Source organism: Lactuca sativa, chromosome 8, assembly GCF_002870075.4.
Source record: "Lactuca sativa cultivar Salinas chromosome 8, Lsat_Salinas_v11, whole genome shotgun sequence".
Lineage (NCBI taxonomy): Eukaryota > Viridiplantae > Streptophyta > Magnoliopsida > Asterales > Asteraceae > Lactuca > Lactuca sativa.
Window position 1 is genome coordinate 19431411 of NC_056630.2, and position 72089 is coordinate 19503499.

At 34.8% G+C, this 72089-nt stretch overlaps 1 protein-coding gene and 1 non-coding gene across 2 annotated transcripts; one reads left to right on the forward strand and one right to left on the reverse strand.

The window, feature by feature from the left end:
* Positions 1-27686: 27686 nt before the first annotated feature.
* Positions 27687-27758, reverse strand: TRNAP-AGG (transfer RNA proline (anticodon AGG)). The gene has a single exon. It is a non-coding gene; the product is annotated as a tRNA-Pro (tRNA).
* Positions 27759-47873: 20115 nt separating this feature from the next.
* LOC111919792 (CAAX prenyl protease 1 homolog) lies at positions 47874-49444 on the forward strand. The gene is made up of 8 exons (XM_023915382.2): positions 47874-47924; positions 48066-48213; positions 48289-48371; positions 48453-48548; positions 48638-48703; positions 48799-48897; positions 48982-49095; positions 49189-49444. Exons 1-8 carry the CDS (start codon positions 47874-47876, stop codon positions 49336-49338), a joined length of 807 nt encoding a protein of 268 aa, XP_023771150.1. The 3' UTR covers positions 49339-49444.
* Positions 49445-72089: the final 22645 nt, after the last annotated feature.

The window sequence follows — 72089 nt, forward strand, 5'->3', positions numbered from 1 at the left end:
ATACCACTTTATTTCGAGATTTTAGTAATTCGCAGTATTTTCAATTAGCATTAATATTTGAATTCCAAAATTTTTTTTATTTAAAATTTACTTCGATGCCATAATTTCATTTATCTTAATTGGTATGTAAAAAAAACCATACAAATTTGACCACGCTTCATGATTTATGATAAATTAAAGAAATAAAGTTGTTGTGGCATCAAATGAAACTTTCCAACTTAGGGGCTTTGATGGACAATTACAATAACAATTATACAGGCAAAGATTAATTACAAAATACCTACTTAAACTTTAATAAAATTAATGGTCTAGCTACAGATTATTAGTTTGGGTCATTTATGACCAATGTACTAAAATAAATGACAGTTGACACCAAAGTACATAGGAATGGAGACATGACATAAGAAAAGTAAATGAAACATATATGTCATTAAATGAGATAAGTTTTATTTATGACGTTAAATACAACTCAAGTTATTTGAATATATTATTACCAAATGGCTTATAAGTAAATTAGAGTAGTTGTTACAAAAAAATTGAATATATTTATTGTTGATTTTTTTTTGATCCAATCATCAATAAAAACAAAACCATGACATCTTAAACAAAATCGCAAACAATGTTTTAGTTCCTGGTATTTTTCTGAAGGTGGATGGGTGTATGTGTATAACAGAGTAAAACGAAAGTTTTATACTCACTTCGTTGACCGGTTCTCCAAACCGATCACCTCTTCAGCCACTCTCATGTAGTATATTGTTTGTCTGCCAAGCAATCTTTGGAAATAGAAGAAAGCGATGTTACACATGAAGAAATAATAAGAACTACATGGGATTGTAGGTCTCATAAAGCCCCGCATAAAAATAAGCTCGTTTTAGGATTCATAGGAAGTTTTGGTATCTATGGAGAAGATAATGTGGTTAAAGATAGGGGTGAGCAAAAACCAAACCGCAAACCAAAAAAACCGGAAAAAACCGCATAAATCGAAACCGAAATGAAAACCGATGGTGCGGTTTTTAGTTTTGCAAAAATCGAAAATACTTGGTGTGGTGCGGTTTTTAGTCTCGCAAAAACCGAAAAAAACCGAACCGTACCGCATATATATATATATATATAATGTTGATATTTGTAAAAATCAAGAACTTATGACAATTAAAATTTCTATAAATATAAATATCTATCTTATCTATCGGATAATGATTGTATATTTTTAAGCAGTCAGTGTTATTTAGTATTTAAAATAACAAATAATGTTTATGACATTTTTTAACATTTAAATATGAAGACTACTATTGATGATAGTATCATTTTTATGAATACGTTAATTGCAGTGGCGGAGCCAGGTTCAAAGTAAAGGGGTATCCTAAACCGGGTTCGATTTATGGGTTTTCCAAACTCGGTTTCGGGTTTAAACTCAAACTCATTCAAATTTTTCAAACTCGGTTTCGGGTTTAAACTCAAACTCATTCAAAAGTTTAACTTGTTGAAAGTTAAGAAGCTTGTGTTGCTTATATAACAGATGTGTATTAGTTATGTTTCATGTTATAACCGATGTGGGACAGTTTTAAAAATTTAAAAACAAGTTGAAAATTTGATAAACAAAGCCAAGATTCGAAATAAAGACCTCAAACTTAAAAATTCAACACTTTACCATTTGAACAACTCAATACTTGTGCTTAATTTTCACAACATCATAATATAATAGCTATAATCTGTATAAAGCTATATAAAAGGAGTTGCGCTTAATTTTCACAACATCATAATATAATAGGTATAATATGTATAAAGCTATATAAAAGGAGCTGCAAAAATAAATGTTTGCAAGAAGATTTGAACTTGCAACCTCTAGAAACATCTCTTAACACCTTAACCATCTGAACCAATTCCATCTTGTGTTATTATCTCGCTAAAAATATTAATATTATGCATATGTACACTACATAAAACGAAATTTTTCTAAATAAAGTATACTACCGAAATTTTTTTGAGGGGTATCCCGGGATACCCCGGGGTCTATTGTGGATCCGCCGGTGGATGATTGGTTATGTAATTTGATTTCAAACCACGAGGTGGTGGTATCGGTTCATCTCCAAAAAATGATCAACGCTCCTCATTTGAGTCAAAGTAACTCGCTGAGTTACTTGAGTTTTAGTAAAAAGACAAAATGAAAACTAACAAAAAACCGCAAAAACAACCGAACCGCATAAAAACCGAACAGTGCGGTTTCTATATTTCAAAAAACCGAAGTTATGGTTTTCGGTTCGGTTTTAACCAAAAACCGCACCGAACCATACCATGCTCACCCCTAATTAAAGGTTTAAAGCAATGTTGCAATGTTGGTATTTGTTATGTTTCCTAGGGGGTGCAGCCTCTCTTTTAGTGCCCTCATCCTAGGGTGTATGATGTTAAATTCGTGAAAAACTTTCGTCCTATTAATTTAATACGTTGACAATATAAATTTGTTGATAAAATTTTAGTTAATCGGTGGTTGAGCTATGTAGTTGATGGGTTGGTTCGTATGAAATAATTTACCTTTAGGGACATAATTTATATGACCTTATGATTATGAATGAGGTGTTCATGTGGTGGAAGTCCAATATTTTTTTCTTAACAAATATGACTAGTTTTACTCGTATCTATCTAAAAAATATTTCTTCTTTTAATTTGTTGTTTTAAACACATTGTAAACAATACCATTTATAAATATTGAACGAAACAAACAAAAAATATACAAATATAGCTACGTCGTTAGTTTGATATATATATATATATATATATATATATATATATATATATATATATATATATATATATATATATATATATATATATATATATATATATATATATATATATATATATATAGGGTTAGATTATTTTGTTTTCACTATCTATTGTGTGCATGTATGACTGATTCTGGACCAATCATTTTAGTTATTTTAAGAAAGTAATTAATGCATATTACATGTTGAAGATATAATAGGTATTAATTACATCTTCAGCATTTAATAAACAGTAATTAATTTCTTAAAATAACTAAAATGATTGGTCTAGAATCAATCATACAGACACACAATAGATAGTGAAAACATTTGAACCTAACTCTCTATATCTCTCTCTCTCTCTCTCTCTCTATATATATATATATATATATATATATATATATATATATATATATATATTCTAATAAAAGAATAAGTTTAATCTCCTATTGACAAGTGTCATATAATTAGAACTCCTCATTAATGTTATATATCACCAATTATGTTATTTGTTAACCTATTAATTATCCAATTTAAATTTCAAATTTTAAATTTCCACTATAATTACACTAATTAATAATTGATTATCCATTTTAAATTTTAAATTTTAAATTTTTCTCTCTAATTATATTAAATTCATAACATTAGATTGAAAAATAAAATAAAATTAATACAGATTATAAGGTGATATACCTTCAACTATTTATTTAAATCAACAATTATAATTTTATATAGCAAAAAAATATATATCTTAAGTAATAATTTATTTAAAATAATTGATTAATAATTTTAATTTTTTAATATGAAAATTTAATTAATTTTATAACCGTGTTTCTCACGGGTTATAAACTAGTATATATATATATATATATATATATATATATATATATATATATATATATATATATATATATATATATATATATATTCAGGTTCATTTGAGACCATGCTAATTTTGTGAGACCGTGAGACCAAATCTAAAAATAATTTTAAAATGCAAAATAAAAGGAAAAATTCAAAAATTCTTTTTTTAATTATTATTTTCAGAACGTTATTTACCTAAAAAAAAAAATATTAAAAAAAAAAAAAAATACCATTTTTTATAAAATACATTAAATATTCTAATAAAATATTACATTGTACATTTCTAATATGATTTTTAGAATGTTTAGAATATTCTACTAGATCTGTCAGATATGTAGAATATTCTAAATATTCTACTAAAATATGTAAAAAAATGTATTTATTTTGTATTTATTTCTTTGGTATTTTTTTATTTTTTATTTTTTGGAAAAAATATATTCCGAAAATAATATTGGACAAAAAAATTTTCAATTATTTTTGCATTTTAAAATATTTTTGTTTTATCTACTAAATGAGTGGCTAGGATTGCGTCTCACGGTCTAACAAAATTAGGCCGTCTCACATGAACCTAATCCTATATATATATATATATATATATATATATATATATATATATATATATATATATATATATGTGCATAATTAGTTAATTATTTAACATATATTCTTAGTTATTTTTGATTAATTATGAGAATAATGTGGACAAAAGGTACTTAAAATGTTGTGAATTGTGTTTTCAGTCCAAAAGATATGCTTGGAGGCAAAAAGGAGAAAAGGAAAGCAAGTGAAGATTAAAGAGTGAAAGAAGGAGTTCTACTCGGCGAGTAGATCGACCCTACTCGGCGAGTGCACGACGATATTCCAGAAGATAAATACGACTGCTAATTCAAGACGGATAAGTATGGACCTACTCGGCGAGTTGATTCTGCTACTCGCCGAGTACCCTCTGTTTTGGGATATCTATAAAAGACGAATCCTTATCCCATGGGAAGGCATTCCTGGCGATTTTTGAAGGATTAGCTGCGACTAAAAGGTTCAGAAGGCGCTAAGGAACCCTAAGCTTCAAGAGTTGGAAGAATTCAAGCAATTAGGTTAATTCTACCACTTAGACTTAGGAATTAAACATGTTTGCATTAATAAACTTTGTTTTTATGTTTGTTTCTACTGCAACTATGAGCTAAATTCGTTTTTGTTTCTGTTTGGGGAATACCAAAGAACTCCTATGGTTTAATTATTAATTTTTGCTTAATTGTCTATTGGTGATTTATTAAATTAAGTTTGTTAAAGAACCTTATGTATTAATCACTACTATTTTCTGTTAATTGGAAGGCAATTAGGTTGCATGAACATCACTTAATTGTTAACCTCATATGTCTATGTGAATGCTAAAACATATGCTTAGAAGTAATGATTATGAAACTAAGATTAATAAGAAAATAGGAAGATTAATGTGTGAGCTTGTTTGAGAAACCATCAACAAGAGGTTAATTGAATTAATAACTTAATTAACCATTACAAATCTTATTTAATCCAAATAATTAATCTAGGGAATTAATTAGTTTAAACACTTGATCAACGCTTAAATTAGTTAATTGTCTAAGGGTTATGAGTAATGAATATGAACCTAACTATTATAATTGGTAACCAATAGCAATTAATCCACCTTAACTTAAATAACCATAGGAGTGAATTAGTTGAACCTAAATAGAAACATCTTTATCAAATTTGGTGAATAGTTGTTGCTTTAGTTAATTAGTTAATTTAGTTTGTTTAAGTTTCTAGTCTTGCAAAACTAGAGAAAACCCCCTTTCTATTACTTGTTTTATTTAGATAATATTAGCATCTATTTTAATCTTTTACCGTTCCCTGTGTTCGATACCCTACTTACCTGAACTAAACTGCTAATCGATAGGTACACTGCCTTTCGTGTGTTTTTCTTTGTGTTTAAGTTAGTAGGATTAAAACTAGTTGGTTTTACACACATCAAGTTTTTGGCGCCGTTGCCGGGGAACGGTTCTAAATATTTAATTTTATTTGCTAATTGTTATTATTTTTTTTATTTGTTGATTAATTTTTTTTATTTAGTTTAATTTTTTGTTTTTATTTTTATTGTTATTTAGTATGTATTTTCCAAATCTCGATGCTTTTGATGCTTTTCTTGAGGAAGTAGTGCAGGAAATTGAGCAGGAAGATGAGGAATATGACTCGGATGAAGATTTGAAGAAATTTGATAGATGGTTAGATAACATCTTGTCTAACGATCAAGAACAATTTGAGTCACAAGAGCTAAAGTCACAAGATGAAGAATTTAATCCAGAAAGAGATTTGGAGGAGCTGGAAAGGTTGTTAGCAGAGAGGTCGGACGAAGAACAAGAACAAGCTGAATTGCAGGAACCAAGTTGTGGTTTGACCATTACCACGACGTGGCCCCCTGTTCTTCCGGTTTGTGTTTCGAAGCATGGGGTGACGACTCCAACTTTGGAGAATGTTCTGAAGCACGATCCATTTTTGATTAGTATCCAACCGGTTCCAACCCTTATCAAGATTCTTGGGTTATATGAATTGAAGCTCGTTTGGCCAATTTTTGAAGCAAATAGCCAAATTTTACAAATTGGTCCACCAAATAAGATATTCAATGCAACGGATGGATTGGCCTTGAGTTCATTGGAAGTTTATTAAGTTGAGAGTCCAGCTAAAGACTCGCACAAAAAGAAGCGCTTGCGGGAGGCAACCCGTCATTAGAGTTTTCTTTTCTTTTTCTTTCTAAACTTCTAGTTTATTAGGGTAATTTAGGAATTTAATTTTGATGTTTGTTTTCCTTTTTCTATTACTAGTGTGTTGTTTTGATCTTTTCAGTTTGAAGCTTAGGATTGCATGTGAGGGTCTAGAGTCAAGGCTGATGAAGCGAGAAATCGAGTCTAGGCGAGAGAGGAAACGAAGTTTTGAGTCAAGCTATGAGTCCAATTGATAGAAGGGTTATAGAGTTTACGGTTGTATATGTTGGATTAGTGTCTAAGTCCATAACTATTTTGGTATGTACTTGACCCGATGGTGCATGGTCCTTTTGGGTTGCCTTCACCAAAGCAACTTGATAGGATGAATTATGGAGAGAGAGGATTAATATGATTTATTAATATATTATGAGAATAATATATTAAAGGAGAAATCATATTGTTTAATTAATATTAGTCAATAATTAATAAGAATTAAGTTTATGGCTAAAAGACATTAATTAAACTTAAGGGACTGGAACTGTCAATTGTGTGATAGTTAAATATTGGGCTAATGGACTCCATATTAGAGCGGATGGATGGATTCTATGGGGAAACCCATTAGAAATCGTCCTAGGCCTCTAAGGAGGGAGTCCATGGGTTGCTTAGGGCTTAAGCATCCAAATTAGGGTTTCCTTGTTAGATAACCCTAATAGTCTCACTATTTAAAGGACCCTTGAGACTCAAAAACATGGTGAACTTGTTCCTTATGGTTTCCACACATTTTGGGCAGCCTCCCCTCTCCTTATTCTTCATCCTCTTGCTCTTGGTGTTTGTAATCCATTAGAGGAGTGACACTTGTGACTCTAAGCTTTCTAAAGTCATTACAAGGAGGATTTGAGATTGTTATTGCTACATAACAATCAAGGTAAGATCTAATACCCTTTCACATGTTAACATGATTTATTGTATGCTAGAATTAGGGTTTAAAGTCTTGGATGAATTGTATGTACAATAGACAAACCTAGATCCAAGCATTAGGGTTTACATGAGCACATAGGATGTTCTTATGGCCAAAACCCATCAGTGGTATCAGAGCCTTGATTGGTTTCTATTGTATTGATGCATATTTGATCGAAATCAGCACTGAAAATCGAATTTTTTTGCTTCTGAGTGTTTGACTCGCCGAGTCACTTGGTGAACTCGCCGAGTCAGCTGTACTCGACGAGTCCAGGTCCAGACTCGATGAGTCAAAGCGTCTGACAGCTCATATTCGTGATTTTTTTCCTGTTTTGGCTTTGGATAATTACCATAAACATGTTTTTGTTATAAAAATCCGAATTTTATCAATATTTGGTGATTATCCTTACCAAAATAGAAGAAAATTGTCAAAATTTAGATAATCTTTTGTTTTATTAGATAAAGTTTGATTATTTGTAATTTAGATATGAATTATCTTGTGAAAAAGTTTCATTTTTTCCTCTTAGGTTTAATAGTTTAAATTTGAACTCAAAAGTTTTGTTTTTGAAATTTAAATAGTTGAAACCCTAATATTTTTGAAATGTTTCAAAACTTGACCTCAAGTTTTTGGAATTTAAAAGTTGATTAAAAGTTTAATTTAGAAATGTTAAATTCTAAAACCCTAATATTGTTTTGAAAAGTTCAAATCACACCCTTATGGTTTTATTAATTAATTAAAGTGTATAATTAAAAGAGATTTAATAAATCCATAAAGTTTTGGTTTACAATTTAATTAAATTAAAAGTATAATTGTTAAATTTGACCACCTAATATTTTAAAATTGTAAAATGCACCCTATACTATATATAACATTAAAAGTCTAATATTATATATATGTATGAGTAAACAGTCAGTCTTACCGTTAGTAGGCCTCATTCACGAAGCTGGTCTATAAGGGGTGTTTAAGGAAATTGCCTATAAAATGGCGATTGAATGGGTATCCACTCTTACCCACCGCGCTCTTGACTAGTGGAGGGTCGTTAGCCAAACGGGTAGGATAGAACAGAAACCTTCCATTATAAGTATAATGAAGTACAAAAGTAACTAAATGTTTTTTTTTTACAAATTCCCAATCTTAGTTACTCTAGGCAAAAGTGAATTGATGCAATTCTATGAAATTACACTTTGTACCCTTGCGAAGACGTTAGTGGAGCGTGTGTGGTTAACCGGCACACTAAATGGGTCTAAGCAAAGGTAGCAAAGGGTGACTCAATGTTTGTCATAGTTCGGTGGAGCGTGTGTGGTTAACCAGCACATCGAATAGGTGACTGTAACATGTGGGGGCACCATGTAAGTTTGCATGGTTATTCACACCCTGTTTTGTGATCCTCGGCATCCCAGTCACAAATCGAGGGGCATATCGAGATTTAAACATGCCATTGAAAAGTTCAATGAATCTCAAAGGATCTAGGAGTTTTCAAAGCATTTAAAACTTAATTTGTTTTTCGTTTTTCATGGTGGAAAATTAGTGAATCGTCATTCACTTACCTTCAAATGTTCTTCAATTTGGGTTACGACATCCCTCTCCCAAGTTGTGGAATATTGTGTTGGGTCCTAGCCTTAGTATCTCATTTGGGTGATTTATTAAGGACTCAGTCAATCAACTAACTTGAATTTGTTTTCTCCCGTTTTGTTGATGTCAAAGTATGACAACTATGGTATTCCCAAATCCCGTGGAACAAGCTTTCCACATGAAGATGATATTCCACGATTCAATCGAGGAACAAGAAATCATGCTTCACTTCCTCCACCTCCTCCAATTATTCTCCCTAACCCACAAGTTCGAAGGCTTGAAAAGTTCAAGCTCACTCAAGCCCTTTTGGCAAGTAAACATGAAGAAGGAAAGTCGGTGTGTGCACACATCCTAGAGATGAAGTCACACATTGATAGGTTAAGAATGTTAGGATCTGTTGTCTGTGTGGAGCTGGCTGTTGACTGGGTTCTTCAGTCACTTCCTAACTCGTATAGTGAGTTCGTGAGAGAGTACTATATGATGAACCACGACGTGACCCTTATAGATCTCACCTACATGCTTATTGCTGCTGAATCAGCAATGATTTGGCGCACTGGAAAAGAAAAGTTGATTGGTGAATCTGCCTTCCAGACCTCTATGGATATAGGCAATGGCAACGAAAGACATGCCATGATTGAAGAGTTTGATCATAAGAGAGAGGCAAAGTCAGAAGTAGTTCCGTTTGTTGTTCCAAAAGATTCAATTTGTTTTTATTGCCAAGAGAAGGGGCATTGGAGACGAAGCTGCCCTATTTACCTAAGAGATCTAAGAGATGGGATAGTCAAAACGTATGGTTCTGCTTTAGGTAAAATCCATTAACTAACTCTTTTAAGTTCCTATTCTAGATTCTTAATACATGATGTGATAAGATTACATTTCGATGTCTTGTAGGATCGAAGAAAAGAGAGGAAACTTAAGGGAAGAAGTGAGCGGAATCTAATCATGAAGAAATGGATTTCGATCACATTACTTGAAGATTAGAATCTTGAGTTACTACTTAGAGTTAGAATAGATTGCTAAGAAATATGTATTAACATAGTTTTTCAATGAATTGCATTGTAAGGACAAATTTTTCCGCAATAAAATAAAATTTGATTTTGTTTATTTATTTATCCTTGCAATGGCGTGTATGAAAAATTGATTAACAATAATGGTTTTGATTCTTAATTATGTTATTTGTGGAAATGTCGAGAATTTACCAAATAGGGAGAGTTTCTCATCGCCCAAGTTTCAATTGGATAGAAACTTGGAATCATACAACGAGTATTGCATGATGAATGAGAAATTTCATATTTGGAAATTAGACTAATTCGTTGACAAAGTGTCAAGTGAAGGACTAGGAGATCGAGTACACAAAGTTATGTGTTGATCAAGTCCACCACAAAGGTAACAAAGTTATTCGTCATGATTTACTAAAAGTTTAGTAAATATGATTATACTTATAAGATTAAGTGTAATTCTGAATTGATTGAAAGAGTTTAAATCAATAGCAGAACGAATAAGAAGAATCAAGTAGGCAGAAAGATAAAAGTTTCTCTATTCTAAGAAGAAGGGAGAGTACCTTTTATTATGTTTTATGATAGGTCTTAATGATTAAGAACCATATCTCAATTGATCCTCTAAGTGAGTCTTAGTACAATTGTATGTCTGAGAAGAGGAATCAAGAATTGAATAAATGGTTAAATCAAGAAGTCAATCATACTTCGTTCCAAAACCAAGTCTTAAAGTTAAGATTGTGACAATGAGTGACAAGAAGGTTTATAACATCCATCAAATGTGGAATTTGAAAAAAGGTTTTCATATTCTTGTACATTTGAAATTGGAAAGTTGTGATGTCTTGGATAAGACAAAGACCAACTAGGACCAATTTTGTGAAGTTTTTTTTTGTCTAGATAAAAGCTACACTAACTCTTGAATATTTGTTTGTCAATAAATGTTATTGACAAAAGAATCTTATATGTCAAGGAGTCAGTGGGAGTCTTAATGGTCTTGAAAAGTTTCAAGAACTAATCAAGAATAAACCTTATCGATCATCACTAGCACACGACTTGAGGTTTATGACCTATCGTGTTGACACTATCTTGTTTATGTGCCGTTCCAATTGAGTTAATTATGCATATGAGTTCTCATTTGAACGCATAAAAGGCAAGAACTTTGATTAATGAAAAGTACATTGATAGGAAAGGGTGAGCTGCTTAACTACTTGGAAGACATGGTGGGCACTCATGTTGCCATAAGGCAAAAAATCAAGATTGAGAAGGTTCGGTCCATATGAGTTTGGATTTGTCGCAAGCATTGGTTTTGACAAATTCGCATGGATAGGAACACATACACCATTAAAATCTAAGTGTCATAAGATTCCCTCCTTCATGAAAATGACTGTGAGGAAATGCTTTCACTAAGAGAGATTTTAAGAAGATAGTGATTGTGAAAATTGCATTCTCAAATCCGATTATGGTTACGGTATCCCTTTCCATGATTTGAATTGTGAGATTTGGCAATTAGTCTTAATTGTTTAGACACACATATGAGCTATCTAAGGCAAAGGTGTATAAGCTTTGATAAAGGATTATCAAAGCATTAGGTATTAGAAACATGAACTAAAGAAATTCAATAGATATTGTTTTTTCTGGAAGTTAAGATGGTCTCTGAATACATGTCAAAGCTAGTGGGAGCATAAGTGTTATGCTTATATGATAATAATCATCATAGTGGGAGCGTAAATGTTGTGCTTGTATGATTATTATGGAAAGTATTGCAAGTTAGCAATATTAATTATAGAAAACAAGAGTTACACTTTGCAAAGTTGTAATGGTTGAATAGTTGTTTTGCTATAATTAAGGGAGAGAATATTATGCTTCATTTAAAATCTAAAGGCTTAGGTTGTGGAATGTTAATAAATTTAGTCAAGGATACATAGTGTGTTCTCAAAATTTCGATTATGATTATGGCATCCCTCTTCATAGTTCGAATTGTGAGAACGTGGCACATTAAATATTATGGCAGAAGATTGATAAAGTATCATATCTTTATGTAAGACATTGTGCATCGTGTCCTATACGCTTCGGGTAAAGGATCGATTGCAAATGCTACAATATTTGACCATTCTAAAATTTTCCAAATGTCTAGCGCATTTAGAGGGAAAAAGGACAAGAATCGGTTTTGACTAAGATAATTAAACAACTATCAAAGGACGATCCAAAGCTTGCTGAGGATTGGTCACTTGTGAGTAGTTGGAAGTATGATATTGGATGGACCATATCGACATTATTATGAATAGATAAGATTCTATTAAGGATAAGTTGTCATATGGCAAATATGGAAATGTTTCCATATTGGGAGTTGGATATTGAGAGTCCATGTCTAGATTAGAAAATTGTATGCAAAAGGATGTTCAAAGGAATGTACTTTGAGTGATAGACATCATGGAATTGTATTGTAACAATCTCAAGTAGAGGACTTTGTAATTTCATTGGCAATAGTCATTGTGACTTTTGTACTATGACATTACGAAATGATCATTGCATAAAATGTTAGAATCTAACATATTCTATAATTGGCAAGAATTTGATTTTCTTTCACTTGTGATAAGGATTGGGAGTTGTGAAATGAGTATGATTGGAAATGTGTTCATTTGAGTAAGGACCGTAGGTAAACATTGTGTGCATGCTGAGAGCATGGGACAAGTGTAGTAATAATTCAAGTAAGAAGTTGATTACCTGAAACAACAAATAATGAGTAATAAATATGGTGATTAAATAAAATGTTTTATTTATACCCAGAGTTTGGGGCCATATGTGATTAGTATTATTCTTGTGTTTCACTTTGCATGTTTTGACTTCCTGAATAATTTAATTGGTTCAGAACAATCAAATTATTCGAACGGGCCACAGTCGTTCGTATGTTGGAAGTAGGTACGAATGAAGACTGTCGTGAATTGGTGTGTGGATTGTCTAAAGTGTATTAGACATAAGCAAATGTTTGCTACAACGTTCATGAGTGCTTATGAATATGATTTGAGCATTGGATTAAACCCACGCTCACTTGGATCAGTTCATGGATTTTATCATGAGTGATTGGTGAGACGATAACATCTTATATTCTTGAAACCGAGATGTGTGAGTTGTATCTTGCGAATCGGTTGCACATTGATAATATGTAAACGCACCAGTAACTTGGTGTTATAAAACATATTGTTGTGTGTGATTTGGTAAGTTAGTGCAAGCGAGCATTGAGTCAAAGTTTATCTGTTCCTTTTATCCAAAGTAGGATAAAAGCGATATCGTTGGGCCCCTCGATGATTTAGTATTGGCACCTAAGCGCTTGGCCAAGCCGGGACTAATTTGATGAGATCAATTGTAGTCTGTTGTCAGTCGTCATAAATCGAAAGTCGGGAAATAGTATAGAGAGAGTGATTAAGTTCATGTCTCATATCTATACGATATATAGAGTGGAGGAATATATGATCCCTTATCTAAAGGACACGCGTATCTGATAAGATCAGAGTTGACAGCGGCTTTGGAAAGCTACGATTGCAGATCAGGATCTGAAGTCATACGCAAAATAGTTATTAGACTTATCCAAGTGGGAGACTGTTGGATTAGTGTCTAAGTCCATAACTATTTTGGTATGTACTTGACCCGATGGTGCATGATCCTTTTGGGTTGCCTTCACCAAAGCAACTTGATAGGATAAATTATGGAGAGAGAGGATTAATTATGATTTATTAATATATTATGAGAATAATATATTAAAGGAGAAATCATATTGTTTAATTAATATTAGTCAATAATTAATAAGAATTAAGTTTGTGGCTAAAAAACATTAATTAAACTTAAGGGACTGGAACTGTCAATTGTGTGATAGTTGAATATTGGGCTAATGGACTCCATATTAGAGGGGGTGGACGAATTCTATGGGGAAACCCATTAGAAATCGTCCTAGGCCTCTAAGGAGGGAGTCCATGGGTTGCTTAGGGCTTAAACATCCAAATTAGGGTTTCCTTGTTAGATAACCCTAATAGCCTCACTATTTAAAGGACCCTTGAGACTCAAAAACGTGGTGAACTTGTTCCTTAGGGTTTCCACATGTTTTGGGCAGCCTCCCCTCTCCTTATTCTTCATCCTCTTGCTCTTGGTGTTTGTAAGCGCTTAGAGGAGTGACACTTGTGACTCTAAGCTTTCTAAAGTCATTACAAGGAGGATTTGAGATTGTTATTGCTACATAACAATCAAGGTAAGATCTACAACCCTTTCACATGTTAATATGATTTATTGTATGCTAGAATTAGGGTTTAAAGTCTTGGATGAATTGCATGTACAATAGAGAAACCTAGATCCAAACATTAGGGTTTGCATGAGCACATAGGATGTTGTTATGGCCAAAACCCATCAGTAAACTCATTAGGGCCGTGAACTCCTCAAAAACTCCAAAGAAAGTGGTTTTCTTCATCCTAGGATAGAGCTAAGGTCCCTAAATCATTCCCTAGCCTTCAAACTTGCATTCACACATGAGTAGCCATTAGTTTACGGCCGTAAACTCCCTTGGGCCGTAAACCCATGGTAGTGAACTCATGTGAGTGCCTTTATACCTTCCTATGTTGAATCACATGTGATTCCAACACTTGGTGAAGGTGTTTCCTAGTCCCGGAAGGTGTTTCCTTTCATATAGTTGTTGTAAACACTATATTCATGTCAATATGTGTCCTTATATGTCATTTAGGACTTATTGTGTCTCGGGACTTCATTCGTGGAACTTCTCATCCGTACGCGCATACCCGTTTGAATCACCCATGTCAGGTGAGTTCATACCCCGTAATGAATCTTTTATCTATTTTAACTATTTTAGGGAGGGGGGGGAATACAAATTGAACACATATGATAATTGTGTAAATGTTGGTTATAAACATCTTTCAAAATGTTACTTATGTTATTTATAAGTTGTCAATACATTCAAAACTCTTTTAAAGGTTATGTTACTTTATAGTTATACCAAACTCCGTTTTTAAAGTATAAGCATAATTTAGTAAATAAATGAGTCTTTTCAGTGACAATACGGTTAGAACATTAGTAAACTATTATAGGAATAGTTTAGGAGAATGCTATTCATTACTTCTAGTACAATGAAGCACACAAAGAGTCAGTTCAGTTCACGAGTCTATACAAATACAATACACTTATGTGAATACTTTTACATAGATACGCTTACATGGAATACATTTACATAAATACAATATCAATACACGATAACAGAACATAACATAATAAGGTGCTATAGCATGGAACAACTTCAGGATCTAACTATACCAATGAATCAATTCTGCATTGTGATAGTTATATTGGGTATACATGATCATAGTAATGTGGATGTTCGCGGCTTGCACTCATGCAGGGGTCGCGTGTAGTTCCTAGAATCTCTTGACAAGGGAGCGTCTAGCATAGGATCTAGCCATCACATTATGCCTTAACCCTCAATTAAGGCACAATAGTACTAAAAGTAGTCACTTATTACAAATACTGTGCTTACACTGTCAATATGACAATTACAGAAGGATATAAAATTCCAGTTTGAATATTATTGATACCTTTACCATGTGTCATATTCACATAATCGATGAGGTGGGTTAGATTTAATTAATAATAGTCGTACAGTCGGGTCTTGGTAGAAGACTACTTTCAAAACAGTCAGGTCTTGGTAGAAGACTACTTTCAAAACAGCCGAGTCTTGGTAGAAGGCTACTTTTAAAAGATAGGATCTTAATGCTAATCTTATGATTCCTTAATGTATACACTATAGGATACATATATACTAATAGATTCCGACAGCTAATAGGATGTGTGCCTTCGCTTCATTTCCTGTTCTCGTTGGATTGTGGTCTTGCACCGATTTCCCCAATCTATTATCTACCCGAATCTATATATATTTATGCTTAGTATACATTAAGTCATCATAAGGTTATCAAGTATGGATCAGGTTATAGGACACAGAGTCGAAGCACAGTTTTTCTAGTACAAAACATACTTTTCAAAGTCAGTACTTTTGGTATACAAAACTAGCGATTTCCCAGATAAGGGCTTATTCCATTTTATTAAGCCAATACAGTTTTAGAGACTTTAGGTGAATTAACTCTATAACACCTTAGTTTATACATCATGTTTATATATAAAACTAATATCCAATAGATAGCTAAATGTGTGTTTTCCCCCGACGTCTTGTTCTCGTTGGATTATGGGCTTAGGGCAGATTCCCCCAATTAACTATCTACCTGATATCAGATTATATATAGCAGTATAAACAAAGCTATTATAAAAGTAATCACCGTAGTCATTATTTTACTATAAGAAATATAGGTTTTCTTAAAAGAACTCTCCATTTGATATAAAGGAACCATTACAAATAACTCCATGAGTAATAAGTGAATACGCCAAGGTTATATATGACAACGATCTAACAACCAATGGAATGTGTGCTATCCGCCTTACCTGCTGTTCCCCGTTGGGTTGTGAGTTTAGGGCATATGCGCACAATTGATTGTTTATTTACTCTAAGTATATATAACTTGTACCCACTTTGTACGCATAGAAAGGCTTGTAGTGCCATTTTACTTAACTTTCATTCAAGTAGGAAACATAGGATTTTCTAGAGGAACATGTGAACTTTTCAAAACAGAACTTACATCTTACATCACTTTTACATATACATTTGTAACCATATTTTACAGCGTACAATATTTTTACATATACATTTTCAACCACACTTTACAACTTACTCACATCACTAAAATCTTATGAACTCACCAGCTTAATTGCTGATCAACTCTTTCAAATAACTTGTATTCTCAGGAGACTATTAGACAGGTGCTCGTGCTGGGAATTTAGAAGATGGAGCATTACAGCTTCAAATCTTGTTTTGTTATTTTTTTATGAATTCTATGTTTTGTGAACACACACATTGTAAACACTTTCTTTCCTAATGAAATGGTTGTTCATTACTTGCTTACCATATACATATCTCGTGATACTTGACATGACGTCCTCCACCCCCGAACGTTTCCGCCGTTCCGGTTTTGGGGTGTGACAAAAGACATTCTAACAGAATGCATTTATATAACATAAATTCTGACATAATACATTACAGAATGCACTTAAATAACATTCTTTCGCGAATTCTTTTACGAATAATAGGCATCAAATCGATGAGCGTTACTAACCTCATTCTAAAAGAATATTGTGTTTTCTCATTCTGAAAGAATTTGCAGGTTTGAATACACCAAAATAACATAACTACACATATTAACTTCAATTCTAAAAGAATATTTCATTCTGAAAGAATTTGCTGGTTAGAATATTTCAATTCTAAAAGAAATCAATACAACCATGATCGCAAGCCCTTAAGCACTATCAATTGCACAGTCCATTTAATCTTGGATAAGTTTTTTTTTTCTCATTGACGAATAATAATAATAATAACAAGAAACGAAGTAGAAGATATCAATTTCTAATCATAAAAGAGGAACCATCAGGGATCAAAATAATCAAATAAGCACGACCTGTTATCCGTAAATATGATTCTTCTGATTTTGAGCTTGACATTACAATAAACAAACGTATAATATCTATATATGTAATTGAATTTGAGAAACCTCTGGCGAATAATGACCACAAAAAGGATTACATTGATTTCTTTGTTGTGACCTTAGATTTGGAAGAGCACTACACGCAGATATATAGACACTCTTTTAGACTGATAAAGAAGGATTTCAAAGAAAAAAAAATTACATGTTAGAGATACATTGACGAGATGCTAGTTTCAACGGAAAATCACATATTTAGGATTTGAATTTAAAGGCCATCGTCTTTAAATATTCTTGCAATTGCAGATTAGAACCGTAGAAAGAGGAATAAAACCCTAACACTGATTGCCACTATTCAAAAAAGTTCTCTAATGTAACAGACAAAATTGAACCATATAAAGTTGCTATGGAAACATAATAGGAATCAACATAGGCACATCACCAGAGTTAATTTTGAAAAGAACACAGAGAATCGATGACCAACCTTAATGGGCATCGCTGGAAGAGACTACGTAATCGGTTATAGTTATGGCTGTATATGAGATTTTGCATCATGTGAACATCAATTTTGAGAGATCGTTGCCGGTAACAACAAGAAAAGAAGGAGACACAGAACGAAAAAAGAAACATGCCAGAAACGAAAATGAGGGATACAGTTTGTGAATGGTCGATGGTTATAAAGAATAGATATTAGGTCAATATATATTTATTTTGTTTCCTTAATTGCAAGTGCAAAAACCAGAAATGTCCTTTTTATTTAATTAAATATTTAATTATTTGTTAATTTGTGATTGGTGTATTTAGGAACATAATAGTTGCTAGGAACATTTGAATCTCTCTCTCTCTCTCTCTCTCTCTCTCTCTCTCTATATATATATATATATATATATATATATATATATATATATATATATATATATATATATATATACACACATAATATGAAAAAAGTATAATATTATTGTTATAAAAGTAAGAAGAACATTGAAATTATTATGTATTCATTATAAGTTTTATAAACAAAATGTTGTTATATATTTAATAGAGTTAATAATTTACTAAAGAAATAAAAAATAATAAAAACTTAAATATAATTAAAAGATAAATAAAATTTGATATAATGAGAAAAATTCAATATACGAAAGCTATAATTAATTGACAACCAATATTTAAGTGGTTAATAAAAATATAAAAATTATTCTCTCCTATAATATTAAGGGATGATAAATGATAAATAAATAATAACATGATAAAATTATTAAATTGATATTTGCGAACAAAAAATATAGTTTTCTCGATAATTAATGGTTCCTTTGTTCTCCGTAACCATCAATTTCAAACAATCAAGGTAGGAAGTTGCACATGCTTTATGCCATCAACCCATGTTCTTTTCCTTCAAAAGGTTTTAATTATTCCAACTTTTTTTTAACGGCTGGACATTTATAAATACTAAAAAATCTAGTTGAGAGTTGGGACAATTATAGAACATAAAAATACAAATACAAAAATACAAAGGATAAAAGACATTGTAATTCAAAACAGCGCCAAAACACATGTTGTATAATATCAAACTAGATTATGAACCGCGTTAAATGCGGTAACGCATAAATAAAATATAGACAAAACTTCAAAAATGGTCCCTGTGGTTTCCGAAAATATCAAGTTTAGTCCCTAAGTTCAAAAAACCTCACGGATGGTCCCTATGGTTTCAAAACTTTTAACAAATGGTCTTTTTCGCTAACTCCGTTAGTTTTTTGTTGTTAAGTAAAGGGCAATTCCGTCATTTCACTATTACAGGGACCATTTATGAGTTTTTGTTATTTAAAAAAAACTAAAAAAATAATTATTTTAATATATAATGTTTCTCTCTCTCTCTCTCTCTCTCTCTCTCTCTCTCTCTCAAACGAAATTTTCATTTGTTATAACCTTCTCATCTGTTCACCGATTGACAAAGGTGATTGGAATCAAGACAAAGCATATACATCTCCATAGATTGTTCCAGTCGATTTTTTTGGGTTTGATTTAGGTTCGGGTTAAATCATCTCAATCTTCATAGATTTTTCTAGGTATTAAAGGCGACTGGAATCAATTATAGTTCATCAGATTTCAGTTTTATTACATCTTGAAGGTCATCAGACTTCATTCTTCCTGTTATTGCCATTAATTTGGAGATTTTTAGATATGTTTCTCGTTCAATTTGAGCAAAACGATTGACCACCATCCTGGAAAGACAATGCATTGGGCAGGAGGAGGAAACTCTGAAATCGATTCTTGTATAGAGACGATTGAGTCTTTAAATAACCCAAAGGAACTCCTAAAAAATTGATTAATGGTTGGCTTCTTCTTCTTCATCGCTTCTTGGAACATAAAGTAGCTTCGGTACTGACCTAAGAGAACCCATTTTTATATAGTATACTAGGGTTGTGCTCTAACAAATTACAATTCATCTATTTGTAGCTTGAAGATCTAGTCTCATTCAACCATTCTGATATTGATTTTGAAGTGAAATTAGGTGATAGAATTGGGCAGTTGATTATAGAGAAGATAATCACACTTGAAGTTGTTGAGATCGAAAATATTGGTTAAACTATAAGAGGTGCATGTGGAATTGGATCAACTGGGCGTTTGGTTTCTTATTTTTGACATTAATCATAGCCAACATCACTTTCTAGTTCTTCTTCCTTGGAAATCATACAAGTTTCATTTTGTGTTATCAGAAAGAACACTCCATGTTTCTGAAACAAGTTTAAAAGCTTCATCTGCTCCCATGGTTGTGTTCTTAACAGGTTGAAGAAGAACAACCATTTTCTTGTATTGTTTCTTGAGGGGTGATTTGTCTGAAGAAGGGTTTAATCCAAGAATTGAATTTAAGTCGATTTCACGTTTTTTTTTGTTTGACAGTTGCTGTATATATTTCATAACTTCCATCATTTGTGAAATTCCCTCGAGTTGTGGGCATATTGCTTGAGCTTTTACGACATAGTGTTCTGCACCAATGAAGTTTTATATTGTAAATAGCTTTTCTGTGTTCTCTTTTTCCATAAGAGCTTCTTCTATGTAAGATTACATATGAAAATGACGAAGTCTTTATGGTTGCTTACAAGAAATCTACATTTCGGAAATAACCTCCAGTTGTGGGCATATTGCTTGAGCTTCTTTTTTTCCCTGATAAGAGAGAGAGAGAGACGGTGACATCGCAGGTGGTGAGCTTTGGCCGTCGAGCTTTGGATTCCGATTAGGCATAATGAGACGAACACCACACCATAAACATCAGATTTGAAAATTTGGAGTTTGATGCTTGATAGAGAGGAAAAGAAAGGTCTAGCAGGGACTAGTAAATATGGAAGATCGAAACATGTTCAATTGAGAGAGAGAGAGAGAGAGAGAGAGAGAGAGAGGGTGGGGCCCTTTAATTAAATAATTATATTATTTTTTTTATTTTTTTTAAATAACAAAAACTCATAAGTGGTCCCTGTAATAGTGAAATGACGGGATTGCCCTTCACTTAACAGCAAAAAACTAACGGAGTTAGCGAAAAGGACCATTTGTTAAAAGTTTTGAAACCACAAGGACCATCTGCGAGGTTTTTTGAACTTAGGGACTAAACTTGATATTTTCGGAAACCACAGGGACCATTTTTGAAGTTTTGTCTAAAATATAAATGTATATAGATATTGCAGAATAATTATAAAATATCAGGGTTATTAGTATTATTGAAATGTGTAGAAAATACACTGAAATCAGTAAATATATATAGTCGTTGAATGACCTCTTTGTGAACAATTTTTTTTGTTTGATTATTTGAACGACCTTTCTCGTTAAAAAGTATCTTCAAACCTTTTTTACTTGTGACACGAAAAATAGTTACATATAGCTGACCATGCGCGAAAACAGGTCTACGCAAGTATAATCCAACATTTGATAATGTACTTTCAAAATACATTGTTATTTCATGGTTATATTGAAAAATATAATTATTTATTTCAAAATTAGAAACGTATTTATGTTTATTCGAAATGAACCACATAAACCCCCATAATATTAAATAAAAAGAAACTCTAACAAATAAGTATAAAAACAGTTATGTTTGCTCGATTTAGATTTTGCCTGTGACTCATTGAAAATGTCAAAAATACATAACTGACACACAAATTACTTATTATTATGAGACGAATTAAACAATAAACACATGATGATGTCGTTTTTTTATTAATTTTTATGATAATGATAAAATAATGGAAAAATGAATGCTTACTTCAAGACATTTGCAGATGTTTGTGTAAGGTCTATGATCTTAAATGCTGAGTATTCATATATTTTACATATAGTTATTAAATGGTTATCTAAAGATGAATTAAAATTTCATTTCTATTTCTTGCCGATTTAGAAGTATGTTTCGACCATTTTTGCATCAGATAAAAAACATATAGGTTTTGTTTAGTATTACTGCAATCCTACTTTCATATAAAATTAATTTTTTTGCAGCAGACCAAACTCAGTGTTTTTCAGCATTATTATCATCCTATATTATACATTTTGATGGTTTTGAAAAGTCCGCTTCAATTTCTCATTTCTTTTTAAAAGTTCATTGTTATTTCTTGTTGCTGTTAGAAATAAGTTTTAGACTATTTTTTTGTGTCAGACCAAATTCGAAGGTTATTTTTGTATTATTATCATTGTATATGTTCCATTTCATTTTTATTATTTGAATAAAGTTTTTGTAGTTCAAAACTCATACGAATATAAGAATACTGACTATATATTAACCGATTCTCTATAATGTATAATTAAAAATCAAGATAGTATAATCATAATTTATTGATGTTAGTTAAAATATAATTTATTTAGCGACGAGGTTAGTTTTTGGTTATTTATTTGGGAAGTATAATATGTATTCTGCATTACAAGTGCCTATCTTTCGAATTTTACATTTCTTACTTTAGAATTTTATTTTGGCTTGACATAGGCATGATCATCTCATATTTAATATTTTATTGTTCTTGCACCTTTACTACCTGTTGACTTGCATTCATTAAATCAAGATTTAACATTTTTAAAATATATATATACTTTTGAATTTTATTTTGGCTTGACATATGCATGATCATCTCATATTTAATACTTTATTGTTCTTGCACCTTTACTACCTGTTGACTTGCATTCATTAAATCAAGATTTAACATTATATATATATATATATATATATATATATATATATATATATATATATATATATATATATATATATATATATAGACAAGAAACTATTAAACTCAATGGATACGCTAAAAGAGATATGAGACTTGCCTTTTGTGAGATCAATAATACCAAATTGGACCATTTTCTACAAAAATAATATTAGAACCAAAGAGAACCTGATTGCCCAAATATCTAACATCATTATTTAAGTCATAACCTGTTATATGATGACAAAATTGAAAATTTCAGCCAAAACTCTGTTACATGCCATCAAAGTTGAAAAAAGATCCTTTGAAGTTAGATGAGGGTATTAATATAAAAAATCGTCTTTTACTTTTTGTTGGATGTATTTTTGAATGACAGGAACAATTATCAGTCCAAACATAATCTGTAAAGCCCATCATAGCCAAATCATAGATTGCTTAATCAACAAAAAAAATATTACAGTCGTAGATGGTAATCAAGTTAGAACATCTTTTTCTTAAAGACCAAGAAATGAACAATTTATTAGAGTCATATCACACTGATAAAAGTCATAACAAAGTGCAATAGATTGAATCTATAGTTTACAATAAATATAAAAAATAAAGCCCTATCAGAGATAGAAAAACTTGAGGACGAGACAAAAAAAACACGTAACACTACAAAGTTGCAAACATCAAAAACACACGATGCTAATAAATCTAGAAAAAAAAATAAAAGCAAAATTTATACCTGGTTGTAAGATTAGTGTAGAGAATTTGCGTTAGATTCTTTGTAACATTTTGTCAAACACCTAAGGTGCATGTTCTAATAACCCATCTTTTGAATGTAACATGACAAAAAAAATCCAATGTTATAGGAAAGTATAGGAAATGAACTAAACTAACATGTATTTAGATTATGCAAATTATTTTTAACAATCTTCCTTCAAAAATATATTTATTGTTGTTTCATACTTACATACAAAGATTAATAAAAAAAAAAATAATTGTAATTATGCAATTTGATTCTACCATATAAATACAACCACATAGAAAATTTAAGAATCATATAAAAACTTTGTCTATAATACCGTAAATCTGATATTCAAAGAAATAAGATCATTCCTAATTTAGATCCTAACTTCTTAGTCTGCTTTTGATATGGTTCATGTATTAATATATAGAGAAACCGATAGGCAAGGATGTTGATATTAAGTGTGGTATATTGTTGTTACCGATAAAAAAAAATAAGTTGTAGTTTACATTAGAAGTTCTTATTTCATGGTAAGTATGCTGTTATAATTTGTAAAAAAAATCACATAGCTATTTCAGTTTATAAAGGTTGTTGAGGATCGCGTCCAAGTTAATAGATTAAGCATTTAATTTGAAAAGTTGTACATTGTTGTTTTGTTTGACTTAATCTAGACTGAATGATGTAATATGTTAAACCAAAATAACCTTATGTAATGTTTTATGAGATTTCAAAAATAGAAACATAATTTTGTTAGTCATAAAAAACAATCTTTGAAAGGTTGTATTTACTGTACAGAAACATATACAAATTAGAATAGTTATAGTTTAACCATTTATGGATTAAATTGTTTATAAAATTCATCCCATTAATAGTGAATAAAAGATAAATTAAAAGACATTTACAACACGAAAAAATACAATTTGTTACTGTTAAAAATGGTATAACAATGTACTTTAAACATACATTCCTAAAAATAGTATAATATGAAGTTATTATATTTGACAATAAAGTCAGAAACAATAGCCAAGTTGAGATAATCAAACAAACATAAATAGTAGCAACAACCGATTTGATCAAATTTTAAATTAAATTACCAATTTACCCTTTTGATGAACATAGTCCATACTAAATTAATGATTTAGACTTCGGATAAAAAAAATGAAAGTATCATGCTAAAAGAATCATTTTAGTATACATGTCATCTCAATATCTATTGTTGAGATGCTTTTCCATCCCAATGCTTTTATAGTTTCTTAAGTCGAATTAACCTTTTGCCCTTACGTTTACTTACTTAAAGGTTTCATGCATTTAATTTGCTATCAAATTAAAATAAATCGCATAAATTTAGGAGTTTATTGATACCTTCAAAAGGTAAATTCGAATATTCCATCTTTATTCTATCACAAATAAATTTACCTTTCTGCTCATAAACCTTCAAATCATACTTAATATTTAAAAAAAATTCATCTAACAATATCAATAACCTTTAGTTATGATTTCAATTTAAAGTTAGAAATGTTGTGATTCAACCATCATATTAAGATATTAATTTACATTCAAACACTAAAAAATATATCTTTATTAATTAAACGAAAGAAGAAACTGACCTTCTAGTGCATAACAACGAAGGTTTGAAGTAGATAATGATGATGGAAGTTATAAACAATAAGAATGATGTTGTATGAGAAGATTTGAAGCAAAACAACGATTGAAAATAAGTGTGAGTCACAGATTCAAGGATGAATTGTATATGTATGTCATAATTTGAATCTGATTTTTGGTATTAATGGTTTTCCAATAAAAATGGATTTTATATTAATGGTTTACTAATATAAACAAATTTATATTAATGGTTGATATTTATTGCCTTAATTGAAATGATTTTTGTAATATGTTTTTAATGTTGACCATTTTAAAACCTTTATAACCGGAAATTCAAGATTTAAAATATGGGAAGCTTTTATTAGAATTAAATACATTCCATTTCAATAGATTTAAGTTAATTTTGTTTGACAATTAGAAATCTTTTATTGGAATTAAATACATTTTCATTTGGAGAAGATGATGTCATCAATTTGATCTAAGGGTGGAAAACATAGGATTGAAATACAATCAATGACCAAAATTGTTTTAATATATATTAAAGATAACAAAATTATTGATATGTTTATTTAATGGGTTTTTAAAAAAGAAAAAACTGAACATGTTTAAATTTTGAAGCCCAAAACTATAAATAAGGGAGTTAAATTATGAACAATATTAATTAGGGTAAATGATGGCATAGATCGTCAAAAGATGGAGATGCTTGCTTCAGTTTGTAGAGATTTGTGTGAAGCCAAAATAGAGGTGTGATAATTGGAGATGCAAGGAAGAGACAATACGCAAATTCTAAGAATACATGAGCAAAAATGAACCAACTTATGGTGCTACATTCTGTTATGAACACACAAAGCATCAATTGAAGCACAACCATTGGCATGAGGACGAAGAGAATTAAGGAAGTATGGTTTAAGAGAAAAAAATAGAAGAGAAATATGGGGCGACTATTCATGTTTTTGACAAGATTTATGGAGAAACCGATACCTAATATATAAATAGAATGATATGCTTCAATTGATAACATAATTGTTGATTTTAAAGATTCTATAATTAAATGTAATTGTGTGCTCGAAATGTGAAATATATTTTAGAAAGTATGATATATTCTATAATTAAATGTAATTGTGATTGAAATTTAGTTGTTAAATTTAAAGATTCTATAATTAAATGTTTGAATTCTATTTGAGGAAGATGACGTCACAAATTTGATCTAAGGGTGGAAATCATATGATTGAAATACAATCAAGGGTCATGATTGCTTCATTGGTGAATTAAGGGTTCTCTTTTAATAATATTTAGAGATGAATTAAAAGAAGTAAACTTGTAACCGATGAAAGGGATACCTAGGGGATCAACACAACAACAACCAACTTTAGATAACAACCTTTTTAAAATCTATCATCACAAAAATATGCATTGAATCAATATTAAGATTGTAACTATTTCTATACTATAATGCAATTATATTTTTGTTGTAAATCAACAAGAAGAGAGAGAAATAAAAGTGTTTATTAATTGAACTCTCAATTAATTAATCAAGACATATAGAGCTCTTGTACTTTTTTCTATTCTACTCTCCCCGTCTCAAAATTGTTGTCCACGTTTGACTTTTTAAGTCTCTTTTGTTTAAATTTGACCTGAAATAATTTACGTTTTGTTATATAATTTTTTATGTAAGATATATGAATAAATTGTTTTTTAAATGTATTTTCATTGTTATAAGTTTCATCAAAAATTATATAATACAAATAAAGTTATTTATGGTCAAAGTTAATGTGGAAAGACTTTAAAAGTCAAACGTGGACAATAATTATGGGACGGAGGGAGTATTATGTTTTGACTTATTCATAGATTCTTGCTCATGTGTTTATGTATTTGTTTGTTATTATTTGTTTATTTTTATGTCAATTTCTACACATTTAATTATCATCATACAATGAGTGAGATGCCAAACGGGCAACAAATTACGTCAACATCTTATCAAATCCAATACTAAGTATATCAGAGACTAAAGAAGAACTGAATCAAAGACATAATTCTAATTTCAAACAGTTTGAAAATGACCTAACTAGCCCTAATATGAAGCATATCACAAACCTAGTCATTTTGTAAAACCAACATAGATCGACCAAAACCATCATCATCTCAATCACCAAATCATTTCTTTGTATAATTTAAGTAACAAAATCAAAATATTTTAGTTTAAATGTAAAGTGAATCATTAAACCTACGAGAGATAAAGAGGTCCGGGACCTTGATGTCGGATCCATCTCAATTCTTGGATCTCCCTACCACTCGCAAATCACAATCTTAAATTAAGGTGGTTTTGTTTTATTGTGTCGTCCCATGTTTGAAGGCCCACTCCACTTATTATTGCTTCACCTTTACTACTCATAATGTCCCTCCCCTATTTATATAAATAGACATGTCAAAAGTATTCGATACAACGATGATTTATGTTTTAGACATGATGTTACGTTTTTAACCCATGATCTTATATCATTATGAAGAAAATAATATATAATGATGGGGTTTTATATTAAAAACATGCCAGTAATCAGCAACTTCGTTTCCAAAAAAAAATAAATAAATAAATAAAATAAAAATTTAACAATCGAAAATGGGTTGAAAACTCCTTAATTGTAACTTCAAGAATGTCGACAGGTATTTGTTGGCTCCCTATTGTTTGCAGAATTTACATTTTTCGATCACTAAGGAAAAATAAAATAAATGGGGCATTCCGAGAATTGAACTCGGGACCTCTCGCACCCTAAGCGAGAATCATACCACTAGACCAAATGCCCATGTTTGTTTAAAATGGTGTATAGATCTTTGTAATTTAACATATATCGTTACATTTTTAATAAATAATTAATATAGTATTTGGTTTGCAACAAAACTAACATACATATCCCAATAACTTCGTTTTTTATATATATCAAAGGTCAACATATTTTTTGTTTATGTTACCATGTACCAACTCGAAACATATCTAAAGCGAACGGTCAATTGTGTTTTTTTTGGCTTAACATAAAGAGTTTTATAAAATGCAAAGACATTACAATCAAAGTTGTATTTAATGTTTATTAAATATTAAGAAATTAAAATCAAATTACATCTAATGTCACGTTAATAAAGTGAAAGTTTAGTGGATATAAACAACTATTAAAACATTGTCTTTTAGTCGATTTACTTTTATGATTCTTTATTATTATTATTATTATTTTTTAAAAAAAAAGGGATAACTTGTAAAACAAAAGGCCAGAAGTGTGGACTGAATCTGGGAGCCCAATGACTTGATTTAAAATCACAAAGCATTAAAATGCAACAAAAAGTTCAATAGCTACAAAGGTGTATTGATTATACATAGATTCGATAGTCAAATCAGTGGGTCCAAATAAATCCGTAAATCCCAATTTTCGAGCAACTAAGTATTCTAAGACCAGACATAGTGTATGCGGGAGGGGAGGGCGGGGCGCCTCCCGTCACTGGAACACCATACCGCCGGTGAGGGAAGCCGGGTGCAAGAAATAAGTGGGGTGCCGTTGTCTCTCTTCCTCCTGTTGGTCCATCAATTTTATTATTATTATTTTTTTGGTGAAATAACCGTTAAACAACGGTAGAAAATGAAATATATATATATTTATTTTGTTGTTGTTTCAATAGCTACAAGCCTAATTTAAATATATTTTTTTACTCTTTACAACATCTATAAATATCTATACCCTTTAACTTTCAAACTCACACCTTCTTCTATCAATTTATCTATACTTTCTTCAAAAAAAAATGAATCCCGACAATGAAACCACAATCTACGATAGAAGGAAAAAAAAACCAATGTTTTGAGTTCAAGCACCCCTTCTCAAAACATTTTCGCTAACGATTCATCATAAGGAGTTTATCGTCCCCAACTCGATACTCTCATTCAATCTCCACTACAATTCCAATACCAAAATGTTAGCCAATTTTACCCGGCCCAAGTTCTGAATGTTACTCCTCAAATGTTCTTAAACCTTGTTGTTTTTCCCGATCAACATTCGTCAAATCAACCTCAAACTCAAATCCCACTCTTTCAATCTCAAACCCAAACCCAACCCCAAACCCAAACCCAAACCCAGCCCCAACCACAATACCAACTCATTGATGAGTTGGATGACTCGGATGAAGAGATTGTTCGGGAAACTCAACCAACACCACCCCCACAACGTCGCAAAGGAAACAACAAGCATGTGAGGGTGTCACACAATCGGGTAGTGTAACACCCAAAGCCAGGTATACCTTGTGAACCCTAATCTATTGAGCATTTGTCCATTTGGCCCTTTATTTGAGAAAAGGGTGGTAAATGGGTACGCGGGGTGTACTAGAGTGTACGCTCAGCGTACTCATGTGCATGCATTGGACGCGGAGGCCACCTAGTACGTTGGGCGTACCAGAGGGTACGGTAGGCGTATTAGGCCCATGATGAAAACCCTAATTTGGGGGCGTGACCCTATATAAAGGAAGTGATGGCCTCATTCCTGGCCACCATTCCCACACACCAAACCCTCCTAACCCTAAATCTTCGTTCTTGTAGCTTGTGTGTGCATTTGAGAGCTTGTGAGTATAATCTTGTTCTTGAGGTGAAGAAGAAGCTTTGGAGAAGAAGAGTGAGAGTCCAGGCTTGTGGATCCGAGCTTAGCTGTGTGGAAAGCTTCACTTAGAGGTATAAAGCTTCAAGCTTTCTCACTTTTTTGATTTGTGCATTTTTATGGGGTATTTTAGGGTTTTGTCCCAAAAGATGGAGACTTTATGAGATAATAAGCTCCAGAGACCTTGATCTGTCCCCTTTTAGTGTATTTTGTGGATTAGAGTCATAAAAATCCAATCTTGGATGTTAGGAGTAAGCCATGCATGAGATATGAGCTTCATGAGGAAATAGCATAGGTGTTTTGAGTGTTTGTGACCCAATCAACCATGCAAAGGCTTAAAGTCACTGACTTTATGGATTAAGAGACATTAGGGAGCCCATATCTGCAGGGCCGGTCCAGACGGTGGGCAACCCGGGCGACCGCCCAAGGCCCATGTCTTTAGGGGGCCCAAAATTTATGGGCTATATATATATATATATTACGTAAATGATTTTTAGGGCCTAAAGTTAGTTCAAACTCAAACTAGCTGAAAAGATAAACAATTTGGGTTGCTTGTTATTGCTAATTGAACACGTTTACAGTGAATAATAAATCATATTTTTTTAATCTTTATTATATTTGTCTTTAAGGGCCCCTTTTTTTCTTTTCGCCTCGGGCCCCGTATATGTTTGGATCGGCCCTGCATATATGTGATATTAGCCAATGTATTAACTGATTAAGACCAAAAACGTGAGGAGAGTGAAACTAGGACTTACATTGGGCGTAATCCCAGTACGCGCAGCGTAGGGGCCGAGCATCCCCGATGACTTGCATGGCAGCCGAGTACGCCCAACGTAGAGAGCTGGTACGTGCAGCGTACTCCCTGTCGTTGACTTTCGGTTGACTTTTAGGGTTTGGTCAATTTGTGGACTATAAGGCCATAGAGGGGTAAATGGTCTTTTTACCTTTTGTGAGTTTGTAGAAGGGTTAGTTTAGCTTCAGTGAGAGCTTTATTTATTGACGTTGAGTTAGGCGGAAGCTAGACCGGTGATTCGAGTTCGAGATTATCCGAGTTCTTACGAGGTGAGTCTTCTCACTATACTTACCTCGAGTGGTATCCTATGTGTGACCAGAGGGTGTTATATGCATATATTGTGTATTGATATATCATGCTAGTTGTCTTTGTGATTTATATGTTGTGTATTATATTGAGTTGTCGAGTGGATGGACCGGAGGGTCCAACTGAGTTGTGGGACCAGAGGGTCCCACTGAAACACATTGACCGGAGGGTCTTATCTAAGTATAGCCATATGAGGATAATGTGATATGTGTGGTATTTTGGGGAACTCACTAAGCTTTGTGCTTACCGTTTTATGTGTTATGTGTTTCAGGTACTTCTCAGGATCACGAGAAGGCGCCGGCTTGATTGTGCACACGTTCGAGATTTGGGTTATGTTTGAGAAGATCCTGGATTGTTATACATTTGGTTTTTGAGATATGTGTTGGATGATTTGATACTGTAACACTTTTGAAATGTTTGAATTGAGGAAAATGTGTTTTAAAATTGGAAAATTTTGGTTTGAAAATTTACGTTGTTACAAGTTGGTATCAAAGCCTTGGTTTGAGGGATTTAGATGCACCTTAGAGTATGTCTGGACTCATGAGGATTTGAGAAATTTTTTCAAAAGAAATAAATTTTCCTAAAAAGATAAAGAGTTTTAAGAGAAATCAAGATAGAGCAGTGTGTATAATTAGCCAGAGCCCGAACGGTGGTTTCCCAAAATACCCTTACTAGTGTGTTATGAGATAATTATGAAATGATAGTGATGCATGCTAGAGAATAAGCTAGGTATTTCATATCTTAGGGCTAGGGTTGCCTGATTTGTAATGCCTTAGCTTAGGAGTCGTTGTTACCTATATTATGCTTTGAGTATGTGCTAATGAGAGTAGTTGTAACGCCCGTGTTTCTAAGCTTGTCATTAAAAACAATGTAATAGTCTAGGTTAACCTTTGTAACCCATTTTGAAATAATATAAATGTATTATTTGAGTATTATGTGTTTTGTGCTAAATTGTGTGTCTTAATTGAATTAAGAATAAAAATAAGCGTCAAAATGAAATATTAGATAAAGCCGATATCTATGGATAATGTTGTGGTAATTGAGACGAGGTTTCCGAAAATATAAAGAATGCTGGAATCCGAGTTATAATGAAGAAGTTATGACCTGTCGAAGTTTCGCGACAAAACTGGTGTGACACAGCATGACGTAAATAGTGAATTTACGAAGGAGTGATATTTAGCCTTAGCGATCTAAACAAAAGTCGTAGAGTTCGTTAAACCGAGAGCGTGCATAAAAAGATCGTCCAAATCTGATTTCGTATGAGGAAGTTATGATTTTTCGAAGTTTTAGCTTAGCTGTAGACAGCCCAAAAGTTCGAATTAAGATTGAGCGAGTTTTAGCCAAAACAATCTAAACGAGAACTGAAGATCTCGTTGATAGTAGTGCTTTGGTGAAAAGACAGACGAAAACGGACGTCAGACGAAAAAGTTATGAATTTCTAACGAAGTTTTTCTGTCCCGGCCTAGTAAAAATAAATAATAAAAATAAAAGTCAAAATTAGCCGACGTAGTCTAAATGAAAGTTGTAGAGTATGGTCTGAACTACACGTGAATATAAAGAAGGTAAAAAACGGAGCTCGTATGCGAAAGTTACGCAATTTAGAAGTTTGACGAGTCAAATTACGCCGAGCGTAATTTGAGTACGCCCAGCGTACTCGGATGAGTGCAACTTGCCTGACCAATACTTGAGTGCCACCAAGTGACGCATGCAGTGACGTTTAGTATGCCTAGCGTAAGGCCTGGTACACCCAGCGTACTTAAGGTTACGCCCAGCGTAATCCCAGACCCAACAGCCTATAAATAGAAACCGAGATCAGCCATTTTCCTTGCTAATTTTCTTCCTTTCTCTCAAAGTTTTGCATCGTTTTGCGTGCCAATTATATCCCGAAGCCCCGGTATCATTCCCGAGTCCCGAAGCAAGTTTCGAAGTCCCAAAGATCTCGAGAAGTGAGATTCCCGAGCCGAAGCTCTGCCTGCGAGGAGCCTGATTTTTGTGAAGATCTTCCAGATCTACCGAAGAATACTACTTCTGCAAGTCGTAGTGCTGTCCGATCATCTTCTGATCAGGTGAGTGTGGAGTTACCTTCTTCTAACGCATAATTATGAAGTATTTTATACAAAATATGTGTTATGATTTATCTCATAGATATGATTTATCATCTAGATACGAAATATGTGTTATGTGTTATGATTTATCTCATAGATACGAAATACATATTTTGTTGTTATATGTGTGAAAGTATATTCACTTTCTTCTATCTCATAGATATGATTTATCATCTATGAAATATGTGTTATGTGTATGTGTCTCATCTGTTGTTTGGAATATGTATTGAATGAGAATGCTATACAGGTTTTAAACTATGTATAAAAATATATATTTTTATCCACTAATATGTTGGGTAGAACATGGGTAGATAGTTGATGTGTGATAAACGATGAGAGCCCTCGATGTTGTTGTTGTTGTTGATCTAGTTATTCAGCAGAGTATGGATAACGACCACAGACTCTTTCTAGATAGTCCTGTGGAACGCTAGCAGGCTCATAACCTGTAGGTGTTGTGAACGATGTGTTCATCGGTGTACTATATCCCCCACATGGTTGCCTTTAGGACACTTATTGTTGAGGAAGCCCCTCTGCCGTAATGTCCGTCTCGATGAAAATCCTAGATTAGGTCCCTTGAGATAGATGTTGTTTTAGGGACGTAAAGTGAAGATAACGGGAATGGGTAATCGGGTTATTGTTGGTTGGTAAAAATAAATATAATTATTTATTGCGGGTTGAAAACCCTATATGGTCACCAGGCTCCCAAGCCTAACCCACTCCGTTTATTTGTATTACAGGAAGTGACGCAAGGGCATAAGATGGATGAATCATCAAGTTGTTTTGTTTACAAGTTTGTATATGTATATATTTGTTGCATGACTTGTAATGTTATCGTTTATGCTTTATGGTCTGTATCGGAACATGACATCCCGATTTTTGATTATGAAATGAAATTATATTTCTTTATGAAATGTTTTGATAAAAATCTATTTTATCATGTTTTGTTTTGGGGAACAAATTCTGCAACTCTTTTAAATCAAAAGAATTTACTATGAAAATGTTTAAAAAGCATAAATGAAACCGGTATTTTCTAGCCGAGATTTTGGGGATGTTAAAGTTGGTGTCAGAGCATTAGTTTAAGCGAACTAGAATTTGTAGGATTTTAGACTTAAACTTAGAATGCTAAGTGAAGGTTGTTAGTTGTGTGTCTGTTATATTTCAGACACGAACACTAGTTTATTTTAGGAAATTTGCCTAAAATGTTTTTATGTGCTAAATGTTATATGTTGCCATATATGATATTATTTGTTCGGATCTATGGTCTGTTGCCGACCAGATCTGGAAACCTTATGTGTGTAGGATTCTAAGCGTATGTCTACGTTATTAGAACTAGCATGTAATCGTTTGGAGTAATAAGGATGAATTGAAATTATATCGTGAAAGAGGGTCTAGTTTCACCTTATTCGGTGTATAGATAAAAAATGGTGAGAACAAGAAGCGTAGCTGGAAACGTTGACCAAAACAGGAATCAACCGCCTGTAGTCGAGCAAGCACCTGTGATTGAACAAGTACTTGTCGTAGCAGCAACACCTGAGCTGATAACAATGGCTGGCGTACAAATGATGATTCAAACGATGTTGGATCGTCAGATGGAAGAAACAAGACGTCTGCTTAGGCATAATCGTGAAGAACCATCAATTCAAGTGGAAGAGCCCGAGGAGAATGAAGGGCAGTCTGAAGGAGGAAACTTTAGTGGGATCGTTGGTCAAGACGACCTACCGGTGGTTAGACACAACAACTAGTATGGAGGAAATGATGGGCGTGGGTGTAAGTACAAGGATTTCATGGCATCCAAACCACCATGTCTATCCAGAAGCCCGACGCCGGTGCAAGTTATGGACTGGATCTCCGAAATGGAGACAATGTTTGAAAGTTGCGAATGCAGCAACAGGCAGAAGACCGCTCTTGCGATCCCTCTGCTAAAATCTGGCGTGTTGAGTTGGTGGAAGTTGTTTGCCAACTCTATGCCAAGGGAGAAGCGAGCAAAATTATTGGGAAGACTTTGTGGAGCAACTGAAACTGCAATACTGCTCCGAGCAGGACCTTCTGGAAATCAATAATGAGTTTCAAAATTTGAACAAGGGGAAGTTGAGCGTTACTGAATACGCTGCTAGTTTCACAGAAAATATGAAGCTTATCCCATATTTAGTACCAACAAAACTCTCTAAGGTCAACAAGTTTGCCCTCGGATTACCAGCGGACTATGGTCCAATGGTTAAGCAAGCAACCACATTGAAAGCTGCCATCTGGGCTGCTATAAATATTGAGACCCAGATCAGGGAGAAAGGTCTGGAGAGGTCAGAGGTTGGTGAAAAGAGGAAAAGCGATGGACCCTCAGGGTCGAGCAAAAAGGGTAAATTCGCGAAGTCTAGTTCGAGAGGAGGTGGAGAAGGCGAAGTGAAATGGTGCGAAAAATGCAAGAAGAAGCATCATGGGAAGTGTGGCGGGGAAGCCACATGCTTCAAATGTGGAAAGCCAGGGCATTATGCCAACGAATGCACCCTCACCAAGAAAGTTTGCTATGGTTGCGGTGAGGAGGGGCACATATCGAGGGATTGTCTGAAAAAGAAGGAGGCAGCAAAACCAACATTCCGCCAAAGCCGAAGGCAAGAGCCTTCCAGATGACACTGGAAGTTGCTAAAGATGAAGCTGATGTCGCTTCAGGTACCTTTCTCGTAAACAAATTGCCTGCCCAAATTTTATTTGATTCTGGAGCCAACTATTCCTCTATTTCGCATGAATTTGGTAGAAAACTAGCTTTGCCTGTCGATTGACTAGATAATGCTTTATTAGTCGAAGTTGCTAGTGGCAAGTTTGTACCTGTTAGCTATCGTATGAAAAAAATCTTAATCGACTTGAATGGGAATAAGTTCCACGAGGAATTATTGCCTATAGAACTGAACGGTTTCGACATCGTTTTGGGAATGGATTGGCTTAGTGCCAATGACGCCGAAATATTGTGCAGAAAGAAGATAGTCAAAGTAAACCCGCCAGGGAAAGAGTCATTTATGGTGTATGGGGACAAATGCAGAGTAAGTTCTGGGATCATTTCTCTAATGAAAGCCAAAAAGTGTTTGGCCAAAGGATGTACATCATATTTGGAATTCGTGATCGATACTAAGAAGGAGAAAAAGGAGATGCGGAGCATTCCTGTCATATGTGATTATCCGGAAGTATTTCCCGAAGATCTTCCTGGATTACCGCATGATCGGCAAGTAGAATTACGTATCGACTTGTTGCCCGGAACGACGCCTATAGCAAAAGCACCTTATCGATTAGCACCGACAAAGATGAAGGAGCTGATGATGCAACTTCAAGAGTTATTGGACAAAGGTTTCATTAGACCTAGTTCATCGCCCTGGGGAGCTCCGGTGTTATTCGTGAAGAAGAAAGATGGAAGTATGAGAATGTGCATCGATTACAGAGAGCTGAACAAGGCAACAATAAAGAATAGATATTCGTTGCCGAGGATTGATGACCTGTTCGATCAACTACAAGGCTCAAGTTACTTTTCAAAGATCGACATGAGGTCAGGATATCATCAGCTAAAAGTAAGAGAGCAGGATATAGAGAAGACTGCATTCAGAACACGATATGGACACTACGAGTTTTTGGTTATGTCGTTTGGACTAACCAATGCTCCAGCAGCATTCATGGATTTAATGAACAGGGTTTGTAATCCGTTCCTTGATAAATCTGTGATAGTGTTCATAGATGACATTCTGATTTACTCGAAAAGCCAAAAGGAGATGACAGACACTTGTGAGAAGTGTTGGAAGTCTTGAAGAAGGAGAAGCTATATGCTAAGTTCTCCAAATGTGATTTTTGGATTTGAGAAGTCCAATTCTTGGGTCATGTGGTCAACCAAGAAGGTATAATGGTTGATCCAGCAAATATTGAAGCTGTAAGGAAGTGGGAACAACTAAAAAGTCCCACGGAGATCCGAAGCTTTTTGGGATTAGCCGGATATTACCGAAGGTTTATCCAAGGCTTTTCTTCGATCACTAGTCCATTAACTGCTTTGACCCACAAAGGAGCTACTTATGCTTGGAGTGATAAGCATAAAGAAGCATTCGAGAAGCTAAAGAAGAAGTTATGCGAGGCACCAATTTTATCTCTACCCGATGGAGTTGAAGACTTCGCTGTTTATAGCGATGCGTCTGGTGTTGGATTGGGTTGTGTTTTGACTCAAAGAGATAAGGTGATCGCATATGCGTCTCAACAGCTAAAAGAGCACGAGAAGAACTACCCCACTCATGATTTGGAGTTGGCAGCGGTAGTTTTCGCTCTGAAAATATGGAGGCATTACCTCTATGGCACGAAGTGCAAACTTTTCACTGATCATAAGAGTCTCCAATATCTCTTTAGTCAGAAGGAATTGAATATGAGGCAACGACGCTAGCTAGAGTTACTTAAGGACTACGACTATGAGATACTTTACCACCCCGGTAAAGCTAATGTTGTTGCTGATGCTCTCAGTCGGAAAGTCAATCTTGAAAGAAAAAGGCCAAGAGCGTTGAGAATAGAAGTTGTCTCGACAAATGTGGAGAGTATAAAGAAAGCTCAAGAGGAAGCTTCTGAAAAGAATGACCGGAAGGGGGAACGTTTGGGCAAAACATTGGTGTTCGGTACAAATGGTCATGGACTAAAGGTATTCCAAGACCGGTTTTGGGTACCTAAGTCAGGAGGAATAAGAGATCTTCTGATGGAAGAAGCTCACAAAACCATGTACTCCATTCATCCCGGTAGCACAAAGATGTATAGGGACCTGAAACCCTATTACTGGTGGCCGACAATGAAGCTCGACATTGCGAAGTATGTGGCGGAGTGTGTAACCTATGCGAGAGTCAAGGCACAACATCAGAAACCATACGGGAGTTTATAACCTTTGCCTGTGCCTATGGGCAATTGGGAGGACATCACGATGGATTTTGTCACTAAACTGCCCAGGACAAAGAATGGTCACGACATGATTTGGGTGGTCATTGATCGATTCACTAAGAGTGCGCATTTCATAGAAGCCAACGAGAAATGGTCTATGGAGAAGATTGCGAATTCTTACGTGAAGGAAATTATGAGGCTTCACGGTGTTCCGCTAACGATTATGTCGGATCGTGACAGCCGTTTCACCTCAAGATTTTGGAAAAGTCTACAAGAGGAAATGGGTACCAAGTTGTGTTTGAATACAGCTTACCATCCACAGACTGATGGTCAGAGCGAACGAACGATACAAACGGTTGAAGATATGCTAAGAGCATTAACCCTAAAATTCCAAGGTAACTGGGATGAACATTTACCTTTGGTAGAATTTTCCTACAATAATAGTTTCCACTCGAGAATTAATATTGCACCTTATCAAGCTTTATACGGACAGAAGTGTCGTACGCCGTCTTGTTGGCTTGAGGCTGGGGAAAGAAGTTTATGGGACCAGAGATAGTCCATCAAACTGCTGAAAAGTTGAAATTAATTAGGGAAAGAATGTTAGCCGCTCAGGATCGTCAAAAGAGCTATGCTGACAAAAAGCAAAGACCGATGACTTTTGGAGTTGGAGATTCGGTTTTGCTTAAAGTCTCGTCGTGGAAGGGACTTATAAGATTTGGTAAAAGGGGAGAATTAAGTCCAAGGTTTATTGGACCGTTTAAAGTTCTTCAGAGGATTGGGAACCAAGCTTACAAGCTCGAACTACCAGAAGAACTGAATGGGATTCATAACACATTTCACGTATGTTATTTGAGAAAGTTCACGGGAGAAGTTCCCGACATGATTCCACTTTCGGAGTTGAGAATCGATGACAACAAAAGGTTGATTGAAGAACCAGAGGCAATCGTTGACCGAAAGACTAAGAACTTGCGATGCAAGATGGCCGAGTCAGTACTTGTCCGATGGAAACACATGAATGGGCCAAATCTCACTTGGGAGACGGAGAGTGACATAATGAGTCGCTACCCGCATTTGTTTGTTGATGTGTGATTATGGGGACGAAAACATTCTAAGGTGGAGAGAATTGTAATGCCCGTGTTTATGGGCTTGTCATTAAAAGCAATGTAATAGTCTAGGTTAACCTTTGTAACCCATTTTGAAATAATATAAATGTATTATTTGAGTATTATGTGTTTTGTGCTAAATTGTGTGTCTTAATTGAATTAAGAATAAAAATAAGCGTCAAAATGAAATATTAGATAAAGCCAATATCTATGGATAATGTTCTAGTAATTGAGACGAGGTTTCCGAAAATATAAAGAATGTTGAAATCCGAGTTATAACGAAGAAGTTATGACCTGTCGAAGTTTCGCGAAAAAACTGGTGTGGCACAACATGACGTAAATAGTGAATTTACGAAGGAGTGATATTTAGCCTTAGCGATCTAAACGAAAGTCGTAGAGTTCGTTAAACCGAGAGGGTGCATAAAAAGATCGTCCAAAATCTGACTTCGTATGAGGAAGTTATGATTTTTCGAAGTTTTAGCTTAGCTGTAGACAGCCCAAAAGTTCGAATTGAGATTGAGCGAGTTTTAGCCGAAACAATCTAAACGAGAATCGAAGATCTCGTTGATAGTAGTGCTTTGGTGAAAAGACAGACAAAAACGGACGTCAGACGAAAAAGTTATGAATTTCTAACGAAGTTTTTCTGTCCCGGCCTACTAAAAATAAATAATAAAAATTAAATTCAAAATTAGCCGACAGAGTCTAAATGAAAGTTGTAGAGTATGGTCTGAACTACGCGTGGATATAAAGAAGGTAAAAAACGGAGCTCGTATGCGAAAGTTACGCAATTTAGAAGTTTGACGAGTCAAATTACGCCGAGCGTAATTTGAGTACACCCACCGTACTCGGATGAGTGCAACTTGCCTAACCAATACTCGAGTGCCACCAAGTGACGCATGCAGTGACGTTTAGTACGCCTAACGTAAGGTCTGGTGCGCCCAGCGTAATCCCAGACCCAACAACCTATAAATAGAAACCGAGATCAGCCATTTTCCTTGCTAATTTTCTTCCTTTCTCTCTAAGTTTTGCATTGTTTTGCGTGCCAATTATATCCCAAAGCCCCCGCATCATTCCCGAGTCCTGAAGCAAGTTTCGAAGTCCCGAAGATCTTGAGAAGTGAGCTTCCTGAGCCGAAGCTCTGCCCGCGAGGAGCCTGATTTTTGTGAAGATCTTCCAGATCTACCGAAGAATACTACATCTACAAGTCGTAGTACTGTCCGATCATCTTCTGATCAGGTGAGTGTGTAGTTACCTTCTTCTAACGCATAATTATGAAGTATTTTATACGAAATATGTGTTATGTGTATATTTTGTTGTTATATGTATGAAAGTATATTCACTTTCTTCTATCTCATAGATATGATTTATCATCTATGAAATACGTGTTATGTGTATGTGTCTCATCTGTTGTTTGGAATATGTATTGAATGAGAATGCTATACAGGTTTTAAACTATGTATAAAAATATATATTTTTATCTACTAATATGTTGGGTAGAACATGGGTAGATAGTTGATGTGTGATAAACAGATGAGAGGCCTCGATGTTGTTGTTGTTGATCTAGTTATTCAGCAGAGTATGGATAACGACCACAGACTCTTTGTAGATAGTCATGTGGAACGCTAGCAGGCTCATAACCTATAGGTGTTGTGAACGATGTGTTCATCGGTGTACTCTATCGCCCACATGGTTGCCTTTATGACACTTATTGTTGAGGAAGCCCCTCTGCCGTAATGTCCGTCCCAATGAAAATCTTAGATTAGGTCCCTTGAGATAGATGTTGTTTTAGGGACGTAAAGTGAGGATAACGGGAATAGGTAATCGGGTTATTGTTGGTTGGTAAAAATAAATATAATTATTTATTGCGGGTTGAAAACCCTATATGCTCACCAGGCTCCCAAGCCTAACCCACTCAGTTTATTTGTATTACAGGAAGTGGCGCAACGACATAAGATGGATGAATCATCAAGTTGTTTTGTTTACAAGTTTGTATATGTATATATTTGTTGAATGACTTGTAATGTTATCGTTTATGCTTTATGGTCTGTATCGAAACATGACATCCCGATTTTTGATTATGAAATGAAATTATATTTCTTTATGAAATGTTTTGATAAAAATCTATTTTATCATGTTTTGTTTTTGGGAACAAATTCCACAACTCTTTTAAATCAAAAGAATTTACAATGAAAATGTTTAAAAAACATAAATGAAACCGGTATTTTCTGGCCGAGATTTTGGGGATGTAACAGTAGTGAGCAGGAGCACTTACGGAGAGAATTCTGAGATGACTGTAGTCTGTTATTGAGAGAGATAGAGTACTTGGGAATTAGATTCCTAGGATGAGGAGTTGGGTGACTACAGGTCGGGTGTGGAAGGTAGTATTGGGCCCGTACTACTGAAAACACCAGATCTGTATGCAACCCAAGTAAGAATCCTTGGGAAGCTAAGGAACAAGTAGGGATGGGTGATCAAGTGTGAGTATGCTCAAGCGAGTCTCTGATGATTTTGTGTTGTGTTTCAGAGGCATCATGGTGGGTACACGCCACAACCCCGGAGGCAATGGGACTAGTGATGATGAGATTTAGAGGATGATTCATGAGGAGGTGGCAGCAACCATCTGAGCAGAGATTCCCGGGATGTTTGGGTCTATCAATACCACCCTAATTGAGACATTTGATGAGCGATACGTTGTTGTCGCTGAGGCTGCTGGTGCTTGCACCACCATTAGGCCACAGGGAGGTGACTTGTTGTTGTTCTGGGAGTTCAGCAACACGAAGCCACCAGAGTTTGATGGGACACAGGATCTGATTGTCGCGGTGAGATGGATCTCTGATATTGAGGGGGTGTTTTTACACATTTTCATGCCCAGATCACTTAAGAGTTCGGTTTGCACTGAACCGGCTTCGCCTGGGGGTGAAGGACTGGTGGAAGTTTGTGGCCGCCGGTTTCACCCCTATAGATCATGTTGCAGTGACATGGGAGAGGTTTTTTCAGATGTTCCGAGACGAGTATGTTCCCTCGGTGGAGAGAGAGTGGTTGGCACAGGAGTTTCTGTCTCTCAAGTAGAGGACAAAGTCGGTTACTGAGATTTCGAGGATGTTTCACGAGAGGGCGATGTTCTGCCCTGAGCACGTGTCCACTGAGCAAGCACGTGTGAGTCGATTTCTGAGCATACTGAGGAGGGATTTACGGGAGTTCGTGGAGAACTCGTCGTACCGGACATTGGCCAAGCTTCAGGCCAATGCCAGGAGGAGAGATTAAACTTGAGCTACAGGCCAGGGAGGAGGAGGAGTCCCGGGGTAGGGACCGGAGACCAGTACAGTCGCAGTTGGCGACGAAGCGGGCTAAGCCCGCTGATACCAGAGCTGGGGGTCAGAAGGGCCGCACTTGTGGCAAGTGCGGTAAGAGCCATGAGGGTTCATGTCGATCGAGGATTTACTACAAATGTGGTAAAGAGGGGCACATGGCGAATGATTTCCCCAAGGGGTTCTCAGTTTGCTTCCATTACAACCAGACCGGCCACCGGAAGGCCGAGTGCCCTCAGCTCGTGTAGGGGTCAGCACAAGGATCTTCATCTTCTTCTTTGCGTGCTACTGAAAGTCGGCCAGTGAAGGCCGAGACACCGAAGGTTCGTGGGAGAGCCTTTTAGCTGACATCGGAGGAGGTCCGCACAACACCTGACGTTGTGGCTGATATGTATTCTTGTTGTTACTATTTTGAAATATTTTGTGCTTATATAGTGTTGTGTGTAAGTACTTTTCTTGTGAATTCTGTACCTGCCTTAGTGTTATTTGACTCGGGTGCGAGTCGATCCTTTGTGTCCGTAGCTTTAGTCGTCACATCAGTATCTGACATGAGGCATTGAGTCAACCTCTGATGGTTTCTATAGTCGACGAGCATGCGGTTTTTGCTACTGACGTGATCCGTGAGTGTACTTTGGAGATTTTTGGTGTTGAGTTTCCGATAGACTTGGTGTCGATCGCTATGGGTGATGTCTGTGTCATATTGGGCATGGACTGGTTGAGTCGTTTTGGAGCGGTGATAGACTGCGAGCGTAAGTTAGTGACGATACGAGATCCTAGTGGGGAGCACTTATGGTGTACGACGAGGGTACTGGGTCTGGATCAGCTTTCTGCTCTGCTGCCCGAGCGAGACAGTGTTTACAGCAGGGTTGCAAGGGTTTCCTGGCATACATGATGGATACGCAGGTTGCTACTAGGAGACCGAGTTCTATCTCTAAGGTTCCGATAATGTGTGAGTTTGCAGATGTTTTCCTCGAGGAGTTTCCAGGTGTGCCTCCCGAGAGGCAGGTGAAGTTACAGATTGATTTGATTCCGGGTGCGGCACCTATTTCCAAGGCACCCTATCGCCTTGTGCCACCAGAGATGCATAAGTTAGCCTCTCAGCTCCAAGAGCTGCTAGGGAAAGGGTTCATTAGACCAAGTAGCTCACCATGGGGAGCTCTGATCCTTTTTGTCAAGAAAAAGGATGGTTCGCACCGTATGTGCATTGATTTCCGGGAGTTGAACAAGTTGACGATTAAAACCGTTATCCACTCCCGAGGATCGACGATTTGTTAGATCAGTTACAGGGGGCATCTTGGTTCTCCAAGATTGATCTGAGGTCTAGATATCATCAGATGGGAGTTTGCGAGGATGATATTCTGAAGACGGCCTTTAGGACTCGTTATGGGCACTATGAGTTTGTGGTGATGCCCTTCGGGCTCACCAACGCATCGACAACGTTCATGGACCTCATGAACTGGGTGTGCATGCCCATGTTGGATCGATCGGTGATCATGTTCATCGACAATATTCTTGTGTACTCGAGGACCAAGTAACAACATGAGGAGCATCTTAGAGAGGTTTTGGAAGTTTTGAGGTCAGAGAGGCTTTTTGCCAAATTCTCCAAGTGTGATTTCTGGTTACGAAAGGTCCAGTTCCTAGGGCATCTCATTAATCAGAGTGGGATTTTGGTCGACCCGACCAAGATTGAGGCAATTATGCGATGGGAGGTGCCGAGATCCCCATCCGAGATCATAAGCTTTCTGGGATTGGGCGGCTATTATCAGAGGTTTATCGGAGATTTCTCCAAGATTGTCGTCCTCCTCACTAGGTTGACTAGGAAGGGCGTTACTTTTACTTGGGGTCTCGAGCAACAAACCTCATTTGAGACTCTTCGCCAAAGATTTTGCGAAGCCTTGGTGTTAGCCCTTTCCGAGGGAGCGGAAGACTTTGTGGTTTTCTGTGATGCATCTATATCCGAGTTGAGTGCGGTGCTTATGAAGAGAGGGCACGTGATAGCATATGCATCGAGGTAGTTGAAGCCTCATGAGACGAGATATCCCACTCACGATCTGGAGCTGGGGGCGGTGGTGTTTGCCCTCAAGATCTGGCGTCACTATTTGTATGGAGTCCGGTGTACCATATAAAAGGACCATAAGAGTCTAAAGTACTCCGGTGTACCATATACACGGACCATAAGAGTCTAAAGTACTTGATGGATCAGCCCAACCTGAACATGCGGCAGAGGAGATGGCTGGATGTAGTGAAGGACTATGACTACGAGATCCTATATCATCCAAGCAAGGCTAATGTGGTGGCTGATGCCTTAAGTCGCAGAGCCGAGAGCGCTCCGATCTGGGATGTATGTATGAGGATGATAGTGATGACTCTAGTCTTAGATACCATCCGAGGAGCTCAGCCGGAGGCTGTGAAACCTGAGAACTGCAAGAGAGAGCATGTGCTTGGGCAGGTTTCCGAGTTTGTGACGGACAGTCGTGGGCTTATGACTTTCCGATGGCAGATTTGGGTGCCCTTTACGGGCGAAGCTCGGCATATACTAATGGAGGAGGCGCATAGATCGAGATTCTCGATCCATCCCGGGGATACTAATATTCATTTAGACCTGAAGAGAGATTACTGGTGGCCCTATATGAAGCGGGATGTTGATTGGGTAGTTGAGAGGAATTCAAGCTACAAGAAAGGTATGTCATTCTACTAGTTTTTATATTACAAGTACCCTATGCCATGCTAGTTAGGATGAGAACCTTGGAAAATTCTTATTTGCATGAATATTAGAGAAAACATAGATCCAAGGTTTCTAGGGTTGCATGTACACCATAGGAGTGTTAGAATGCTCAATACCCATCAATAAGTGTGTACCTTCCCATCCATGTCGGTATTCTTCTTGAAGATCCATTTGCATCCAACTATCTTACGACCCGATACATTGTCAACCAAGTTCCAAACTTGATTGTCATACATGGATTGAATCTCGTTGTCCATAGGCTCTTTCTATTTGGCAGACTCAGGGCCTGCCATGGCTTCCTTAAAGCTGTTAGGTTCATCCAAATTTATCAGTGTACTATCACTGATAAATGCATCACCTTCTGTAGTAATATGGAAACCATAATAAAAATCAGGTGTGCTCCGAAGTCTTGTGGAGCGCCTTAGAGGTACGAACTCATCAATCGGTTCAATAGGAGTTTCCTCCTAGAGTTGATTGCTAGTATTTGAGGTTCCTTCACCGCTTGACTCTTGATTTTCTTCAAGGTCAATTTTCCTCCCACTGTTTCCTTGGCTTATGAATTCTCTCTCACGAAAGACTCCTCTCCTCGCCACAAAGACAACATTGTCACTCGGTCTGTAGAAGAGATAACTAAAGGATTTATGTGGGTAGCCGATGAAAATACACCACTCACATCAAGGTTCGAGCTTGTCGTGAGTCTCATGCCTCACGAAAGCCTCGCAACCCCAAATCTTGATATGGTCTAAAGTGGGAACTTTCCCAGTCCGCATCTCGTGAGGTGTTTTGGCAACCTTCTTGGTAGGGACTAGATTAAGGATATGGGTGGCAGTCTCTAAGGCATACCCCCAGAATGAGATTGGTAATGAAGTTCGAGTCATCATGGAGCGAACCATATCTAACAAGGTTCGATTGCGCCTCTCAACCACACCATTCAGCTGTGGAGTCCTAGGAGGTGTCAATTATGAAACAATTCCACATTCCTTAAGATAGTCAAGGAACTCGATACTAAGATAGTCACCACCCCGATCGGATCGGAGCATCTTTATCTTCCTGCCCAACTGATTCTCCACTTCTTGTTTAAACTCTTTGAATCTTTCAAATGTTTCTGACTTATGTTTGATTAAGTGGACATAACCATATCTACTGTAATCATCAGTAAAAGTCACATAGAATCGGTTAGCATCCCTTGTGGCGGTTTTGAAGGGTCCATACACATCTGTGTGTACGAGGTCCAATAAACCTTCAGCCCTAGCACAAGCACCAGTGAAGGGTGACTTAGTCTGTTTTCCAAGTAAACAAGATTCACAACTATCATCTGACTTTAAGTTAAATAACTCGAAGACCCCAGCCTTTTGGAGTTGGCCTATGTGCTTTTTGTTGACACTACTAGAAAAACAACTTTTTACGACGCGCAATCAATGACACGCGCTGATAGAGGACACACATTTGAGCGTGCCCTAAAAATTGATGTTAGTTTTCCAAAATATGAAGCATAGAGGGCACGCATTTTTGCATGCCCTAAAACTAATGTCTAATAATAAAAAAACACGGAGGGCACCTTAAATAAAATGTGCGTTGTCTAACCATGTCGCTTTATAAATTTTAATGAAACGCGCATTTCATCCGAGGGGGAAATGAAATCCAAAAATTAAAAAGCCCGCTTTGTTCCCGCCGGCTGAAAACCCTAACTCATCCCCACCGAAAACCCCCTTTCTTTCTTTCTTCTCTCTCGATTCTCAAACCTCCATTCACCTTCCCCCATCTGCTGCTTCTTCAACCCTTTTGAGTGTCTCCCACCGCCGTCGACTTCCAATGAAAGACAACCTTTCTTCCTCATCACCATCTATCTAATGGGTTTTATCCATAAGAACATCCTATGTTCTCATGCAAACCCTAATGCTTGGATCTAGGTTTCTCTATTGTACAAGAAATTCATCCAAGACTTTAAACCCTAGATCTAGCATACAATAATGATATTAATATATGAATTAGGGTTTAGATCATCCCTTGATTGTTATGTAGTAATAACAATCTCAAATCCTCCTTATAATTGGCTTTAGAAAGCTTAGAGTCACAAGTGTCACTCCTCTAATGACTCACAAACACCTAAAGCAAGAGAATGAAGAAGGAGAAGAGTGGAGTCACCCAAAACGTGTAGAAACCCTAAGGAATTAGTTGGCCAGGTTTTTGGTGCCCTACGAGTCCTTAAATAGTGAGGCTATTAGGGTTATCTAACAAGGAAACCCTAATTTGACTACTTAGGCCCTAAGCAACCCATGGACTCCCTCCTTAGAGGCATTGGACGATTTCTAATGGGTTTCCCCATAGAATTCGTCCACTCCATCCTCTATGGAGTCCATTAGCCCAATATTCAACTATCACACAATTGACCGTTCAAGTTCCCTTTATTTAATTAATGTCTTTTAGCCACAAAATTAATTCTTATTAATTCTTGACTAATATTAATTAAACAATATGTTTTCTCCTTTAATATATTATTCTCATAATATATTAACAAATCATAATTAATCCTCTCTCTCCTTAATTTATCCTATCAAGTTGCTTTGGTGAAGGCAACCCAAAAGGACCATGCACCATCGGGTCAAGTACATACCCAAATAGTTATGGACTTAGACACTTCCAAATTACTAGACTAACCTCACCGACTTTGTTCTTTACAGTTCAAAGCCAAACCCCTCTCACCACCACCGCCCTATATGAAGCCTCCAGAAACGCAACCCCGACTCCATTATCATCTACTTCTTCTCAACGCCCATTCGTTGGTTAAGTCCTAAATACATTCCACCACTTACTGCTTCTTCTTCTACCTCAACCAAATTGAGAGCCGCCGGTGTCGTAGAAAGAGAATCCTCCACCGCCGGTGTCATCAAATTTAGAGCCGCCGATGTTGTAGAAAGAGAATTCACCACCGCCAGGTTGCCACCTCTAAAGGCTTCTGGTTCATCTCCATCGCCAATTCGGAATCGTGTTCTTAGTTCACTCGAAAAGCACTCATGGTTGGTGAAACCAAAATGTGAAATCATGTTCTTAGGTCACTGGAAAAGCACTCATGGTCAATGAAATCATCAATTACAATCTGTCACTACAAGGTCAACTTGAGGTAAGACGATAATTTGAAATTCTTGTAAATAAATCCACCGATTACAGTGGTTTTGATTTATGATATGAGTAGCATGAGTATGTTTACTGTCAATTTCTTTGCGCACAACAACTTTAAAAAATATGAAATGTGATTTTGAAGCTGCTGAACTCATACGACATTTTATTTTCTTGCATAGAAACAGTTGTGTTTGTGATTGTGAAGCTGCCAACCCTTCCCAAAACTTTGGAAGGGGTAATCAGTAAGGAAAAGTTCAAAAAATCTAGAGCTTATAGTCTTGATAAAATCTATCTAATATTTTCATCATCATAATATTTATTTTCCTGCAACTTCATGTTCATCAATTCATAAGTTTTTTCCAGTAACTTCCACTTCCTTCATGGGTTTGTAACAATACTGATGGACTCTGCTATTTTGCTGTATGGGGTATTACCTTGGTTCTGGAAGGTGGGCAGTTTAGTCTTTCCCATAAAGTTCAATTATGTAACAAGTTTTTAGTTGTATTCACAACTTTTTGAATGACAACAGAAATCATGTGATACTTTGGAATCAATTGGATTTGATTCAGAGAATGAAATGTATCATACACTTGCATTCTTAGCTGGTGTTATGATTTGGTCTCAGGTACATACGTGGGCTCTTTAGTCTTTTTCACTGCCTTTTAATTTAATCTAACTGTTGATTTACATTTTTATCAAATATACTTTTTGCAGTTGACAAACTTACCATTTTCTCTTTACTCGACTTTTCTTATTGAAGAGAGGCATAGTTTTAACAAGGTTTTATAGAACATGACTCCATTTGTTTTGATAGTTTTTTTTATTAAATTTAAATTTGGATATAAGTTTGTAACACATGGGATTTATGATTGTAGCAAACAATCTTGCTTTTCTTTCGTGACATGATTAAAAGCATGTTTTTGGCTGTAGTTATTGGACCACCTGTTGTGGTTGCCATCATTTTAATAGTACATGTATTATTTTTTTAAACAAAATTCCTTATTTATTTATTTTTATGAACATTTGTTACATAAATAATGGTAATTTAATCATTGCAGAAAGGTGGACCCTACTTGGCTATCTATCTTTGGGGGTTTATGTTTGTGCTATCTCTCGTCATGATGACAATCTACCTTGTTCTTATTGCACCCCTTTTCAACAAATTCACACCTGTAAGTATTCTAACAACCTTAATCTTGATTTCTTGATTGATTATTTAACTATATTCTATCTCTGAGAAATTTCATTTGCCATGTCATCAAAAGCTGCCAGATGGCATGCTTAGGTCAAAAATTGAGAATCTTGCTTCCTCTCTCAGCTTCCCTTTAAAGAAGCTGTTTGTTGTTGATGGATCTACAAGGTCAATCCATACATGTATTGTTCTAAAGAATTATCTTTTTTTTACACTCCACTAATTGTTCTATCTACAGGCATATATGTATGGGTTCTTTAAGAACAAGCGTATTTCATTCCGTATCAGAAATCCATATTTCAGTCCGTATCAGAAACCCATAATAAAATCTCTTTCCACCATTTAGTATTATTGAGAATAAAGTGTCCATTGTCCTGGAAAGTCTATTAATAAAGGGAGTGCATATGAACCTCTTCGCAGCATGTGTATTACCTCAAAGCTATGCGATTTTCATAAATTTGCTAAGGTTTGTTTTACTCTTCATTAATAATAACTCAAATCTCGTGTTTCTTAACTGGATAAGTTTTCTAGATTTTGAAAATTATTGATCTTCCTCAGGTTGATGCAGAACTAAAGAAAGAACTAGAACGATGGAACGAATTGCTTAAGAATGAAGCAGTAAAGCTCTGCCAAGAGAATTACTTCACTTCAGGATTTTTCGAGGGCAGTGAGAGTAATTCTATTGTTGACTCTTATGAATTGAAGGTAAAAATATCATGGTTTTGATTTGTTTGTGGCATATGTATTTTTACTTTCTGTGTTTTCTTTAGCTGGTTTGATTTGATCATTATAAGATTCTTCTTTCTACTACATCTGTTTCATAGTAAGAGATACTTCTCAATTTTGAAACCAGATTTAGAACCCTAAGCAGTATAATGCAGTTTTCAGCTATAATTCAGCTGTATAACTTCAAGCATCCAACTTGATTGTGATTGAATGGAAAAACACAACTTACTTTGATTAGACATATAGTTGCAAACCCTAATTCAATGTCACCTTACTATTAGTTTCAGCTTTCTGCATTTCAACTTTTTGAATTGGTTGCTAGTGTATGCATACTTTGGATATTTCTAGTTGTTTGAATTTTTTTTATCATCTATCCGTGTTTGTGTCTATTAAGTAAGAAAGAAAGAAATTATTTATATTTTGTGGTGTGGTCTAATTCATATGATAGGTGGAAAGAATATTGGAGAAAGGGAAATAGATGCATTGTTGATTCAGGTGATGTATTAAAAGTTGTTCTGGGTGTATTAAAAGTTGTATCTTAGATTTCATTAAGATGATGGTTTATACTTGAAGTCATACATGAAGTCCAACCATTTTTGTCCCATATTCCTTGTATAGTTGCTATGGGGGAGCAATGGTTGCCTAAAATGTGGTTTTCACTTTATTTTTTGCTCATTATATTCTTAATATGTAAACATATATCATTTGTTTGTTACTGTTCAAGATTTGACAATTATTATCAAAATAAACCTCCTGGAATGCCTTTATGAACCACCTAGGCTGGTGAGCTATCTTCCCATTTAAATATACATCTTTCTATCATTAAAGACAAAATGCTTTTTTTTACTCAAAATAACCACCAAGTTATAATTTTACTCTTCAATATTTGATTATATTTGCAATTGTAGACCATTAATTGCTTCACTTTGGCATATATATATATATATATATATATATATATATATATATATATATATATATATATATATATATATATATATATATATATATATATATATATATATATATATATATATATATTACTTTTCCTATCTCAGGCAGTAGCAGGACCATGCCATAGCATCACCCTGACTTCCAATGGTTTTGTTTCCATTATTTGGTCTGATAACTCTAGCTAACTTGGTTATGAGACTGTTTGACTATTTTTAACATGGGTCAAAGAAAAACTAAAACATCTTATTGAAATTTTGCAGGCTGGTGGACTATTATTTTTATGTTTGAGTTGGTTCTCAACTTGTAGAAGAATAACATAAAATATTTTGGCATCTTAGTGTAAAAAATAATATTTGAAATCATAAGTTCCTTAGTAATACTTTATTGTGTTACATGTACTTTATTACTTACTCATAATATATACTTCAATCTGATTATTGATTATGTTTGGTGAGATCATGTTCTATGTTCTTGATGTTGCATCTGATAGGGAACCAAAAGTGAGGGGTTAGGAGTGAGCAGATGCTTTTATAACCAATGCTTTACAATATTGAAGGAAATTTGGATAAAGTGCAACATGAACTACAGAAGGCGAAATTAATGCTTAATGAAACGTTTACGACTTTGCCACTTGAACCTGCACTTTAAACAGTTCCTTTGGATTACAAAAATAACACCATTCGGTTAAATAGGTACTGTTTAGAATCTTTCATGTATATATGACTATATGTACTTCATACAAGTTTACATGATACTCTTCAATAAATATAGTTACTTTCTACTACTTTGTGACTTTTTTTCCCCTGACGCTTGAAATAACAGGGCAAGGAGAGCATTCTAAACATTCTGGAAACTTTAAAAGAAGAGGGATATGGGTACACAGAAGATTTTGGAAGTTTTAGTCATGTTTCTTGTAGATGACTTGGTCGTTCACTTTGCAACAAAGCCTCCATCACTTGGTATGTGTTGTTATCTTCTCTCTAGTCTTTACTTACACTAATTTTACTCAAAGTGGCATATTTCTATCTGTGCTTGTGCTTGACATAACAAGTGTTATTGGCTACTTGTTGTGACTTTGAAGGGGTATGATTCTCATCACATCACTGAAGAACATCTAGGTGGGAAAATAATATCACGTCTGTTCTTCTTTGTGCTTTTGAAACTGCAAGAGATGTTGGAGCACTTAGAGAACCTAAGGACAAACTGGAGAAGTGAGTTGAAGAGCTGACATGGAGATTAGACTTTGAAAAGCATTTGGCGGTATATTTTTTTTATATTTCTTGTATCTAATTAGTTTGTAAATTTTTGTTACAACTATTGATTTTTTTATCTTTCCATGGAATGATTATTTGTATGACATTAAATTTTATGCAATGGATTGTATTTTTTGTATATGATATTTTATTTTCTATTATGAGACATTAAATACAAATTTAATTTGAAAATTAGTAAATCTATAAATAATATTTTTTTAAACATTTAAAATTATGATACGCAAGAATCTGTGTCATCTTCATTATGACATGGCCTTTCTTGACAGGGGCTTTCTTGATATGCATTGCGTGTCATTAACACTCGCGTCGTAAGGTTACGACACGCGAATGCGTGTCGTCTTCCTTTATGACAGGGCCTTTCTTGATATGCATTGCGTATCGTAAACGCGCGTCGTAATTGTGCGTCGTAAATGCGCGTCGTCTCTCTTTATGGCAGAGCCTTTCTTGATGCGCATTTGCGCGTCGTCTGAGCCTTTTACGACGCACAATGAGCGTCGTAAAAGGCTATTTTTCTAGTAGTGTGACATGTCCAAGATGACAATGCCACAAGGATGCCTTATCCAAACTAGTGGAAGAATCAATATGCAATAGATTATTTCCTAAGTTGTCTACAACCGACCCAGTTTCATATACACCATCACAAGGTAATGCTTTAAAATAAAAAAACACCATTATAAAAAGCATTAATACCACCACATTCATTATCAAATGAAAAAGTAAATCCTTGTTTGTACAAACTATGAAAGCAAATAATATTTCTCACCATTTCAGACGATTAACATCATTTATTCAAATCTAATATTAACCCACTACTAAGCGATAAAGAATAAACTCCAATCTTGGTGACAGGTGAAGCTTTCTTATTCCCCATGATCAAGTTTATCTTACCGTGCTCCACATCCTCACTTCTTTTTAGGCCCTGCAAATCAAAGAAAATGTGAATTCCACACCCTGTATCAAGGACCCAAGAATTACTATGTGGTGAGTTATTAGACAATATAGTGTAAATACCTGCATGGGTGGGTTTAACTTTCCCATCCTTAATATCATGCAAGTACTTGGCGCAGCTTCGCTTCCAGTGCCCTTTTTCCTGACAGTAGAAGCATTGTGCATCCTTCGGGTTGGAAGAGGGAGTGGCAGAACCACCTTTGGTTCCGCTCGAAGAGGATCCATCAAGAGAATTTCCCTTGGTACCCTTAGAAGGGGTCTTCCTCTTTTTCCCTTTCCCTTGCCCGATTGCCAGAACAGGGGCTGTGGTAGGAGTGGTAACAACATTCTTACCTTTGAGACTACTTTCAACAGTCCTCAAAAGCCCTTGAAGTTTGCTAAGTGTGACCTCCCCCTTGTTCATATGATAGGTCATGTGGAACTGATCATAACAGGAGGGTGAGGAGTGTAGAATGATATCTATTGCTAAATCTTCATCAAACTTCACATTTAACTTAAGCAAACGATCCACGAATCTCTGCATTTTCTGCAGGTGGCCCGTGATAGACTCTTCATCCTTCATTTTTCTTGTTATCATGGAGGTGATGATTTCATACCTTTCCTGAAGAGCACTCTGATGGTATCTTTCCATCATGTCATGGTGCATCTCATAAGGGTAGAAATCTTCATAGGATTTCTGGAGTTCTGTTGTCATGGTAGCCAACATGATGCAAGATACCTTAGTGTCATCCTTATTATGTGTAGTGTACTTAGCAATCTCCTCGAGGACATATTCCTTGTCCTCATAACGAGTGACCATCCTTATGTTCCTAATCCAATCATTAAAATTAGCTCCATCAAAGACGACTCTCCTACAAAGTTTCATGAAAGAGAAGGAGCCAGTAGGGTTTGATCCAGAAGCATTGTTGGAAGACATCTGAAAAGGAAGAAAGACAAGTTTAGATTAGATAAAGAGTCCTTAATAAGACACCCAAATGAAATATTAAGTCTAGGACCCAACACCATATTGTATAACTTGGAAGATGGATGCCGTAATCCAAGTTACAAAATATTTGAAAGTAGGTAAACGACGATTTACCAATTTCCACCATGAAAAACGAAATATATTATTAGGTTTTAATTGGATTGAAAACTCCTAGATCTTTTGAGATTCATTGAACAATTCAATGGCATGTTTAAATCTCGATTATGCCCTTCAGGTGTGTGACTGGGATACCGAGGATCACAAACAAGGTGTGAATAACCATGCAAATTAACTTGGTACTCTTAATTTTATCACCTAATCGATGTGTCGTTTAACCACACACGCTCCACCGATCTATGATAAACCTTAAGCCACATTTTTGTCACCCTTGTTAAGTCCAAGTTAGTGTCTCGGTTAACCACACACGCTCCACTAACGACTTTAGCAAGGTGCAAAGTGTAATTTCATGGGTTAGCATCAATTTCACATTTTCCTAAAGTAACTAAGATTGGGAATTTATAAAAGGTTTAGTTACTTTATATTTATCATTATACTTTTAATGAGAATTATACTCTTTGTCCTACCCATTCGGCTAACGACCCTCCACCAGTCAAGAAAGCAGTGGGTGAGAGTGGACACCCATTAAGCTGCCATTTTATACGCAACAACCTTATAGGCCCTTATAGACCGACTTCGTGAATAAGGCCTACTAACGGTAAGACTGACTTGTTCTTATATATATATATATATATATATATATATATATATATATATATATATATATATATATATATATAATTAACTTATAATACTATAAAGTATAAGGGTTGAATTTTAAGCTTTCAAAATTCTAGGTATTGGAATTAAAGTTTTCTAAAGTGACTTTACAAATTCCAAAACTTGAGGGTAAGTTTGGAAACTATTCAAAACCTTTCATTTCTATAACTTATGAGTTTTAATGATTTTAATGGAAACGACCTTTGGAATTCCATAACTCGAGGACAAGTTATGGAGTCCATTAAAAACATTTAGATCAACAATTAAACTAAAAAGCATGTCAAATAATTTCTATGATCTAACAAAACTCGTAAGCATGAATAATTCATGTCAACAATTTTCAAGAATCATATGAACTTAATATAAAACTTGAAACTTTGAGAATTATCTATCAATGTGACAAGCAAGAACATTACCCTTTAGAAAAACAGGTTTCTAGGTTCAAAAAACAGTTTAGGTTAATGGTCCTCATCCAATTTCAAGCAAAAACTCGAAATTCTGCACACAGTTGCATCACCACATCGTGGTAAAGACTGTCATGTCGTGGTGAGCAGTCAGATGCAAAAAATGGTAGAATTTCAACTTTGAAAAAACTTGTAGCATCAAGCATAACTGGAAACAGCCTAGGCTCTGATACCACTGAAGGGTTTTGAGCATTCTAACACTACTATGGTGTACATGCAACCCTAGAAACCTTGGATCTATGTTTTCTCTATTATACATGCAAAATTTCATTTTTCCAAGGTTTCATCCTAAAATCATGGGGTATATGTAATATAAACACTAGTAGAATGACATACCTTTTCTTGTAGCTTTCATTTTGTAATACCTTGTGAGCCTAGCACCCCAAATGTGATGCCTCAAATGCTTCACACAACACCACCAACAACGTGGAATAACTTGAGAGAAGATTCTTATGCACCGAAAATTGGCTAGCCTTCACTTTTATCACTTAAGTGCCGATTTGACAAGGATGAGGCTTCTTTATATAGTGTGCGCATTAGGGTTACACCATGTAACTCATGCCTTTCCATATTCCTCATGATCCATGGGTTTAAACCTCCATGGAGTATCCATAGGTAGCCACATGGGTTTAGCCCATCATGAAGAACTATGGATCATAAAGAGTTGGGCCACATGAACCATGGATCAATAAACCCATGGGTATGGATTTGGGCTATGGGTTATACCCATGACTCTTGGATTCCTCACACATATAAATAGATGCTTCTAGCCCAAAAATTGTGACTTACTCTAGTCTTAGAGATCATGGAGTTTTTGGTGCATGGAGATTCTCTCTCAAGTTCATTCTTTGTCCATGATGTGTTGTGATTCCACTTGAGGCCTCCACACTATTGGGGCTAAGCTCTTAAGGCTAGATACATCAAGACTTCAAGCTCCACAATAAGGTATGTTATCCTAACTAGATTCTTGTGTTGTATATGACAATTGTATGCTAGTTATAGGTAATACCTTGGAGAGTTCATATTTGCATGTATAATAGAGAAAACATAGATCCAAGGTATTTAGAGTTGCATGAACACCATAGGAGTTTTAGTATGCTCATAACCCAACAGTGGTATCAGAGCCTAGGCTTGTTTTCACTTATACTTGTTGAAAACTGCTTAAAAATCGAAGTTTTGTGTTGTCTGGACAGGGGGGCCGATGAGTCCATGAAGGGACTCGACGAGTCCAAGGCAAAAACGAACCAACTCGACGAGTTGGTTGTGACATCCCCAAAATCACGGCCAGAAAAGACCGATTTTGTTTATGCTTTATAAAAATCAGAGTACTTCGTTTTATAAAAAGGTTGCGGAATTTGTTCCCAGAAAAACATGGTAAATACGTTATTAAAACATTTTCGAAGAAACGTATTTATTTCATTTTAAAATGTTTGGGATGTCATCGTTAATACCGAAACATAAGCATAAACAGAACTTACAATGATTTACACTAGTGATCTACATCTCTTTTAAATCTCTCAGTGTAATGTCACTTCACTTCGTCACCTGTGATATACATAAACTGAGTGGGTCAGGTTGGGAAACATGGTGAGTACATAGGGTTTTCAACCCACAATAATATAATTATTATGTTAAATCAAACAATCAACCCAATTACCCATCCCCATTATCTTCTTTACTCTTTAAGGATTTAACCTGAGAGTCATCTATCCTGCATTCGTTTATTCCGAAGTCCCTTACTTCCAGGGTTATAGGACTGGCACTAAATCCATAGCTGCCAATGTTCGTACATAAAACACTAATTCCATAGCTGCTATAGTCTATTCATCGGGTACTAAATCCATAGCTACCAGTCTTTATTTAATAGGTACTAAGTCCATAGCTACCAATGTTCAACAGGTACTAAGTCCATAGCTACCAATTCCTATAGGTACTAAATCCTTAGCTACCAGCGTCTAACTAATAGGTACTAAGTCCATAGCTACCAATTCCCAATAGGTACTAAATCCATAGCTACCAACGTCTAAAAGGTACTAATTCCATAGCTACCGGTGTTTGTCCCATAGGCACTAAGTCTATAGCTGCCAATGTATACTCACGTCATCTTCTATCTCTCATCATTCATCTACCCATCTCATACCCAACATATTCGTATATATAAAATACGTATATAGTTTAAATTCTTTAAAACATGTATAAAACGTTCAACCAGCATAGACAGCAAGTATTCAGATAATATGCACACATAGCACATAGTTTATATAAAATACTTCATATCTATGTGTAAGATGAAAGGGACTATGCACTCACTTGAGTAGGTGGTGACTCAACACTCGAACAACGCTTCGATACTCTCAAAACAATTTCCTTCGATAAAACCTAGTATCAATACCACTAGGGTTTAGTCCAACGATAACCGCGACAAACTAATAGTCTGACTATTATTATTATTATATAAGCGTTAAATAACACTCAATATAACTCATAATAATAGCCCAAATACTAATTATAAGTTCCTAATAATGTTACTATATTAAAACATAAGCTATACTAAAGATGGGTTAGGCGTAGCTCACTTACAGCGGGTTTTCTCGAAAACCGGGCTTCGCTGGAGCAGCGTTCCCGAGCCGAAAGGCTCTTTTCTCGGAGCCGTCGGGCGCTCCGGGGCTTCCGCCTCGTGCTAGGGAGTTACCCTAGGCTTTGGGGGTTAGGATAGGCTAGAGAGAGAGTGTAGAGAGAGAAAGAAGTGGGGAAAGGTGTGAGAAATGAGAGAACCCGACACTTCTATTTATAGGGTGAAATCCTGACGGACTCGCCGAGTCGGTTCACTGACTCACCGAGTCAGTGCCACGTGTCATCATCTGATGGCTTTCCTTGGGGAGAAAGCCTTGGCCCATATTCAGCCACGTCACCCCTTTTGCAGCAGCACCCTGCCGACTTCTAAACCCCGTAACTTTCGCATACGAGCTCCGTTTTCGACGTTATTTTTTTCCACGCGTAGGTAAAAACAAGATCTACAACTTTCATTTAGACTTTATCGGCTAATTCTCAACCGATCTCAAATTTAACAGTAGGAGGCGTTTAGACTGTTAAATGACCGTGAAGAATTCGTAACTCCTTCATACGAACTCCGTTTTCATCCATCTTTTTACCGTTGAGTTCCTATTAATGAGATCTTCAACTCTCATTTAGGTCGCGTAAGCCAAAAACCGCTCGAACTAAAATTCGAGTTTCGGGCCGTGCACTGCTAAGCCGAATCTTAGAAAAATCATAACTTCCTCATACGAAGTCAGATTTGGGCGTTCTTTTTATCGATGCTCTTAGTTTAACATATTTTGTTTAGATTGCTAAGGCTAAATCTCGCTCTATCATAAATTCACTATTTACGATTCCCGGTGCCGTGCCGGTTTTGCCGTAAAACTTCGACGGGCCATAACTTCTTCGTTATAACTCGGATTTCGGCGTTCCTTATATGTACGGAAACCTTGTGACATATTCCACAACTTGGTTAAGATTATTTATTCTAAATAATCTTTTGTTGAAAAGTCGTTTTCGACCCCTATTGCCTCTAAATTGACTAGCCCGGATCTACGGGCGTTACATTGGTTCATGCACTCGACGAGTTGGACCCCATGACAACATATCTTCGAGTTTTGGTGCTGGAATTGGTCTAGAATCATTACCTTTGACTGTTTTGGACTTATAAACCTGTTTTTAATGTGGTAATGATTATGTTAAACCAATTTCAATGCTATAATCAAAGTTTCAAGTTTATATATGTTTATGTAATTCTTGAAAATTATTGATTATGAATATTCATGCTTGTGAGTTTTTGTTAGATCATAGGAATTATGTGCAAGTTGTTTTGTTAGTGTAATTCTTGATTTTAATGAAATTGTATGGACTCTATAACTTGTCCTTAAGTTATGGATTCCCTAAAGTTTTGTGTTACCTTGTTTATGAGTTGATTTAGATTAATAAAAAAATGATGCGTTAGATGTTTTCAATCCATATTGATCTAAACGAAGTTCATAAAATGTGTTTTTGTAACTAGTCCTCAAGTTATATGAAAAGTCTTATTTATGAATCTTAAAACTCATAAAAGTGTCATAGGTTACACAAAAATGAAGAGTCTTTTTCATTAAATTGTTTTATGACTCCATAACTTGTCCTCAAGTTATGGATGTTTAAGAGTCAGTTCTTTAAAAGTGTTATTAAAGAATAAGGAGTTACATAAAAAGAAGATTCTTCATTTTAATGTACGTTAAACTCATAAGTTATGAATATGAAAAGTTTTGAATAGTTTCAAAACTTGCCCTCAAGTTTTGGAATTTGTAAAGTCTTACACTCAAATACCTTATTTCCAAATAAAAACCTTAGAATTTTAAGAGTTTAATTATTATATATATGTATAAGAATAAGTTAGTCTTACCATTAGTAGGCCTCATTCACGAAGCCGGTCTATAAGGGGGGTATAAGGTTACTGCCTATAAAATGGCAGTTTAATGGGTGTCCACTCTCACCCACCGCTTCCTTGATTGGTGGAGGGTCGTTAGCCGAATGGCTAGGAAAGGACTATAATTCTCCCTTCATTAAAAGTTTAATGATAAATACTAAGTAACTAAACACTTATAAATTCCCAATCTTAGTTACTTAGGAAAATGTGAAATGGTGCTAACCCATGAAATTACACTTTGCACCTTTGTTAGGTCGTTAGTGTAGCGTGTATGGTTAACCGGCACACTAACATGGGACTGACAATGTGTGGTAAAGGGTGACTTAAGTTTTATCATAAATCGATGGAGCGTGTGTAGTTAACCGACACATCGATTAGGTGATAAAATTAAGGGTACCAAGTCAATTTGCATGGTTATTCACACCTTGTTTGTGATCCTCGACATTCTAGTCACAAACTTGAGAGGGCACAATCGAGATTCAAACATGCCATTGAAAGTTCAATGTATCTCAAAAGATCTAGGAGTTTCAAATCCAATTAAAACTTAATGAATAATTTCGTTTTTCATGGTGGAAGTTGGTAAATCGTCATTTACCTACCTTCAAGTATTCTATAGCTTGGATCACGACATCCCTCTTCCAAGTTATAAAATAGTTTGTTGGGTCCTAGCTTTAATATTTCATATTGGGTGTTATGTTAAGGACTTTAAATCAACTAAACTTGAATTTCTCCCATTATAGATGTCTTGTTAAGACATCTATGGTCTTCCCAAATCCTTAGGAACAAGCTTTCCTAATGAAGATGATATCCCAAATGGAAATCAAGGTGAAAGATCAATCCCTTTGTTGTGCATTAATGGGATTGGAAAATCATGCTTCACTTCCTCCACCTCTTCTTATTATTCTCCCTATCCCACAAGTTCAAATACTTGAGAATTCTAAGTTACTCAATCCCTGTTGGCAAGCCGGGAGAGTCGGGTGTCAAAGTCTCGAGGCAGCTGACTGTTGACTTGGTTCTTCAGTCACTCCCTGATGACAGATCCTAACACGACCCTTAGTGATCTTACCTATTTTCTTGATAATGCTAAATCAACAATGATTTGTGGCATTAATAAAAGTAAATTAGATTGGAAGATCTACTTCCCGAAGCTAGTTGGACATTGACAATGGTGACATTGGAAGTCCAGAAAAACTTTCTTTTTCCAATGGAAAGGGATCGACCATGGTCGAGTCAGTTGACCTAATGGTAAAGAGAATGGCTAAGTCTGAGATAGTCTCGTATACCATTTCCAAAGAGTCCATATGTTTCTTTTTCCAAAGGAAGGGGCATTAGTTGCGAAGCTACCGAATTTACCTAAAAGGTCCATAAGGATAGTAAAGTCAAATGTTTGACACTACTTTAGGTAAAGCCCATTATCTAACTCTATTAAGATCCTATTTGGAGATTCTTACGATATAATGCAATGTAATTGCATTTTGATGTTTTGGAAGAATCAAAAGAAGCTTAAAGAAAGAGTGTGCTGATTCTGATCGCATGGTTCGATGACCAGAATTTTGAGCTGCTGCATAAAGGTTATGGAATATTGCTTAGGAATAGATAAAAACAAGTTGTCATATGTATTTGCATTGTAAGGATAAGTTTTTACGCAAGTTTTAAAATAAAAGAAAATTTTTGTTTTTTATTTATTTATTTTAAGTATCCTTACAATGGAATTTGTGAAAAAATTGTTGTTTATATGTTTCCATTGATAAGCAATATTGGTAAATGGATTTGATTCTTTCATTTGTGGTAGTGTCATAATTTACCAGATAAGGAAAGATTCTCATCACCCAAGGTTTCAGTTGGATAGAAACTTGGAAATCATGCAACTTGTATTGTATGATGAATGAGAATTTTATTCTTTTGTAATTTAAGACTAATTCGTTGTTCACATGTATATGTGAGTCAAGTGAAGGACAAAGGGATAGAGTACACATTCTTGTGTACTGGTCAAGTCCACCATAAAAGATCGATAAGACTATTCGTCATGATTTACTAAAGTTTAGTAAATATGGTTATACTTACAAGTTTGAGTATAATTCTGAAGCATTGGAAAAGTTTCAATGTATGGCAGGACGGATAAGAAGAATCAAATAAGGCAGAAAGATAAAGTTTTCTCCAATCTGAAGAGATGGGAGAGTACTTGAGTATCTTGTTTTATGAGTATCTTAGTTATTATGAAACCATATCACAATTGATCCTCTAAAGACACCTTGGTGCATTTTTTTGGCTAAGCAGAGGAATCGTGAATTGTTGAAATGGTTAAATCAAAAGATAAATCACATTTCGTTCCAAAAACAAGTCTTGGAGTCATACTCTAAAATTGTAACTTGAGTGACATAATTTTAAGAAAGGTTTATAACACTTATCAAATGTAGAGTGTAACGCCCACGTTTCCAGGCTAGGCATTATCATTGATGTAATAGTCTAGGTTAACCCTTGTAACTCTTTTTGGAGTATTAATGATGAAATATTGGAGTATTATGTGAATTATGTGAATTGTGTGTTTATTTTCTTAATTATTATAATTTAATGAATTAAGAATAAAATAAGCGTCAAAATTAAAGTATGAGATAAGCCCGATATCTTTGCATAAAGATGTAGTGGTCGAAACAAGGATTCCGAAGATATAAAGAATGACGAAATCCGAGTTATAACGAAGAAGTTATGACCTGTCGAAGTTTCGCGACAGAACCGACAACGCTGAATGACGTAAAAAGTGAAATTTACGTTAGAGCAATATTTAGCCTTAGTGATCTAAACGAAAGTTGTAGAGTTTGTTAAACCGAGAGTGTGCATAAAAAGAACGCCCAAATCTTACTTCGTATGAGGAAGTTATGATTTTTCGAAGTTTGGACTTAGCAGTATGCAGCCCGAATACTCGATTTGAGATCGAGCGGTTTTTAGCCGAAACAATCTAAACGAGAATCGAAGGTCTCGTTAATAGGAGTAAAACGATAAAAAGATAGGGGAAAACGGACATCGGATGAAGAAGTTATGATTTTATAACGGAGTTTTCCTGTCCCAGCCTACTAAAAATAAATAATAAAAATAAAGTCAAAATTAGCCGACGGAGTCTAAACGAAAGTTGTAGAGCGTAGTCTCACCTACGTGGGGATATTAAGAAATTCGAAAACGGAGTTAATATGAGGAAGATATGAATTTTTGAAGTTTATTAAATATTTTCGATATTTAATTTAGATATATATTAACCGATATTATCCTTGGGGGAGTCAGCGACCTTATCGTCATTACGCCCAGCATAATTTCATATTACGCCCAGCGTAATTTGAAGTTCCAGCCCCTATAAAAGGAGGTCGAGGGCAACCGAGTTGTTTGCTCATTTCTTCCCTTTTTCTCGCGTTTTTGCCTCGTTTTTCGTGCAAGAATTATCCCGAAGCCCCGGCATCATTCCCGAGCCCCGAAGCAAGTCCCGAGGTCCCGAAGATCCCGAGAAGTAAGATTCCCGAGCCGAAGCTCTGCCCGCGAGGAGTCCGGTTTTTGTGAAGATCTTCCAGATCTGCCGAAGAATACTACTCTACAAGCCGTAGTGATGTCCGATCATCTTCTGATCAAGTGAGTGTTTAGGTACTTTCTTCTAACGCATAATTATGAAGTATTTTATATAAAATACGTGTTATGTGTATACTTTGTTGTTATATGTGTGAATGTATATTCACTTTCTTCTATCTCATAGATCTGATTTATTTTCTATGAAATACGTGTTATGTGGGTGTGCCTCATCTGTTATGTGGAATATGTATTGAATGAAAATGCTATACAGGTTTTAAACTATGTATAAAAATATGTATTTTTATCTACTAATATGTCGGGTAGAACATGGGTAGATAGTTGATGTGTAATAAACAGATGAGAGGCCTCGATGTTGTTTTGATCCAGTCATCTAGCGGAATTTAGATGAGGACCACAGACTTTTCTAGACAGTCCAGTGGAACGCTAGCAGGCTCATAACCTGTAGGTGTTAATGAACTTGGGTGCTCATTTGCTGTATTCCGTCCCCCTCATGGTTGCCTTATTTGACTTATATTGCTGAGGAACCCCCGAAGCATGTGTTGTCGCCCCGATGAAATATTCTTAGACTAGGTCCCTTATGTTAGTTGTCTTAGGGACGTAAAGTGAGAATAACGGGAATGGGTAATTGGGTTATTGTTGGTTGGTGGAAGTTAAATATGATTATTTATTGTGGGTTGAAAACCCTATATGCTCACCAGGCTCATAAGCCTGACCCACTTAGTTTTATTTGTATTACAGGAAGTGGCGCAAGGGCATAAGATGGATGAACCATCAAGTTGTTTTGTTTACAAGTCTGTATATGTATATATTTGTTGAAGGACTTGTAATGTTATCTTTTATGCTTTATGGTCTGTATCGGAACATAACATCCCGAGTTTTGATTATATAATGAAAATACATTTCTTTTATGAAATGCTTTGGTAAACATTGTTTTATCACGTTTTGTTTTTGGGAACAAATTCTGCAACTCTTTCAAATCAAAAGGATTTACTCTGAAATTATTTTAAAAGCATAAATGAAAATCGGTCTTTTCTGGCCGAGATTTTGGGGATGTCACATAGAGTAACATGGTTCTTACTCTTGTATATTTGAGTTTGGTAAGTTGTGATGTTTTGGATAAAACAAAGACCAACTAAGACCAAGTGTGTGAAGTATCTATCTTGATAAGAATCCGCACTGACTCTTGAATATTTGTTTTGACAAGGAATGGTTCTTAAGAAGAGAATCCTATATGTCAAGAGGACAGTGGGAGTCCTAAACGATCTTGAGATAGTTTCAAGAACTAATCAAGAGTATTGTTAATAACTAGCCCACGACTCGAGGTTTGTAACCTATCGTGTTGATATTTTCTTGTTTTTGTGCCCATTCCAGTTTAAGTTGACTATGCTTGTGAGTTCTATAAGTTCTCAATTGTTTGCATAACAACCTGGAAGCATTGGTAGGCACTTGTGCTGTCGGGTGGCAAGAAAATGAGATTGGGCAAGTTCAGTCCATATGAGTTTGGATTTGTCACTAACCTTGTCTTGTGATTATGGTTTTGACAAATTCACATGGATAGGAAAACTTACGCCATAGAAAATCTAAGTGTCATAAAGTTTCTCTCCGATTCATGAAAATGATGGTGAGGAAGCTCTTTCACTAAGTAGATTTTCAGTAAATAGTAATTATGATATTTGCATTCTCAAAGTCATTAGTGGAGCATGTGTGGTTAACCGGCACACTAACATAGACTTGTGAGAAATGGCAAAGGTCTAAAAAATTAAGACTATGATTACGACATCCTTTTTCATAGTTCTGAAATTGTTTAGACACACATGTGTGATATCTAAGGAAAGGTGTATGATTTTGATAAAGTTTTATCAAAGCATCTCGTATCAGAAATATGAACTTTGGTAAGAAAATCAATAAAGTATTGATTTCTAGAAGTCCAGCTGATTTCTGAGTACATGTCAAAACTAGTGGGAGCATAAGTGTTATGCTAGTAATCATCATTTTAGTGGGAGCATGATAATTATGTTAAGTGTTGCAAGTTAGCAATGTTAATTATAGAAAACAAAAGTTTCAATTCGCTTTGAAAAAAAGTTGTTTTGCTATAATTAAGGGGGTGGATTTTATACTTCATTCCAATTCTACAAGCTTAGATTGAGCTTTTAGTCAACTTTAGTCAAAGATATACATGAATGTTATGTTGGAATGGTTCAACATAAGTAAATTCTATATAGGTTGCATTCTCAAAATTCGATTATGATTACGGCATCCCTCTTCATAGTTTGAATTGTGAGAATATGGAAAATAAAAAGGAATAAAACCAGACATGACTAAAATGATTAAACAATTGTCGAGGATAATCTAAGGTTTACTTAAGATTGGTTGATCGTGGACAATTGGAAATATAATGTAAACTCTGGAAAAGACCATATTGACATATTCTGAAAAGAGGCAACTCTTGTTTAGAAGTGATATTCACAATGGTAATATGGCATTGTTTCCATAGGTGGAAGTTATTCTCTGAATCTGTGTAAGATTAGAAAACTTAATGCAAAGAAGGATGTTCAAAGGAATGTACTTTGAATATGAGACTTCGTTTCCATGGAATGGATCTCTATTGGAATACTTTGTAATGTCTGTTGCCAAGTCTTTATGACTTTTGTGCATAGTCATTACAACTTACAAGAGAATCAATGAATATAAGTTAAGAATCTAACAGATTACAGTAAATGACAAGAGTTTGGTATTCTTACATTTACAAAAGGGATTGGGATTGTGAAATGAGCATCATTGGAGTCGTGTTCAATTGATCTATTTCACAAAATAAAGGATCATAGGCAAACATAGTATGCATGCTTGGTGTATGGCATGACTATTGTTTCAATTCAATGTATGGCAGGACGGATAAGAAGAATCAAATAAGGTAGAAAGATAAAGTTTTCTCCAATCTGAAGAGATGAGAGAGTACTTGAGTATCTTGTTTTATGATTATCTTAGTTATTATGAAACCATATCACAATTGATCCTCTAAAGACACCTTGGTGCATTTTTTTGGCTAAGGAGAGGAATCGTGAATTGTTGAAATGGTTAAATCAAAAGATAAATCAAACTTCTTTCCAAAAACAAGTCTTGGATTCATACTCTAAGATTGTAACTTGAGTGACATAATTTTAAGAAAGCTATATAACACTTAGCAAATGTAGAGTAACATGGTTCTTACTCTTGTACATTTGAGTTTGGTAAGTTGTGATGTTTTGGATAAAACCAAGACCAACTAAGACCAAGTGTGTGAAGTATCTATCTTGATAAGAATCCGCACTGACTCTTGAATATTTGTTTTGACAAGGAATGGTTCTTAACAAGAGAATCCTATATGTCAAGAGGACAGTGGGAGTCCTAAATGATCTTGAGATAGTTTCAAGAACTAATCAAGAGTATTGTTAATAACTAGCCCACGACTTGAGGTTTGTAACCTATCATGTTGATATTTTCTTGTTTTTGTGCCCATTCCAGTTTAAGTTGACTATGCTTGTGAGTTCTATAGGTTCTCAATTGTTTGCATAACAACCTGGAAGCATTGGTAGGCACTTGTGCTGCCGGGTGGCAAGAAAATGAGATTGGGCAAGTTCAGTCCATATGAGTTTGGATTTGTCACTAACCTTGTCTTGTGATTATGGTTTTGACAAATTCACATGGATAGGAAAACTTACGCCATAGAAAATCTAAGTGTCATAAAGTTTCTCTCCGATTCATGAAAATGATGGTGAGGAAACTCTTTCACTAAGTAGATTTTCAGTAGATAGTAATTATGATATTTGCATTCTCAAAGTCATTAGTGGAGCGTGTGTGGTTAACCGGCACACTAACATAGACTTGTGAGAAATGGCAAAGGTCTAAAAAATTAAGACTATGATTACGACATCTTTTTTCATAGTTCTGAAATTGTTTAGACACACATGTGTGCTATCTAAGGAAAGGTGTATGATTTTGATAAAGTTTTATCAAAGCATCTCGTATCAGAAATATGAACTTTGGTAAGAAAATCAATAAAGTATTGATTTCTAGAAGTCCAGCTGATTTCTGAGTACATGTCAAAACTAGTGGGAGCATAAGTGTTATGCTAGTAATCATCATTTTAGTGGGAGCATGATAATTATGTTAAGTGTTGCAAGTTAGCAATGTTAATTATAGAAAACAAAAGTTTCAATTCGCTTTGAAAAAAAGTTGTTTTGCTATAATTAAGGGGGTGGATTTTATACTTCATTCCAATTCTACAAGCTTAGATTGAGCTTTTAGTCAACTTTAGTCAAAGATATATATGAATGTTATGTTGGAATGGTTCAACATAAGTAAATTCTATATAGGTTGCATTCTCAAAATTCGATTATGATTACGGCATCCCTTTTCATAGTTTGAATTGTGAGAACATGGAAAATAAAAAGGAATAGAACCAGACATGACTAAAATGATTAAACAATTGTCGAGGATAATCTAAGGTTTACTTAAGATTGGTTGATCGTGGACAATTGGAAGTATAATGTAAACTTTGGAAAATACCATATTGACATATTCTGAAAAGAGGCAACTCTTGTTTAGAAGTGATATTCACAATGGTAATATGGCATTGTTTCCATAGGTGGAAGTTATTCTCTGAATCTGTGTAAGATTAGAAAAATTAATGCAAAGAAGGATGTTCAAAGGAATGTACTTTGAATATGAGACTTCGTTTCCATGGAATGGATCTCTATTGGAATACTTTGTAATGTCTGTTGCAGAGTCTTTATGACTTTTGTGCATAGTCATTACAAGAGAATCATTGCATATAAGTTTAGAATCTAACAGATTACAGTAAATGGCAAGAGTTTGGTATTCTTACATTTACAAAAGGGATTGGGGATTGTGAAATGAGCATCATTGGAGTCGTGTTCAATTGATCTATTTCATAAAAGAAAGGACCATGGGCAAACATAGTATGCAAGCTTGGTGCATGGCATAACTATTGTTTCAATTCAAGTATTAAGTTGATAAATCGAAAAAATGAATAATGATTAATCAATATGGTGCTTAGATAAAAGGGTTTTTATTTACACTCAAGAGTTTGGGGCCATATAGGATTAAGTATTATTCTTGTAATCTTGTGTTTCACTTTACATGTTTTGACTTCCAAAATAACTAGGTCGTTCTTCCTAAATGACTAAGTTATTCAAACCATCCACAGTCGGTCATATGTTGGAAGTAGATATAAATTAAGACTGTCATGAATCTGGCTTGTAAGATTTGTCTAAGGTGCATTAGACATAGCAATGGTTGCTACAACATTCATGAGTGCTCATAAGTTCTAAGTATTGGATTAAACCCATGCTCATTTGAATCACTTCATCGATTTTATCACGAGTGAGTCATGAGACGATAATATCTTATATTCTTCAAACCTAGAGATATGAGTTGGTTATACATTGATTTTACGAAAACACATCAGTAACTTGATGTTATAAAACATGCCTTTGTGTATGATTCAACAAATAGTTCATACAAGCATATGAGTCAAAGTTTCTCCATTCTTTTTACCTCATAAGGATAAAAGCGATATATGTGGGCACCTCGATGATTTAGTGATGATACCCCTAAGTGCTTGGCCAAGCCTGGACTGATTTGATTTGTTCAATTAGTCAGTCGTCATAAATCGGAAATCAGGAAACAACAAATGGACAAAGAGAATGATTATAATCCATGTCTCAGTCCATATGATATCTAGAATGGAGGATTATATGATCACTTATCTAATGGACGCGTCATTTGATTTGTTTAGAGTTCGATTGCAGCTTTAAGAGCTACGATTGCTAGTCAGGTTATGAAGTCGTACTTGTAATAATAGTTTTAGACTTATCCAAGTGAGAGACTATTGGATTAGATGTCTAATCCCATAACTATTATTGGTATGTACTTGACCCGATAGTAGCATGGTCCATTTAGGCTGCATATCATCAGGGCAATTTGTTAGGATGGACTTTTGAGAGAAGATGTTGGATATGATTTATTAATATATTATAAGTTATAATATATTAATATGAAATCATGTGTTTTAATTAGTATTGATCAAGAATTAATTTGGAATTAATTTAGTGATCAAAAGAGACTAATTAAATCTATGGGGACTAATTATGTTAATTAGTTATATTTATATGTGTTGGGCTTATGATCCATGTTGGACCAAGTTTATGTATGGATACATAAAGAGTTGGGCCACATGAACCATGGATCATTAAACCCATAGGTATGGATTTGGGATATGGGTTATACTCATGACTCTTGGATTCCTCACACATATAAATAGATGCTTCTAGTCCAAAAATCATGACTTACTCTAGTCTTCGAGTTCATGGAGTTTTTGGTGCATGGAGATTCTCTCTCAAGTTCATTCTTTGTCCATGATGTGTTGTGATTCCAGTTGAGGCTTCCACACTATTGGGGCTAAGCTCTTAAGGCTGGATACATCAAGACTTCAAGCTCCACAATAAGGTATGTTATCCTAACTAGATTCTTGTGTTGTATATGACAATTGTATGCTAGTTATAGGTAATACCTTGGAAAGTTCATATTTGCATGTATAATAGAGAAAACATAGATCCAAGGTATTTAGGGTTGCATGAACACCATAGGAGTGTTAGTATGCTCATAACCCATCACATACACCTTCTTATGTTTACATGTTTTGATTCTGGGGTACTCTGACATTATACAATTTTGAAAACAAGTTTTGTAATAATCATTAGTTTTGAAATATTTTTAAAAGTTTAAATTTGGCATGATTTTTATGGATGTTACAAATATATATATATATATATATATATATATATATATATATATATATATATATATATATATATATATATATATATGGTAGGTGTTTGGCAGAAAGAAGTGATATAATAGGAAGATAATAATGAAATTTTGAAAAATCATGAAAGTAAATCAAGTTAGGGTTCCTTTAAAGTACATTATAATTCATATATGGTATAAAACGACGTATTATGGTGGGTTAGGGTACCTAACCTTATATATATTTAAACGTACATCCACTTATATATATATATATATATATATATATATATATATATATATATATATATATATATATATATATATATATATCTGGTGTGGATCCGTGAGGACTCAAGAAATGGTGAGGACCGTAATGACAATTCTCCACTACCCACTTCGTCAAGGGCACAAACGTGAAACTCAGTATTTGGACATATCGCGTTCCCATGTGATGCACGTACGTGTTGCATAATACAAATTTGATGATTTAGTTATGTGTGACGAACGCCTACAGAACATAATTTAAATAAGTTTTTCTATTTAATTTCATATTTTCAATTTTTTAATCTTTTATATATATATATATAATTTCGTATTTTTCAATTTTTTTTTAATCTTTTGTCGTTTTTTATTTATTTTTTACTGTATATTTGGATTTACTAGTGGCTTTTGTTTTTATTTTTTCTACTTTTTTATGTTTTTGAACTAAATATCGGTTTGAGTTTTTAATGTTTAACAATTATAAAAATTCTGAATCGTGAAGACACAAAGCATCATAATGTTGTTAGGTCACACTATTTTTTTTATCATAAAAGTTTGGTTCAAATCATTTTAAATCTTAGTATTTTAGATCATATGTTTTTTTAATCATATGATTTTAAAAGAATAATATATTCATTTAAATTGAGTTTTTATTTAAAACAAGTTTTGGATCATTATATAATTTGAATCATAAAAAATATAATTAAGATTCATAAAATATTTGAACCAAACTATTTTTAGATAATAACAAATTAAGTATCATAAACATGTTAAATCCTAACTTTTTTTGAATCATTATATTTTTGATCATATTATATTAATCAGTTAAAAGAAATACTTGTACTCTTTTAAAATAAATTTGGTATCTCAACAACTTTTTTTTTTTTCATAAAGTTTCTTTTCAAAATGTTCATAATATATGATATATAATAAATCATTAAAATGAAGAATGAAATTTTCATGTCTTATTTTGTATACAAATTTAGAATGATTTAAATAAAACGTTAGTATCTTTAACAATAACATTTTAATTTTTTTTTTTACAAATACACTAAAATAGTATTAAGAAAAATTCTATCATTTGCTTTTCTGAATTTGGATAAAAAAAAAAACTTCTGTTATATTTTATAAATTAAAATATAAACAAATCATAAACATATTTTTAAAAAGTTCTGTTTACAGTTTCACTAGTATAATGAGTAGAAATATCTCTTAAATTTTCATAATTTTTTGGAGTTTTTTTTCTTGGTTATATATATATATATATATATTCAAAATTTCATGATTGTGCTCATTTTGTAGTGAGTTAAACTTTAAGAACTTTGGTTTTTTCATAATTTTTTTTTCAACGAAAAAAAAAAGTTATAGCCGAAAAATGAAATTGGCGAAAAAAAAATTCAGTCAATGGTTGGAAACATGTGAGAGAGAGGGAAATGAGAGGGGACGGAGGGAGGGGGTTGAGTTTTCGTTTTGTTTTGTTTTTTTTTTTTTTTTTCTTTTTCATTTTAAACCTCAAAACATTTATTATTGGTCCGGAATTACCAATATCTCACACAAAATTACCAAAATGTCATATTATTTCGCAATATTTTAACAATAAATAAAGTCAAATATCTATCCTTTTTTTTCAATCTTACGTCAAGATTTGTCTTAGCGGTCTCACCAATTTTTAAGTTCGCATCCATACTCTCTCTCTCTCTCTCTCTCTCTCTATATATATATATATATATATATATATATATATATATATATATATATATATATATA

Excerpts from the sequence above, each read along its gene's own strand:
- LOC111919792 (XM_023915382.2), top strand. The coding sequence starts at position 47,874 with ATGGTCAATGAAATCATCAATTACAATCTGTCACTACAAGGTCAACTT. Across the intron at positions 47,925-48,065 it reads CACTACAAGGTCAACTTGAG|CTGCTGAACTCATACGACAT; the intron begins GTAAGACGATAA and ends GTGATTTTGAAG. Across the intron at positions 48,549-48,637 it reads GTGTTATGATTTGGTCTCAG|TTGACAAACTTACCATTTTC; the intron begins GTACATACGTGG and ends TACTTTTTGCAG.